Here is a 72089-nt window from a genome sequence, read left to right on the forward strand (position 1 = left end):
ACAGTGCACAATTCTTCGTAGGAAACGTTCTGTCCTTCTGCACACTTACGACATTGTTTTTAGAGGGCCAAGCTCTGAGGATGACATATACGCGAAGGCCTCCGTTTACCATTTATGCAGACGGCAAACTCCCACCAACATCAGTAGCTGCAACAAAAATGGTAACAGTATGCCACTCTACCAAGGGCAGTTTATTGTTCACGGTTTAACTGTAATACCAATCCATCTCAGTCATGAATTACTTAGTAGTTTTGGATAATATGTGCCGTCTGAACCTCAAAATGTGCCTATCTATGCAACAACAGAGAGCATGTCAGTAACCTATTTCAAGATTCATGTGAGGAATTTTGTATTTAACTCCTGCATCTTATTTGGTACATGGGGCACTCCTAGTGTATAATGAGTGGTTGTGAAATCCTTCACTATCTCCTCTTAATTTCCTTAACAATGAGATAAAGAGCACAATCTGAACTCCTGGAGGGAAGTAGTGAGTGATGGGAATCACTGCGGCATCTGGTGTTCCACCATTTGTGGCAGCCAGAGTAGAAGGTGGGGCGCGAAAAGAATACATTTGCTGCACCACCTCCAGGCTGGCGCAGCAAACAGGCGTGGCTCAGACGCCTCACAAGATTTGTCAATAGATACAAGCACCTTAGGGTCCAGTGGCTCCTTGGCTAGATCAGTTCCATATTCCTTCATTCCAGGGTTATATTTCACCCCATAAGTAACATTTTTAATGCCAATTTTTATTTTCAAAAAAGAGGGGTGCGGCTTATGCGGTGGAAACCATTATGTGGTGAAATACAGTAAATGCATAGCTTAGCCTGGTCTCTTAACCCCGCCCTGCAAGCCCCCCACAGAGAAGTAGGCCCACTGCAAGGGGCCTTAGGCGCACACCCCTCTAGAGCAGGCAGTTTACAATTGCTGGGCATATCCACGGGCCCAAGCCACATGCCACTGGCCAGGACCTTGCCATCACATTTCTCCTCCATCTCCATACTCCTCTCGGGTGAGGCCTCCTCAGCTGCTGCTTTCGCTCCTCGCATGAGGCTGCCTCATCCTCCGTGGGTTGAGGGCCGGCTCAGCCAACAGGCAAGTTCCACAGGTAGGAACAGGAAGAGGCTGGGAAACAGCTGTGCTAAGAGCAATTTCAATTACAAAAGCGGGCAAATGCTGTTAGGCAAAACTAATGCCCCCCGGCAAGGCATTTTCGCCACTGCGACTATTACGTGGGGAATGCTCTGGGGACAGCTTTTAGGGGTGGTGGTGCAACTATTATGCAGTGAAATATGGTACATTGACTACCACTGGTAGTAGCTTCTCCTGTTCATGCATTCGGTGGGTAGAGCAGGGACCTCCACAGTAGGCCACTGCCACTCCAGGTTTGGATTCATTTATCTGTGTTTATTTCCTTTCAGTGGAGAGAAGCCAATGCTCCTAACAAAGTTCAAAAAATTCCTCCCCTCCAAAAACACCCACTTCCCTGATCCCAGCTTTCTAAGATATCCAAGTCCCTATGGTATCTTACAAACCTTGATTATTATTATTTTTTAAAATCAAAGCACTAAGCATCCTTTGGAACATTCCATTTTATTGTGTCCACATCAAGTTGGATTTGATCTAGTCCGTGTCTTTGATCTAGTCATAAAGAACTATCCTTACAACTAAGAGCTTAGACACTGCAATGTTTACTAGTGCACCCTTCATAGAAGCACTTAAGCTTGCACTAGAAAAGTGGTGGAATCTAGTGCATTTATAGTGGGATAGCATTGTGCCTTACTGTTCATAGTCATAGAACTAAAAAGTAAGAAGGAACTCCAAGGGTCATCTAATCCAACTCCCTGAGACAAAAGTGATCCTGATTTCTATTTCAGTTACTACTGATCTATGCTTCTGACACCAGTATGGCAGTATGACAACCTGCAGCACCGGGAAAAAATATGTAGATTGCATAATACAAAGTACCCCATTCAATTTACACCTATTTGTGTATGTAGATTATTTTGCAAAAGATTTTATGATTTTCCTTGTGCGAATGATTTCAAATTCTTCAGTGCAGAATTTGAAATTCTTTGATAAATATTTCATGGCCTGTACCTCCAGATAATTTCTCAAACTGATATACAGAAATTCACCATGTCACACAGCGCCATAAAAAGTGAGAAATGCAAATAGAGAAGGAAAATGACAGTGACAAGTAAAAACAGAACTCTAGGAACAAACTCAGGGTTTCTGTGAAGTCAGTTATTATCAGACTGAGCACAAAAGATGTAAACTTGGCCAATAGTTGCTTTGTGAAAATGCCAGATAAATTTTAAAGGAGGAAGTTTGAAAGCTCAAGGCAGCACCCAGCCTCCGTTTAGCCGTTTTACTGCATGGATGTCACACGCGAAGTTGAAACGTATGAAGGATTCCAACAGCACAGCCTACGGCTGGAGGAAAGTATAAAATGATAAATGGGGCTAGGTACTTAAAAAAGAAAGAACTGTCATAGGAAAGACTGAAGAATTAGGGGGAGACAACTAAATCTACCCAGCTGACAAACAAGTTTTGCTATGCTTGCTATATTGTCATCTTGAGAGTTAGCCATTTCACATTACCAGAGCTGTGGCCATGAGGATGTAAGCAGGGAAGAGACAGTTTAGAAAGTTTTTGTTTATATGTCAAGCAAATTTCTAGCCAACTAGTACAAAAGCCAGGATGATTGTTAACTTAGCTGTCAACATTTAAAAACATTATAATACATGAAAACACATGAATACCACTTCTATTCAGAGGATTTGTGGTTTCTTGGTACCACAGACTCACCTTGCCTACCCTGATAGGTTTTTGTCGCATCTCCAACGTTCCAGCTGTAAGTCCACACAAGACAAAGCAACAGAACTTGCTGTTTGAAGGAATGTGAACAAAGGGGGTGAAGAAGAGTACATTTCTGCTATAGCCCTGCTTCCTCAAGAACATTTGCTTCCCTTCCTAACAGTGGAGGAAAAAAGCCATTGGAGGGGAAAAGTTCCAGTCAGAAAGGCAGCTAATCATATCTTGTTTGTAGGGCTATGGCTAATAAAAGTATCCCCAAGGCTTAGCTGGAAGAAAAAGGTTTGTGCAAATGTTAATCCACAAATCCCATGAAATAAAGGAAACAGACTGCAGCAAACACCTTTAGTATGAAAACAAAGTTAACAATGGAGGCACATTCTGAGGAATGGTAACTTGGTAAAGTTATTGCAAGAGAAAAAATCCAATTGCAAAAAGTCATTGAACAGACAAGAATGTAATAAGGAATGATTTAAAATGTACTTGATACACACATTACATTAAGACTTAAACTAAACCATTTAAAGAAGCAACTGAATCATTTTAACATATAATACATAATTGTACAATCCATATAAACTGTGTTAAGTTATTTTTACTTCATTTATATAAACACAAAAAGCAGTGGATAATGTGCAATTGAGGATGCTCCATAACAGTGAATTTTAAAAGGCTATAAGAGAACAGAAATGTATGTTTAATAAAGGTTACACTATTGATTGAGAAAAGAAACAATCAGTCATATTAGTCATGTGACATGGTCTGCCGTTCAACAGAAGCACACACAACCCAGACTGGCCTCAGACTGTCTCTTTAAAAAGTCATCAATCCAAAGAGGGTTTCTTACAGATTATATACACTGTGTACAAAGTGTGTTGCAAAAGGCACTTCTGAATTTAAGGCAAGTAAAGGTATTTTTTTTAATAGACATTTAAATATTAAAGAAGTAGGGCTATGGTCTGCTTCTCCAACAGTTCATCTTTACAATGCTAAAATGTGTTTTCAAAGCTTCAGACCAAGAGGGCAATTCTATATTTAGTGTTTCTGAACCACAAAATTGAATGATCCAACATTTTTTAAAAAAGCTATTTGCTGCAATTCCACATATCAGCCAGCCACTGATATTTTGTGGATGTTGCTTGAAGGCCTTCCTTATATTATTACTCTGTAAAACATTTATTCTTTTAACACATTTACATGAAAAAAGAATCTTTAGAGAAGCTTAATACATTTATATAAAATATCTGATGTTGATACAAACCATGAGCATCTCCCTTTGAAAAAATTCTCATCTAGCCACCACAATTACCGGAGATCACGAACATCTTTGTCAGTGCAAATCTATATTTCCCTACTACAGAAAACCATCCACCCTCAAATACAAAAAAGATCTGTTTCTGAAATGGCAAGTTACATTTGGTTACATCCATCCACCCTCCCAAACTATTATAGTAATTATTATCAAGGGGGAAATTAAAGCTGCTTGTGCAAGTATCATTACAAACAGTCCTCCTTATACAAATTCATTGATTCTCATTAGGTGTACAATATTCTTGGTTGATCAAGGGATCTTCATGCTGTGGTCCTATTGCTGATCTTCAAGCCAGGATGGAGCATCTACTCCAGGCGTTTTCAATTTGATATGGAATAGTTTAAGAGTCTGTTCAAGCTGTTTTTGATTCCCCGCAAAGTATGCTGCAATGGCATTGTGGAACAGAACAAGCTGATTGTGCAATACTTTCACCTGTGGACAAGGATAAAGTTAAAGATGAAAAGGCATGTAATTGAATATCGAAGATGATCAGAGGTTAACCCCAAGGTGTTCCAGTTTTAAGAACAAACAAATAGTTTTCCAACATTCTTCACAGTTAAAAAGCTGTGCAGATGTTGAATCAGTAGCTGTTGATATGAGAGGAAAACAAGAGTGCAGTGTATGGAGGCAAAGAGAGTACCCAAAAATTTTGGAGCTTCAGAGTTTAAAAAATCCTACATTCTTAAGCCACAGCACACCCTGGATTATGTCAAGTATCTTCCAACAAGCTACCATCATCAGGAGGTAGGCCAAACATTCTACATCTGCAGACATTCTTCAAAATGACAACAGCACAAAGCACATAATTCAAATGATGCTACATATAGATGAGTGGTTTTTAATTATAAATAACAAAAAAGGGGGATGGACTGCCACTTTCTTCACAGGACATTGCTGAAGAACACTTCAGCCAATATTCCAATCTAAGTGTCCCGGAGGGACAATGGACACCATTCAGGTGAAAACAGTAAGAATGAATTTCTATCAGATATGTCCAGAAGAGCAGAACAAATGCTGCAGATGACTGAATGGATGGAAACCCCTGAAGGAGACTAGTAAAATAAAAGTTGTGGACTCCTATAAGAGAGGCGTCTGCTTCATCTTTTCACATACATACTCAATTTTGATCCGTGGATATTCTTAAAATTTAGCAGTACTATCATCCTTTTCTGTTATTATTTCACCTCTGCAAAATTGACTTTTGTTTCCTCCAGAACTACCTACCTACCTCTCTCTCCCTCTCCCTCTCCCCACACATCTTCTAGCTTAGGACAAAAACTTCCATGAATCTGATCCACAACTTATGCCATAATAAATTTGTTAGTTTTTGAAGTGTTACAAGTCTTTTTTTAGTTTTGCTACAATAGTTTTGCTAAACATGACTATCCCTCCAGAACAGGCATAGGCAAACTCGTCCCTCCTGATGTTTTGGGACTACAACTCCCATCATCCCTAAACATCAGGGATGATGGGAGTTGTGGTCACAAACATCTGGAGGGACGAGTTTGCCTATGCCTGCTCCAGAACGTCTGGAAATATGCTACATCAGTTAACTGTAGCAGTTACCATTTGGGCTCCCTGCAGCAATTTTTGCTACAAGGCAAACAAATACGATCTCAATTGATATTCCTTCCCTTTAATAAGCAAAAATATAGAGTGGCAATCTTGCAACACATCAAAATAAAAGCCAGTGTGAAAAAAGGCATCAGTGCTGTATGGCAACTATTTGTTCATTGTTCACTTCTTCTACTATTCAGTCTTTTGGGTGTTTACAACTAAAGGCTGGGAAACCAGACTTCGTGGGTGAACTATGTGGGATGGACACACTTAAAATAATATGAACATCTGATTACAATACTCAGACAGCACACCTAGACATTGCTGTATTTTACTGACTAAACAGAATTTTAAAATCAAGTGTTTTGAGTTAGATTTATGTATTCGCTTATAATTCACAATACTTTTAATGGCAGCCCATAATAGTCAGCAATACTCATACATACCAATAGAGCAACACTGACGTAAAAGAAAGCATAAAAGCCCCCAAAATCGTATTCCAAACGTTGGAGGTCCCCCAGAACTGTTGTTTTTTTTTTGGTGCAGGGAAGGAGCAAAACTGAAAGTTCTGTAGTGCAAGCATAGGATACAACCCATCATATCTGAATACTTTCTATAAAAAGGGAAGTGGCAACAAGGAACAATGTATGCTTTTTTCATTTACTATTTGAACGCTAAATGCACATCTATAAAACTAGCTTGTGTTCAAAATGTTCAGAACTGTTGAGAATGTATGGGACAGAGCACATTTTTATGAATGCTGCTATAACTGTAGCTTTATCGTTTACTAATGTCATCATTAGAAGACAGCAAAGGCTTTTAAATGCATTTTTGAATTATTGAAGTAACCTCAAACTAAAAGATCTGTGTGCCATGCCACATATAGTTATTTAAGATGACAGATCTTCTGGAAGTTCCATTGTCCTGAAGTTTTAACACTTTACATTTATTTCTTGGAGACGCAGGTGCTTTAAAGGAGTGTATGGTATAGAACTCAGCAACTTAAGGGAGAAAATTATAGGTCCCATAGCTCCCACACACCCTTCTAAGATCAACGCAGTGCAAAAACAGGATATTGCAAAACAATTATGTTCCCTCAAATCTTCCCATGAAGAAGTGGATTTCACTACAATCCAGAGGCCTGCAAAATTATTTTCAGGCAATTATTTATATTCCTATATTCCTCTATCTTTCAGTATCAAATATTTAAAGGCTTCTTCTTAGCCACAACTTTGAATCATTAGCTTTGAATCTCAAATAGCAGGTATGTCCCTGAGGAAAGCTGCGAGAAGGCTAAAATCCTGTCCCCTGAAATCTAGCTTTCTGTATGCTGTTACTGCTGATCAAATGATTGGCACCAACAGTGAGCATTCCTTGCCAAGGAACGACCGGAAGGACTTTAAGGTTCCCAATTGTTCCTTGGCTGCTACATTTCTACCAACCCCACATGATGTCAGGTGTGGTGCAGGAGGGCGTAGCTTGGGGAAAACAGCCATACTGGGATCCATGCCAGGTCAAACTATGCCCACAGGCTGGAGATTCTCCATGCATGCTCTAAAGCAGAAGAAATTTTAGATCTTTTTCTTGTGTGCATGGAAGAGAAGGAAGAGGGGACTGCTATGTCCAAAACTAATCCACAGACATAAGTAGTGCTTCATGGTTATAAATAGACAAAATCAAGAAGAGTGATTTCCAAGAGAAAATGCCCCCCCCCCTAATTTGGGTGCCATAAATTCCTCTGACCTTTGCCTGCATGTGGCTCAAAACCAAGGGGAACTTACCAGAATTTGCTGTTCCCCACAGTGAATAAATACTATATGAGGCACTTATGGAAGCACTAGTGTGCAAACAGAAGCATGCTGATCCTAGCAGGACCTTCCATCACTGCCACAGATTGCGTCATTGCAAAACTATTTACACCAGATGTGGATGACATTTCAGAATATTCTGCTACTCAAAATGTGCAGAGATCTATACAAGAGTGGATATTGTTGGTTACATTTAATAAGGTGCAATCTGTGCAAACATAGACTAGGCTAGAATAACAGGTAGTGCTACTAACTGTCAAAAGAGTTTTTGACATCTTACAGACACTTATCACTGCACATTGTTGGTACAGCTTTTTATTTTTTGTGAAGAGAGCAAAGATATCAATTTATCTTAACATTTGAATGGCTGCCAAACCTCCTTCCCCTTAGGGTGTCTATAGCTAATGAAGTCATTGTGACAGAATTCAAAGACAATCAACATAAGAATTATTGACCTTCAAATTACTATCCTTAGCAAATTTCTGAAAATGATGCAAAGGGGAAACCTGCAGCATTTCAAGTAAACTGACTATCTGACAAATATTACAGAACCGCATTCAGTCCATAGGATGAAGTCTCCACCTTCCCCTCCTTTCAACCCACGCACATCAGTCACAGCTTGCACACAGCTTTTGCCACTCATTTCCCTGTAAGGAGCCAACACAACAGCTATAAATATGGAACTGTCTTAGAAGTACATATATAGAATCATAGAATCATAGAATCATAGAGTTGGAAGAGACCACAAGGGCCATCGAGTCCAACCCCCTGCCAAGCAGGAAACACCATCAGAGCACTCCTGACATATGGTTGTCAAGCCTCTGCTTAAAGACCTCCAAAGAAGGAGACTCCACCACACTCCTTGGCAGCAAATTCCACTGTCAAACAGCTCTTACTGTCAGGAAGTTCTTCCTAATGTTTAGGTGGAATCTTCTTTCTTGTAGTTTGGATCCATTGCTCCGTGTCCGCTTCTCTGGAGCAGCAGAAAACAACCTTTCTCCCTCCTCTATGTGACATCCTTTTATATATTTGAACATGGCTATCATATCACCCCTTAACCTCCTCTTCTCCAGGCTAAACATGCCCAGCTCCCTTAGCCGTTCCTCATAAGGCATCGTTTCCAGGCCTTTGACCATTTTGGTTGCCCTCCTCTGGACACGTTCCAGTTTGTCAGTGTCCTTCTTGAATTGTGGTGCCCAGAACTGCACACAGTACTCCAGATGAGGTCTGACCAGAGCAGAATACAGTGGCACTATTACTTCCCTTGATCTAGATGCTATACTCCTATTGATGAGACCCAGAATTGCATTGGCTTTTTTAGCTGCCGCGTCACACTGTTGGCTCATGTCAAGTTTGTGGTCAACCAAGACTCCTAGAGCCTTTTCACATGTACTGCTCTCAAGCCAGGTGTCACCCATCTTGTATTTGTGCCTCTCATTTTTTTTGCCCAAGTGCAATACTTTACATTTCTCCCTGTTAAAATTCATCTTGTTTGTTTTGGCCCAGTTTTCTAATCTGTCAAGGTCGTTTTGAAGTGTGATCCTGTCCTCTGGGGTGTTAGCCACCCCTCCCAGTTTGGTGTCATCTGCAAATTTGATCAGGATGCCCTTGAGTCCATCATCCAAGTCGTTGATAAAGATGTTGAATAAGACCGGGCCCAAGACAGAACCCTGTGGCACCCCACTAGTCACTCTTCTCCAGGATGAAGAGGAACCATTGATGAGCACCCTTTGGGTTCGGTCAGTCAGCCAGTTACAAATCCAATGAGTGGTAGCATAGTCAAGACTGCATTTTACCAGCTTCTTTACAAGAATATCATGGGGCACCTTGTCAAATGCCTTACTGAAATCAAGGTAGGCTATATCCACTGAGTTCCCTTCATCTACCAGGCTTGTAATTCTGTCAAAAAACGAGATCAGGTTAGTCTGACATGACTTATTTTTCAGAAATCCATGCTGACTATTGGTGATCACAGCTTTCCTTTCTAGGTGCTCACAGACTGTTTGCTTAATGATCTGCTCCAGAATCTTCCCTGGTATTGATGTCAGACTGACTGGGCGGTAATTATTTGGGTCCTCTCTTTTCCCCTTTTTGAAAATAGGGACAACATTTGCCCTCCTCCAGTCTGCCGGGACTTCGCCTGTTCTCCAGGAATTCTCAAAGATGACTGCCAGTGGTTCTGAGATCACATCTGCCAGTTCTTTTAATACTCTTGGATGCAGTTCATCTGGCCCTGGAGACTTGAATACATCTAAACTAGCCAAGTATTCTTGTACTATCTCCTTAGTTATTCTGGGCTGTGTTTCCTTTGCTGAATCATTTGCTCCAAATTCTTCAGGTCGGGCATTGTTTTCTTTATCGGAGAAGACTGAGGCAAAGAAGGCATTGAGGAGTTCAGCCCTTTCTGTGTCCCCTGTTTGCATTTCACCATCTTCTCCTCTGAGTGACCCCACTGTTTCTTTGTTCTTCCTTTTGCTATGAACATACCCATAAAAGCCTTTTTTGTTGCTTTTAACCTCTCTAGCAAGCCTGAGTTCATTCTGTGCTTTAGCTTTTCTGACTTTGTGTCTACACGTGCTGGCTATTTGTTTGAATTCCTCTTTGGTGGTTTCCCCCCTTTTCCATTTTTTGTACACATCCTTTTTTAATCTTAACTCAGTTAAAAGTTCTTTAGATAGCCACCCTGGCTTCTTTAGGCACCTTCCATGTTTCCGTCTCATTGGTATTGCCTGACGTTGTGCTTTTACTATTTCCCTCTTAACAAACTCCCAGCCATCATGAACTCCCTTTCCTTTTAGTATTACTGTCCATGGGATCTCACCCAGCACTTCCCTAAGTTTTATGAAGTCGGCTTTCTTAAAGTCCCTAAGTTTTATGAAGTCGGCTTTCTTAAAGTCTTATATGTACCTTCAATGTGGTAGGTACCAAATTGCTGCTTAACATGGTGCAAATAGAACTATTAACCAGTCAGATAGTGGCTCATTATATAGTTGTCCTACTGCTTTAAACTAGCACTTTTAATCAGTGGGCTATTACACATGAAATAAATCTTTTGGGAGGTTTGCCTTTGCTCTATTTACTTGTCAAATAGAGAATAAAAAAAAGTCTTGGCCCCTTTTTGTATAGAAGTTCATTGTACTCCAATTCTGACAGCAATCGACACTACTTATATGTTAACAAGAATAGCTATAGCTGTTACATTCCACATATTTAGCCAAAATGACATATTTGGTCAGGAAACAGAGGTATACTAATGGTAGTACTGCAACTGGAACTCAATGATATTGGCCAGCAAACACTGACCAACCACCCAAAATTACAGAGTTTGGTTTCCAGTAATACCCTAATGTCAGAAAGAGAAACATTCAGTTCATGTTCTGAGCTTTTCTCCAAAAACTGAAGCAAGTAAGCATACAACGTTAGACGACATCTCAAGCTTCAGATAAAAAATGAATTTGCAATCTAATTTGGAACTCAAAACAAAAGCAGTTCTAGGAAGGGAAGAGTGCTGGCAAAACTTATGCTTACCAGACAATAAATCATTTTAATTTCACCAAATATGACAACTATTTCAGAACTGAGAGGGCTAATATCACCTCTAGAAGGCGTCTATGTGTCACACTTTCCCTTGCAGTAAAGCAGGACTGTTAATTGTTGTGGCTGCTCATTACATACTTCTGCTAGACTATCGATCAGTGGCAGGGGTTGAAACTTGTGTCCATGTCACTGTAGCTCAGCAGCCAAAATTACCAGCAGGGTTAGCGTTCCACTCCTCCCTTTACAGTGGTGAACTTTTATAATCAGTTGAACCCTGATTTTATCTGTCTTCAAGGGCTCCAAGGGTCCTCATGAATAGTCAGGTACATTATCAACCCCTTGTTGTCAATATGGCACTGAAATAATTTTAAGGTGTCGTGCTACGCACAAACAAGAAAAACAAAAAGGAGTTAAGAATAGAAAAAGAATCCGATTTAATGCTCTTACTCAAATCTATTCTAGGACTTACCTGCCAGAAGTTTAAATAGTTTAGAAAAGAGACAGAAATAATCAAATTCAATAGACTGCGTGATCTTATATATAGCTGATAATGCAAAGTTGAATTTCAAGTATATAGCAAATTAGGAAGTAATGCAGTTCCTTACCTTGTTTTCCTCCAAAAACTTCAATTTAACTGATACATCATTGCGCATTTTGTCATATTTCTCCTTATGTATTTGGAATAGTTGTTGCGACTGCTCAATTTTTGGCAATGTGTTTGCATCTCGTGGGCCAAGATTCAGCTCCTCTAGATCTGTGCGATAAGCATCATATTCAATCCTGAGAAGAAGAAAGAATTAAAATGACCTGTGCATATTTGCATGGAGCAATAGAAACGTATATAATTCTGCCCCCCATTTTAAAGGCTTACATATCATCCCTGTCCACGCAAGTAACCCAGGTATCAGTTCTTGCAATCAGAAAAAGGGAACAAAGGCTCCCATTTGGGAATATGATATGGACCGAAGTAATCACAGAGTGATAACCAATAAGTCTGTCTGCTTACTTAACAGCAATCTATTGCTCTTCTCACACTACCCTGGGTCTCACCAATACATGTAACAGATGTTTTCAAAAGATTACAAATGTATGATAATATGGGGGAAGCTAAAATCTTTTATTTTGTCATGTGGAGCCACTTACAAATAGTTCCACTTTCTGTGCCTGGTAGGAATTGGTTAAAAATAAGCAGGGGAGATCAGATAGCATTCATATTGCAGGTTTCAACAATAATGCTCATGGGAGCATGCAGGGTATTTTGCAATACTGTAAGCTACAGAACACGGGTGGCAAACTTTTTTTGGCTTGATGAGCCATATCTTTATCTGACCAAACCACATGGGCCAGCTTTGATAGTACAACCCATCTGTCAATCACCTGACTTCATTATGATTGAAGACTGGCAGGTGGGCTGTCCCACCCATGAAAGTCCATTGCACAGCACTTCCTAAGCACTCTACAGCCAGTTGGTTGTTGGGCACTTGGGAACCACAGTATGTGGGGCTTTGCTGCTCCTATAGCACCAAGTAGTCTGCCTTGAAACTGAAGAACAAGCTTCATTTTAACAGCGTTTCAATGCAAACCTTTGGTGCTGTATGAGCAAGGTGCACCCAACAAGTGGCGGGAGCGCACCCTTCTCCAGTAGAGGAAAAATCAATAGCAAACTTTAAGCTCCTAATTATTACTTTGTAGGCATGTTGATACCTGCTCCAATGGCGGGTGTGGTTTAGGGAAAATGGCTCAGCAGGCCAAATAGAGAGGTGTAGGAGGCCAACCTTGGCCTGTGGGCTACAGGTTTCCCACCCTTGCTTTAGAATATTTTTAAGCAATAATGGATGGCATTTCCACCCTTGACTGATCTCTACCCTTCCCCTCATCAATGAGACTATAGCACTCTATGAGGGAGATACTGACTTTTTACGACTTTGCAACTGGGTGCCCTGGGAGTCATTTTGTTGGAGCAGAACTGCAGAGGAAGTGTGGAACCAGCTAATGACTGCCATCCACCCAGAGAGCTACAGAACCAGCAAGGCTGAGCGCCCCTCCTTCAAGTTTTGCCTTTTGGAATGCCTCTTGCATGGGTTTGATTGTCTGAGGGCCCTTTGGTGACAGACAGAAAGAAGTACCAGGGAGGGGTGTGTGCAGTTCAACACATCTTTGGGTGAGACAGAGCAATCCGGGTGAGAGCCAGATTGCTATCAGGAACAGCGAATCTCTGAGTGACGGATGGGTGGCAATGTGTAGTGTCATTTATGTGGTTCTGTCAGTGAATGGTTTCATTGTCTCCTGGTGCTTCTGCAGTACATTTTTGTTGAGTGGAAGGAGTGATGGGTGATAGCGGTTGTGACTGAGTGGGAGAGTGATTGTGTGTACTGGTGGATGTGTGTGTAGTACTGAATGAGTAGTAGGTGATGTATGATTTGTATAAATACAGGCAGAATGTGTGTGTGATGTGTATGTGTTAACGGGGTAAGTGTTTCATTTTGTGAGTCGGAATGTGCCTTGGCAAGAGGGAGGCTGAACTCTATATAAAGATGTCTCAAAATCTGTAGCTTTGCTGCTTTTTTTTAAATGTTTTATGGCAGTGAATTATATGGTAATTTCTCAGTATTCATTGTCTTGTCTTGTATTGTAATTGTTATTTTGTAAACTGTATAGAGACTGTCTTCAGTACAGAGTATACAGAGTAGTATATATTAAATGAGTAAGATAAAAATAAAGTCATTTACAAGCAAGTACTGGAAACTATGGCATAGCCAGATCTTTCTCTGAAATGTTCCTCACATCAACTCACACCCTCAAATAGATTAATTTCGAAGATGAGCAGCAGCTTCCTTCTTCAGCAGTGGAAAAGGACCAGAAAGAAAAGGTATGAAAAAGGCTGTAGCTACATAATATGGTTTCCTGACATACTTATAAATTTGTAACTGGTGCATCAGTTGGGTAGTTTTCACCTGCCCTCCACATCCCTGTTTCCTTTTATGTCATGTCTTAAGCCCGAGGGCAGGGACTGCTTTGTTTGCTACTGATCTCATGTAAGCTGGTGAGGGCTTTCGGGCTAAACAGCGGGGTAAAAATGCCTCAGACTGTATATTTGAATTTGTTTCTGTGGACAGTATGTCTTAATGATATCTAAACTCAAAATTCAACAAACAACTAGCCAATGTGTTAAAACTACATACTTCAGGAAGACATCAGATAATATTGTATAATCCATTACCTGGCACTTTCATATTGTTTCACGGTTATTAACGTGTCCTCAATAGTTTTGTTCACCAAAGTGTTCACACTAGCAATAAAAAAGTTAATTGCCCCAAGTAGAGTTTCACCGTTTTTAGCAAGAAGTTTCTGAGTATCTGCATTGTATCCAAATTCCTCCTGTTAAGAGATTGGAAATATAACAGTGTTTTTGAATGCTTAACTTTCCATTATTTATTAAACGCCAAATTATTGACACTATTCATAGCAATCAAGAGACTTCAAAGCCTTAAAATAGCCTGTGTTAGCTTACTAATTAGCTTCTCTCACAAAACTGAATTCTCCATTTGTAAGAACTTTAGTCTATATGCCACAAGTCTATAATCATTTTAAAAGTGGAATGGCTTTTCTATGGGTAAAAATTGTGGTGTCCTGTTTGTACATAACACTACGATAATTTTATTAATCCATGGCTTAGCTAATACGTGCAAATCATACCCAGTGGTTTAATTATGGTTCATTTACTTCCAGCAAATCATCATCTGAAGCCATGGTTTATTTTTAGCTTATGAACTTGATTTGTTTTAACTATGGCTTAGTGTAATGCACAAACACTCAAGCATTATTGGCTAGTTGGGCTACTGCATCCCAAATGCTCACCAAACTACAAAGGCACAAGGCAAAACTAGCTGAAAAACAAAGCAAGTTTTGGAGAAACTGTTGTCTGATCATCTGTGGAATAACTCACGGTTTGTATAAGAAACCATGGCTTAACATTAAGCACAAATAGGTACAGCTTCTGCCCTAAATTAGCTTATTGCAAAAAGTGAAACAAATGTGCAGAGATTAGCTAGAGTAGGCATGGGGAACCCCGGCCTATGTGCCAGATTTGGGCTGCCAGGCCTCCCCACTTGGCTTGTGAAGCCATTTCCCAAAACCATTCCCACATGCCTCACAACTGATGTCATGTGATGTTAGATGTGGGGCAGGTGGAGACATGGTTGGATCAGCTGCTTACACAGCCAACCCCTAGGGAATGCAGGACCAGAATATCTGCACATCGGCTCTTGTCTGGCAAGTTTAATCCTGTGGGGCTCAAGTGCATGAGCTAGGTCCCCCCCCCCCAGGAACTAGCTTGCATATTTGAACCCTGCAGAAATCAGGATGCACAAGGGGTTGAACCCTGCTGGGGATTTCAGTGCGAACTCCCTTCCTGGTCAGGGATACTTTTGCTCCATTTTAGCTGCAATTTCAGTTGTCCATCCCCTTTCTTTTCTCTAGGCAGGGAGATGGTGTCCACTGAAATAGTTGTAACACCAGGTGATCTGACCTGATAAGTAAAAAAGGCTCCCCCGCCCCACTGAGCGAGAAAGCTAGTGATTAACATGCAAGGCAACAATTCATGCTGTTCTCTTTTTTAAAATTATGCTATCTGTTATCAGGCAATCGTACTAAAAATTAGACTAAACAAATGGAGGCATTTCCAATTTTCCTGTAACTTTACTATTTTTCTATTGCAATTCAATGCTTACATGGAGTTCTAATGATTTCAAACTCAAGTCTGCAAATGTATCTCCCAGCTGTCTTTGGGTATTCACCATCTGGAAAAGCTGTGTGGACAATGTTTGTGCCAATTTCAGGACATTCTCGTACTTCTTTTTGTTATCCCTCAGTATTTCTATTTGAGCTTCCAATTCCAAATCTACTGTTCGTGAGCCTCGACCCAGCTTCTCAGAGATAATCTGGCGAGTGCACTGCAAAGTTTGCAAAACAAAGTGTAAAATTACAATTTTCTTACAATCAGGCAGTATATTTGCTAAATAAATAAAACACACCCAAGAAGCTTTCTTCACAATTCGTAGCCTGTTTAGGACTCCAAAAATTATATTAAAATACTGAGTACACCACACTAGCGATTCAAATGTTGATCTAGAACTCTAAAAAGTAGATATGTGATCCCTGTAGTATGTATCCACTCACTTAACTCTGTAAAAAGCCAATTAGAGCAAGCTAGTACAATTCATACTGGTTCTGTATGCGAAAAAAGAACAAGTGTATTTTTCTGATTAAAGGGTAAAAGTGTCATTTTGGGTTACTGCTGCTATGTAGCCATTCGAGACTGAAAAAGCTCATTAAAAAGATTTCAATTCATCCTGAAAAATAGAGAGCAGATTTTAGTATTAGTCAATCTTCTGTGTGGGCTTAAGTAAATATGCTGTAACACACAAAGAAACTCACCAATATTCTGAATAGTAAACCAAGCACAGGGCCACAATGAAATGTGAAGAAAGAAACCACTGCATTTTTTTAAAAAGTTGCAGGAACTTTAATGAGGAATACTGTCCTCAGCAACTGATGAGGCAGCAAAACAGTGAGCAGATAAACAGAAAGCATGATCAAGAGCAAATACAGCAGCAAGTTTTGAAACAATCATAATTCTTAAAATTTTCCATCAACAAAAAAGATCAAACATGAAAGCACAGAATGATTTGGAATGCACATAATAGACTCTGGGAGCAGGGAGCCAATTCACAACCCTGCTTAAAATTACCAAGTTCCATATGGCCCACTTCACACACAATACAATTTCCTGATTCCGCATTGAAAGAAATTCTAACTTTCAATAGGTATACATGTAAATGGAAAAAAACAATGTGGAAGTCATGGATCACGGATATAGCCAGTTAGCCACTCCCATGCTGAAAGTGGCATTTATATACTGTAATTGCTGTGAATCAGAAAATGAGGGAGGGAATCTAAGCATGTGAGCCTGAACTTTGTTGAAATAATGCATGCAGATCAGCCTTAACATGCTATGTCAACATGCAGAAGTGAGGTGCACAAAGCTGAGGGCAAGGTAACAGCCAGCCCATGGACACATTTTGTCACTCATTTATAAATGAGCTCATCTATGAATAGGTATAGACAGGCACATTAAGTTTCTCCATGTGATGTGCACATACATATGGGAAAGATGTAATGTGTCTTTGAACTAGCTATATGAGGAAGAAATCCATTAATGGTTACTTATACTACATTTTCCTAAGCTGAAAAAGTTTGGCATCCTAGCGTTTCCTTGGTGCCTAAAGTTGGAAACTACGGTGATGTCGCCAGTTTCTACGGACCTTATTTGATGTGAGATTTTTGGAGTAATCAGTGAGTTTGTTTGGGCCATGGGTGAGAGCCAGGCGACTGAGAGGTGCTCAAGGAAGAAATGTGTCAGAAGAAGGAATTTATAGCAGTCTTTATTTATTAGTAAGCTATATGAATGGTTTCCCTGGTATTTTTGTAACGTTTGTTGCTGCTGTTTTAGTTTACTGTACACCGCTAAGATACATTTTTGTATATTAAGTGGTATACAAATAGTGTAAATAAATAAAATATCCTTCCCAGGTTTGGAAGAATACCTCCCGCTGCCTTTAGTATAATTATGCTAGTAAGAAAAAACATAACTCAGAAGCAAATATAGTTTGTTTTCTATTTTAAGTACATATATAGCTGTAGCAGTATAAGCAGTCTTTATAGGTAGGGCAGAGTCTTGTCCTAGTAAACAAGAGTATATTCCAGATTAAAGGTGTGAATATTAATTTCACTGGGAATATGCTGCAAAATGACGTAATAAATTATACACCCTAAGCACAATACAGCACCATTAAAACACACACTGCCCCTTCCTTTCCAATCTAAAATCTACCGACTACATAATGATCAGCACACATAACAATGAAATTAGAGATCTTATTGTGTGTAAATCTTACACACGTGTTGCATTTCTTGCCAATTTCAGCAGTTCTGTTAGGAGATGACCAATTCAAATAACTTCAAAGCAATTACTTAATAGCCCACTTTATTAAGAAGTTCACACAGTACTCAAAATAATCTTGAAGAAGTAAATTTTAGAAAAACAAATTAGGTTCCTTATTACATGTCACTATTCCAAATGCCTCTCTTCATCCCAAGGGGTCACTGTAGCAGAAGGAGATTAAATTTTCAAAATGCACGTCAGTCTCTTAAGACTTCTAAGTCTGGTAAAATGCCAAATCTTTTTACATGTGAAGTATTGGAAACAGTGCTTCCTCTTAGCCAACAGGCCAAGAGAGAATGCTTAGCTTGCATCTGTGGGATCTAAACTGCAACTATGAAATACAAACCTTGTAAGTGTTTAGGCTCCATCTTCTTACAAGCTCCAGCTTTTCCATGGCTGGGTTCTTCGCCTCCTCTGCTAGCACAACCGGTCCACTTTTCTGCTGCATTCTTAGATTGCCTGTTTAGAAACCAGATGTAAATAGGCATGCTGAAGTGTGCCACTTAAACAGAAGGCTACAAAGTAAAGCATTTCCCGCTTCATTCTGAAGTGAATAGCACACTAATCTCTGTGTTAATATTATGGTGAACCTTAAAGAACAAGATTGCTTGGGTATTTGGATTTAAGTTACAATAGTCAGTAATTTGGAGATCTTAATTAAGAAGCTTTAAAATACTTTGACAAATTATCCAATACGGACAGGATATTAGAAAATGCTACAAAGCAGACTCAATTAATTACTGCATTTGCCAGCTGTTGCATTGTTCACAATATGAACTAATGTCCAAGTACACTGATGAATTAACAATTCTCTCAGCATGTGGAAAATATGCAGTACCTTGTATTTTCACTAAAGGCATGTGTTGCAGTAAAGCTTATGAAGACTTGTTCTTTTAAATATCTGCATAGCAGTTATGGTTACAAGCCTACACACATTTAACTGGAAGCCAGTCTGCTGAACTCTATGGGACTTGTTTCAGAGTTGAGAGGAACAAGATCAAGTCACAAGAGGACATCTACATGACATAGTAACTATGTCATCTCACTTTTAAAAAGATATGCAGACAGAATTAACTTCCCTATAACTAATATACAAACAAACAAACAAACAAACAAACAGATAGATAGATAGCTCTGACAGTTAAATACCTGTACAGCATGCTTGAGTGCTGCTCACTGTTGTCAAAGGAAGAGGCACTCTTCCTTCCAACCCCATCTTACTTCTATAGCACCCCATTACTCAAGAAGGCTTCAAATTTTTTAAAGCAGATGTCTTTCCAGTATGTCCACCATGTGAGCTGTGGTGAACCTAGGATGTGCCTACCATGTGTTTGCACGTGATGAATCACCCCTTTCAGATGTTTTTATGCTCAGAAGACATGTGTGAAGAATCACACAGTGCTTCTAAAGTGACTCTAGTGATGACTACAAATTCACTGCAAGGTAGAGGAGAGAAAGCAGCCACATTGGAGTTTCATCAACCAGAAGGCTTTTTCAGTGCACCATATTCCAAATCAGAATTATTATCCCAAATTCATGCAATGATTCAGTTAGGCATCTCAATAATTTTGAAATGATTTTTTACCATGACCTTCAAAATCAAGAGAGCAGTGGAACCCAACCATAAGTAGAAGTTAGTAAAAGAATTGCAAGCAAGGCTGTGAATTTTAAAATGTTACCATCAGCACTCTATATTTAGTGGCATTGAACTGCAGATAGGGAGTGCATAAAGTCTGCTCTTTTTACAAACACCCACCAAAAACAAGCACAGAATTGTTGGAAAACATTCCAAATTGCAACATATGCCTCACCTATACCAGTTTTATGATATGTTCCTTCATAGCAATACTCATAGCTAACTAAAAAAAAAAAGTGTGGCATTGCAGCTTGCTAGTACAAAGATGAACTGTCAGGATGGTGTTGACTCCCACAGATGATGTTATTTTAGTATACAGGATAGAGCATGTTGAGAAGAAGCACACCAGCTCCTGCAATTCTAAAAGCTGCAACCTGAGATGTTTGCTATGTGAAAGCTAACAATCCAGCAGGAACATGTTTGGGCTATGACCTAAACATTAACAACCAATAGCAACTTTAGGAAGGTATCAATTCATTTGATTTCTACAGATGATCCAGCAGAGCCACAAGCAAGCAGATTTTAAATTGCTGTAAACCAAAGTATTATCAATTCATTCTAAGTGGCTCATACAATTACTGGATAGCAAGTGCTTTCTATAACCTTTAAAATATGTTCACAATTCCAACCATGCATGAATTTAATTTTTAAAAGGCTAAAACATGAAGGTCTCAGGTACATTTAGAGATTTCAGTGCTGATCACTGACACATACTCTCAACTTCATCATACCTCAAATAATGTCTGCAGAATACCCTACACACAAAAGCCTTCCCCAAACTGATGTCCTAAATGGGTTTTGGGCTAAACTGCCATCAGCCGCAGCTGGCATGGCCAATGTCCAAGAATGATGGGAGGTGTCCAAAACATCTGGATGGCATCTGGATGGGGGAGGCTGCCTTATACAATAGACCTGGGAAATACTCTACCCTTTCAGAACGAAGTACCAACACTAGACTAACTTGATCAAAGCCAAGCAGTCCATGGTATAGCCTTGGAAATTATATATTCCTGTTATAATGGAGAACTAATGGAACACTACTACCACTACAAGAGAAAACTGCAGTAGCAAGGTCATTCCTCAAATCATTCTCCTGATGATAATATTTGTTTGATCATGTTTAATAGTAAAGAAAGATAGTATACAGAAAGAAAAATGCACTGGTTACTTTGCCAAGTGACAGAACCATGAAAAAGCAGCTGTTATGCTTAGCAATAGCAAGTAAAGGAATCATAACGAATTATCTGCTAACTTGGGAGTTAGTATTGTATAAGCCAGAGTGTTATCTGCTTAAACCTCTGAATACCTTTCGGCATAATTAAATCACTCCCTTGTTCAGCCAGTCTGCTAGCAGCTGCGCTGCTAGGAGATACAACAGGTGACATGGGTAATGACGAGGGACCTGAAAACGGGACATACACCATGAAAATCCATCCTTATTCGATCAACACATTACATGTACAGAAAATACTGGAGAAACTAGACTGAAACTTGTACATCAACATTTCATGTTAGGGCTGCTTTGAAACAGAGGCAGCTCCATTATGGGGGCTGCTCCACAGGGCAAGCCCTTTTGTGTATACTGACCATTTATTTATCTCACCACCACCACCATGAACTAGCCTTTAGAACTCAGCAGAGTTTTTTCATGTACAAATTCATTGAATGAATTGCGAATAGACATATTCTCCGGCCAAAGTGCTTTTTTTTTTTAACATACAAATGAGTAACAATGAATACTACACAGAACCCCTTTTCTATCATTAATGATGTATTTGTAGTAAATATTCTTAGTTAATCAGTAATTACTTACCTTGAAATGGTCCAGCTTCAATGATTCCCTCTTTGGTACTGTCAAAGCCATGTGATGTAATTTGGGTTTCAGACAGACCAAGTCCAGCTGGTATTGAGTGCTTCAAGTCCTTAGAAATGTTTGAATAAAAAGGGAAATCCATGTAAAGATCCCAGATAAATGAACTTGTAGGCATTATAACAACATATCAAGCTCCTCTATAATAAGGCATTTGACAGCCTAGAATCTAGTTTATGGTGTCATGAGATTCTATTATGATGACTTAACACAGTACAGCTTTGCAGTCTGCATCATATATTTCACTTACATTTGTGAACCAGGTGCTATATGCCAGGGGTGTCCAACCAGTAGATCGATCCCTGGATGACTGTGGTGCACTGCGGGATCCCTATAGATCGGCAGTAGTGATAAACAATGGAGTGAAAGTTCCCGCCCCCCCTGCTCTTTTCCTTTGTTGTGTCAAATGGGTATTTTGCCAACGAGTTAGAAAACATTGTTGTTATAGGTGAGCGGTGTCTGTCCCCCCCAAAAAAATAAAGCTAACATGCTTTGCTATTCCTCCCTAAAAGAAGCTTCGTCCCCCCCTAAAAAAAGGTATTTGGCTTCGTCCCCCCCCCCCTAAAAAAAGGTCAACAACTTTGGCTCTACTGGGAGTAGTTTGCAGTCTTTTGGGAGTTGGATGTGCCTGCTATATACCAATGGTTTACAAGGACAAAGTGGTTTCTATTAGGAACTGGAGAGGGCAATATAACTTGTGGTCCAGAATGCACCTTGATTGGGTCAATATAGTACTTATATCCAATTTCTTTCCTAAAGGATTTTGCTTTGACTTCAAGTATCCCTCTGCCATTTGGAAGGCTTAAGAATGAGACGAGTTCCATCAAGTTCAATGCAACTGCATTCTAAATAAATGTGTTTAGGACATTTAGGACAGAGTTTTATAATTTCTGCCTTAGATAATATCTCTTAAGTTTGGGATACCTTACATATAGAAGCCACTTCTTGCAACAGTTTACTCAACAAGCCAAATTTGGTGAATATAGTTATGAGATGATAATAAAACGTAACAGTTTCTAGCAAACAGCTTTCTATTATCATTGTCCTCATCAATAAACTGAACTAGCCCTAACAGCATGTTAGGAAAATGTGTGGTATCAAGCACAACTTAGTGCCACAAAGTCCCCAGGGCTCCATTCAGAACCAACCTGGGTCTGATACTGCATGAATTAAGGCTTAGACAAGAATTTGGATCCCACTGCTTCTTCCCCCCAATTTAACCTGGTTAAGGAGGGGACAGCAGATGCCCCAGATTTTGAGTTTTCACACAGCAAGCTACATTTCCTCCGCTGCTCAGTGACAACAAAGGGAACTGCTGGTATGCCCAGGTCCTAAGCCTAAGGTATTTACTGTTGCCAGTCCTCCATGCAACTGACCCACAGTTATGGTTTGAGAAAGAGGACCTGGGAGCAAGGGCTGATTGAGCAATTCCAAAATGAACACAAATGTCAGAGATTTGCATCAAATTCAGAAGGTATTTGAAATGGTTAAAAAACCTCAACTCCCTCCATTCCCCAAATTGGGAACTATTTTACCTTAAAAAAAATTTAAAAGTTTTTTAGAAGTTTACATTTAGACATTATGGCAGGCTATAGTTAGATGTTGCTTCAGACTTCAGACTTCAGAAACTTCAGACTACATGCTTCTGCTTTCTTCTTCAATCCTTATTTGCAGCAAACTATAGCTTGCAATTTTATACATACAAGTAAACTGTAATTTGCACTTGCCTGTAGACTAGGATCAAGCTTGGTTTGTAAGCTGGGACAAACCCCAAGACAAACATGTATCAGAGGTAGGGACTTGCCATGTGTCAGGGGAAGGAGGGAGTGCAGAGTTCTAGGTTCATGCACATAATGTCAAACAATGTGCAGCATTACATTTGACTAAGACGTAAGGCTCAATTTAGACAAGCTATTAACTAAATTTAACTTTGGATTTCTGAAATATCTGAACTGATAAACTATGGTTCATGACTTGTTGGTTAATCAAAATAGGAAATGGTTTCAAGTGGATTTACAAACCTCAATATAAACAATTATGGTGAAACAAGAACCCACTCTAGTTGTGATTGCAATTTGTTTTAAACTGTTTTCAATGTTGTATTTTACACTGTGCTGACCAATCCTGGGACCTCATGGTGAAAAGCTAATAATAATAATAATAATAATAATAATAATAATAATAATAATAATAATAATAATAATAATGAAAATGAAAATTAAAGGAGACAAGCATCTCTAGCCCAGGGTTTGCCATTACCTCTGGTAGCAATAGCATTGGCATGTCTGTGGTATGTTAGTGTAGCTAAGATTTTCTCAACATAATGACTAATAATGGCTGAGTAGTTCAAGAAATACTACACCACAGTAAAATGAGGATATAATCAAACCTCAGTTGTTGAACATTATTCGTTCTGGGAGACCGTTCAACTTCCGAAACGTTTGACAACCGAGGAGTGGCTTCCATTTGGTTGCAAGAGCTTCTTGCACTCAAGCGGAAGCCGCGTCAGACGTTCAGGTTCCGAAAAATGTTCGAAAACCGGAGCATTTACTTCTGGGTTTTTGGCATTCAGGAGCTGAAACGTTTGAAAACAGAGCTGTTTGAGAACCGAGATTTGATTGTATAAATGAATCCTACAGCTGCATCCTAATTTGTCCACACCAGGGCTGAAATCATAGAAGTCTGTGAGTCCAGGCTTCTCACTGCATGTATTCTGCTTTCATATTAAAAGTCAGAAACTTACATGATAACTTACAGAAATAAGGAAAGTTGCAAAGGTAGCATTCTGCCACCCAGCAGTATGGCAGAGTTAAGAAACACAGTTAACACCCTGCTACATTTCCCAGCATTGCATAGGCTGATCAACTAAGTAGGATTTTTTTATTTCCCCTTTTTTTGCCAGAAATACAACTTACATTTCAGTTGACTAGCAATCATTGCCCTGACTGGCGGAATAGGCACTGATTTCCTTTGGTATGGATGCTTATTTCTACAAGAAAACTATGTGTGGTTTGGGGTTTGTTAGTTTTTTTAAAGGGGGAGGGAGGGAGGGAGGGAGGGAGAGAGAGAGAGCTGACTTATGGTGTTCCCCTCAGCCCTGGTAAATCCCCTTAAATACCCTCAACAAGATTTGACAAAGATATGAACCAGATTTGCTTTTCAGTGGCTTTCTCAACTTTATTCCCAGGTACAAATCTCAGTTTTCTGAATCATTCTGTTACTTGCCCATTCTGCTAATGCTCTATAGAAGTATGCTGCTCTGTGGGACCTCTGTACAATATTCCTCCCTAGAGTCACTCTCATCCCCTTACCACACCCAACTTTTGGCACATCTGAAACATTTTCTTGTTTTCAACTAAGTGCCAAAGTCTTATAGCAATGAACAAACACCAGGGATTAAGGCTTTAATCTCTAATCAAGAGATCCAGCCTCTATTGAGAAAGGTTGTCAGCATTAGTTTCAAAACCACAATGTTAATGACCATAATAGGCACAAAAAACCATGCCAAAAGCCTACCCATATCTCAATTTTTAGCTCGATGCTTTAAAAGGTTTTAAAAAACATGTATAGTTTCTGTAACTTTTTCAAGGCCTGGTTGGAATAGGGCACCTGCTTTATAGACAACTCTCTCACCAACCTTTTGTCACTTTAATGTAATTCACTGGCAACTCTTTGAAATGCAGAGTTGACAATGACCAAAATCCACAAAGAAACATAAAAATGAATGATGCCTATTCTCAGCTGCCTGTAGCTTTAACTGTTATTAATATGGGTGACCGGACCAACAGGCTGGAATCCAAATGGTCCAAGCTACCCCAAACAAACACTCATATAACTACATATAGGCTACCCTCTATAACATATCCCCCCACTATTCAGCCCATCTCTAACCCTAACTCCCCTTCTCCCACATTGTATGTCGGCACAACACTCTAGGTTTGACAGACAATGTAAGGGGAGATACACACAGGACAGCCCAGACGGGTTGGCAGGAAAACATCACATATAACAGACATACAAAATGGCTAGCTTAAAAGCAACTGTACTAAACTTGAGGGAACTGGGAAACCCTATCAAAAGAAAACACATCACCTTGTATGTAAGCACAATGAAATCACACATTGCCTTTCTACAGGAAATACAAATACAAGAAGCAAACTCCTGAGTGAACCCTGCTTCAGTCAACAATGGGTGGCCCCTGGCTCAGGTAAGGTCTGCGGGGTAGTCATAGTACTCAGTAGAGACCTAAATTTTAAAGCCACAACAGTGCTAAAAGGCAGATTCATTTTTGCTAAAGGGTTACTAGATGGGAAACTAAACTGACAAATGGATCCATAAATGCCCCAAACACAAAACAACTAGAGTTCATCCAAAAGACACTAAGTAAATTCCTCTCCTCCTCCAAAGGGGAAGCAATCCTAGGAGATGACCTCAACCTAAATACGAGAGGCACCTCCCTAAAATACATCCATCCTACAACCCCATGGGCAACCTTCCTCAGTGGGAAACCCCAAACAATTAGAGACTCTTACAAACTACTGAAAATTCAAAGAAACAGAGGCCTTTATGACATCCAGGGAGAAAAGAACCTAGAAGACACCAGCCACACATTCCAGTTTGAATGCCATGGCACAATGTCCAGACTGGACAGAATTCAGCTCACACGAGGCCTGTTCCCCGTGGTAGAAACAACAAACATTGGTAACATTAAAATCATAGAGCACACCTCAGTAGAAGTTACTCTCAAAATAGGAGAGGAAACACAAACAACCCCATCACGGTCCTTCAGCCCCGTCCTAATCACAAACCAACTGGCTAGAGAGAGTCTCTTGAAAACTCTCCAAAGCTACTTTAAGGACAATTATGTGGGCAACATAATAACCCCCTCCTCTGGGACACAATGAAAGTGGTCACCAGAGGAGCCTGGATAAAGGAGAGAGAATCCCTTAAAAAACAAACCTCAAAAATTGGTAAATTAGAACAATAAATTATGACCCTCTCATCACACTACAAACAGGAGCAAAAAACCTCCTTAAACTCATAGAACAAAAAAGAAGGGAAACTGAATCTCTAGAAATCAATAAAACAATGATTAACATCCTATACTCTAAACAACGCTTTTACAAATATGGAGGGAAGAACTGGGGCTGATGAAGGGGAAGCAAGATTCATGAAGCAGCTCCTTTGGGGGCTGATGGATCCAAGTCGACTTCTGGGGAGGTAAGGAGTCTCCCAGGGGGCCCTTGGACCCCATGCCAATGTCAGATGCTGGAATGTGCTGCCCTACAGCTCTGACAACTTTAGAAAATGAGTTTGGGAGCTAAAGTCCCATGTCAGAAAATCTGCAGAAACTTGCATTTTTGGCAGCTGTGAAGCCTTGAGTGACTAAACGAGTAACATAGACCAAAACCAATTCTGCACTGTGACCTATATATTGGGGCAAAACCCAATATATAGGTCACAGTGCAGAATTAGTTATTGGAAAGTCTGCCCTACACACCAGGCATATGAAACCCCCTTCCAACTTCCCCCCTGCAATATTTCTCCTCCTGTGGGGCACACCTAGAAGTGCTAATATGTCAAGTGCTCCCAAATGAGCAAAGATGAGTGATGCAAGCATTCAAACGACAAAGATAATTTCCTGACATTATTTATACAGCACAAGGCAGTAACTTTACTTGTGTGTCCTGCAGAATAATTTAGTCTGCTGGGTTTCCTGTCCTAAAGAGTAGTTAAGAGGGACCTGCCAGCCAGCCACTCCATTGAATGGGCTACCAGTAATGAACTCAAGGGTGCATATACTTTCTTCCATTTGAACTCCAGCAATTAATGTGATAACGTCGTCTATTCAGCATTACTCAAGAACAGATTTTGAAAGCATTTTGTAGCTTCCAGTTTAACAAAGTGATAAGAGGATTCCGACTAAAACATCAGGAAAAACTTTCTGATGGTAAGAGCTATTGTTTTCCAATGAACTGTCTACATAATTAAATACCTTAATCTCATCAGCTCTGAATAGAGCTGATCTTTTAATACAAGTTTGCAGCAATTAATTTCTACTACTTTCGCTATGCAAGGGACTTGGGAGCAACATGGAGTTGTGTTTAGGAAATCCTTCTGACAGGCAATAATGATTTCCTTCAATCAAAAGCCTTCGCGCCATTTTAAGTAACAGCAGCAACAGCATTGTAACATCCCACACCACGGGTAGGCAAACTAAGGCCCGGGGCCAGATATGGCTCAATTGTCTTCGGATGGTCCGGGAATCAGCATGTTTTTACATGAGTAGAATGTGTCCTTTTATTTAAAATGCATCTCTGGGTTATTTGTGGGGCATAGGAATTCGTTCTCCCTCCCAAAAAAAAAAATAGTCTGGCCCTCCACAAGGTCTGAGGGACAGTGGACCGGCCACCTGCTGAAAAAGTCTGCTGACCCCTGTCCTACACAGAATGACACAATGGGAAGGGCTGCCCCCATTTTTTCCATAGATCCATTCTGTAGCAGCATATTGCAACACTGCTAGGCTGCAAATTGCAGCTCCACTGACATGAAGTGGCAACAAGGCTTTATAAAATCTTTAAATAAACTGGAAAACGCCCTGCCACATCCTCTCATATTGGTACGTTCCTTCCCTTCTGAAAATTAATAGATCTGATCTCCCTCAATAGTTGTTGAAAGTGCTCTCCTACTTTTACAGAGGCAGCAGATGATTCTACAAACATTTTATGGGCACAGCCAACCAGCCAGGTATAAAACATAAGACTTTTTCAAGTCTGAAAGAGGTTATCCCTCAAACCACACAGCCTATACCAGAGCAGCCCCTAGTGGACACAAAAGTATGCTACAATTTCATTTTATTCATGCAGTGTTTATTTTACAATAGCAATCCCTATTCGGCAAGAATATTTCACTTAACAATGTCAGCCTTGTAAATAAGCCAACAAAAGTTGCTAGCCTGCTTATGGATAATTTTAATGGGAGCATGATACTTTTACATATCCAGAAGATAAGCCCTAATAACCAACACACACCATATTTGTAGGTCTCCTGCAGCCAGAAAAAGGTGCTCTTTGCAAAAAGGAGTAACACAGAAAACATTCTAAGAAAGTTAAAAATAATTAACTTCAAAGAAAGCATGCAAAACAAGGACACATATGCAAAAGATTTCTACACCCTCAGCACTGATTTTCATCACTTATTACTTTGACCAGCCTCTCCATAGCCACCTAGACGAACCTTTTTTCATCCTTCCCATCAATAACAAACCTTCAGAATTCAGGCTGCAACTCCATACGCACTTACATGGGAGTGAAGTCAATGGGGGCTTACTTCTGAGCAGACATCTAGGACTGCCGCAACACTCTGCTATCCTGCCATTTACAGTCACCCCACCACCACTTGCTCCCACACCTCCCCTATCACTCTCAGCAAAGAAAGCAATACTTAGATATTCTTTTCCTCCTGTTCTCTCAAATCACTGCAGCTACATTAATTGTCTGATTCACAAAGCAGTTAAGACAGAATCCTCAAGTTCAAACTGACACGGCATCATGATCCCATCAGTTAGTATCAATGGAATGCTATTTCAAATAGCAATCATAATCAACGGGTGCTGGAGGGAGGTGGCAGCACATTCCTACTCTGCTTGCAAAACATACTGGTCCCGTGAGTCTGGTGCTGGAAGGGAGGTGTTTGTGGGTGGGTGGTGGCTGAAGCATATAGCTCTTGCTCTCCTCCCCATCCCTTTGTGGCTTGAGGTTGGGAAGCCTTGTGCCTCATGTACTTGCAGGCACATATTCTCATCCTGCCTGTATTAACAAGCCCTACCTACCCAAGCAAAATTCCTGGTCACCACAACATGATAGAAATTAAGCATATATTTCAAGTCCCAGAAAGCTAATGTTTCAAAATACAACTAAAGTTGGAGTCAACAAGGAGAGAATAACCTGAATAGTCTAGCAGTCTAATACGTTCTCAGATTCTCTTATTTATTCACCTGGCTATTGGACATTCCTTATTCCCAACAATCAAAACAAATTATACTCTAGAAAATATTAAATGAAATCTACAAATAACTTTAACTGCAAGAAATTAAAACATTACAGCATCTTACTCTTCTATGTTTTATTACTTTTATAGAGTTATTTGCAACATATCTTGCGATTTGAAAGGATAAAACCTATATTCATCTCTAGACAAAAGGCTGGCAAGCCTTCTCCAAGCAGGAGAACATTAGATTAATCTAGGCAATACTTTCACCCTATAATTTGCTTGCTCCAGGCATTAATCTAATTTGATTATTAGTATAATGCTCAGAGATTTAATTTACACTATACTTTTATCATCATCATCATTATTTATTAATATTAATATGTGTTGCCCAATGCAAAATGCCACTAGGCAAATTACAGTACCACAAATTCTGTTTTTTAAAGCAAAAATAATTTTAAAAGCAAAAAGTTTTTTTAAAAAAACTAACAATAGAAAAACCCCATTTTGAGCTGATCTAAATATGTGCAAATTCATCATTCAAAAAGTAACACTCCCCATGAAAAATATTAAGCCACTAGCTGAGAAAATATATTAAACTCAAACACTAAAAACCATTGCTATTATACATATTGTTAAACTGCTTAGTTATGCCTCATACCCTGTTATAGTTGTGCTCATGTGTATCTTCAAGTTCTCCATTACTTGTCACAGAAATCTCTGCTGCTGAATTTTTTGGAGATTCTTCAGCCATTGAACACTCCTATAGTTTGAAGAGAAATATGTTGAGTGTTATAAAATGATATTAATATTAAATGTTTACCTATTTCGCTAAACTACCACATTTCACTGAACCACAAAGAGGATATTTGCAGACCCCAACACAATGTTCCTATGAAACATAGCTTGTTAAATTATTCAGTCTCCTAAACAAAAAGCAAGTAGTAGATCAAGTACCCTTTGTTCAGGTCAGTCTGCTCCCACCCCAGTGCTAGACACACATAAAAACAATTGATGGCCCACATAGTAACTTCTGCCTCCTAGTCACAGTACATTAGATATTCCTGTCACTTAACATTACCAAACAGCATAATATTTATATTTACTTTGGTACATGGCAACCCTTTTCAGTTTTCAAAAGATGCTCACAGAAGGACTTAAGAGAACTGCACCGCATGTGAGTCATCTGCCTCTTGTTGTGCAGCCTCAAATATTAATGCCCGTAAGGCTGATGAGTGCATCTGATCAAGCACCTGATTGTCTCAGTGCCAGGTAAAACTCTAGTTTCCCCAGCTTCTCTATAGAAGTGTACATAAGACTAAGGCCAACCAATGGCTGTTCACTTACCTCCCATGGTGTTCCCACATTAACACTGGAGTATTATAATAGGTTATATATTTAATCTCAGCAGATGTACAATTTTGATACTGTAAACAGCTGAATAAGTAGTTTACGGGCAAACTGTTTCCTCTTTCACACAACACCCGCAATTTTATTAGTCAAAACTCATGTAACTATGGCATCTGTTTTTATAAGGTACTGAAAGCAAATCAAAAGACTAATGCACACGTGTAAGCTACCGTATTTTTCGTTCTGTAAGACACACCTGACCGTAAGTTTTCAGAGGAGGAAAACAAGAAAAAAAATATTCTGAATCAAATGTTGTACTAAACTATTTAATAAACAACCCTCTCCCTCTCTGCGCAGTGCCTCTCCTGTGAAACGGGAGAAGGAATGGTGCCCCTTCTGTTCCTCCTCCTGCTTCGCTGGGGCGCTGCGCAGCTCTCCCTCTCTGTGCAGCGCCATTCGCTCCATAAGACGCACACACATTTCCCCTTACTTTTTAGGAGGAAAAATGTGCATCTTACGGAGCGAAAAATACGGTAATATGAAAACACTACATAGCTATTATCTGTAACTTTAGCTCATCTTTGCAAAACGGCATATGCCCCATGGGCTAGAGTATCTCTCTGCATCTCCTGGGTTTTGTTAGATTGTGGAAGGACCTAACGAAGAGTCCACATGACTATGTGGTAAAAGCCTGAACCAATCAAGTCACCACAGAGTACATCATGCAGAGTGACCAGTGCTGAAAGTGCTAAGACACTAGCTGTATTAGTTAAGCCTGGTAAGGGTAAACTGTAAATTACAATTTATGACCTATTGTAATAGTCATTCAAGCAGACCTGCCTTGCCACAGATCAGGTCACATCACTCAAATGTAGCATTCAGTTCTTAAAGCAATGGCATGGTTTGCACGTCATATTAAACCATAGTTTTAACCAAACAATGGTTTGATGTATGCTGCTTAATAGTTCCCAAGGCACTCCTCTCTGTGGCTTCTACTAGTCTGTTCACTTGATGCTGAACCGTGATTTCATAATATATGCTAGCAAAATCCTTACCTACTACGGTTGGTTTCATATACCCAGTTGGCTATGAAGGTCTCTGCGTGACCTTGGGTAAGTAATAGTCTCTCAGCCTAATCTAATTCACAGGATTGTTGTAATGTTAGAACAGACAGAAGGGAGAACCATGTACGCCACCTTGAGCTCCTTAGAGAATCACAGAATTGTAGAGCTGGAAGGAATTCCCAAGGATCATCCAGTCCAACCCCCTGCAAGGCAGGAATCCTGCCCACAGAAAGGTTGGGATATAAATGCAATATATAAACAAATCTTTTCTGTTTTCTGCCAGTAGACAGATTGTAAAAAGAAGGCTATCAGTTATGCACTTCTCTCTTTGATCATGTATGTCTCCTGAATAAAATCCACCTGCCAGCAACATGCAATCCTATGTTCATGCTAGGAAATAAGGTATTATTGCATCACTTTCCGTAGGTGTAATACTTTTTCTATGATGTAATCAAAAGCGTTGCTCTATGCAAAAACAAAAAAACCAATAAAAAGTTTCTCAATACAAATTAAAAGACACTTCATAAAACTTTAGTACACACTATAAAATCTACAATGCATTATATGACTCTGGAGGCACGAGTAGCCTTTGAGCCTACAGCTATACAATTCAGTGCAATAGCACCATGTTCTAAAATTTAAGAAGCCTAAACACAAAATGCCCAAAATCACATCAGTCAGGTCAAAATTTAACCAGCTATGATTATTTTAAATACTTTTATATCACAAGTCTTGCTTATTTAGGGTTGTGTTCCCTGCTTTCTCAAAGCCAAAGGGAGACACCACCAAACTGTACTGAAGTCTGACTCAACATAAAAACTTACCCATGGCACATTCCTATGTAGCCTGCAGTCTCCTCATCCCCCTCCACGTACTTTTAATCTGGTCTGCAACACATGTGCTGTCTGTGAGGGATGCCAGGTGAGCTTAAGGAAGACAGATTGCTCTGCCCCTGCTTTGGTAGTTTCTGAGGTGGATGCAGAGGAAAAGGTTTATCTTCCTCAGCAGTGAGCAGGGAAGCTGAGTGAACTTCTGAAAGAAGGAATGAGTGTCCTACCCTTCCTATCACATCTCACTTTACTGGGTGGAAAGGGGGCTTTCTTGTGTTTTGATATTGTGATTTTATCCTGTGAACTGCCCTGAGACATGCAGGTATGGGGCAGTATACAAATTTATCATCATCATCATCATCCTTCATTTACAGCCAGTACATGTCTATTCAGAAGTAAGCCCCACTGAGTCCAATGGAACTGGCTTCAATCCCAAACACACTTATGTAGTGTAGTGGTTATCAAGTCGCTTTAGGACCAAGGAAACCAGGATTTGAATCCCCACTCAGTCATGAAGCTCACTGGCTGACCATGCATAATGTCATGCTTTGATGGACCCGACCCCTGCTAGAGTGAAAACAGCATGGAAGATTTTTGTGCTCCACATTCAGCCAGGCAGACTTCTCTCCCTTCTTACCTTGGGCACTCACCAGAGACATGCTTTGCCACTGCCCTGGTGATGTCCATTTTCCCCACCTAAATGAATGACACTTCCTTCCTATGGGGACAAGCTGCATTTCGGGATAAAACAAAGTCAAGCCTCTACTCCCAACACTGAGTAGCCACTACTCACAGGGTTCTTTACAATGTACAGACTCTTCCTCCAACATTCGCAGTCAACCATCATGTGAAGCAGTTTACAAGTTAAAAAGCAATTCATTAGAGACTCTGTTGGGCGCAGCCACCTTCGCCTGATGTTTGTGTTTCTCTTGATCGAGTCATTCCAGAAAGAGAATGTCCCTGCCCACTACTGACATGCAGCTGCCAAGAGATCAGCACCAAGTGGGAGTATGGCCCCTTATAGAAAAACAGAACTTCCCACAACTGTTCTCAAAGTTGCAGGTGTAAGCTCTGGTGGACTGCACTATGCAGAGCTTGCCATAGTACCAGGGACACAACCAACAAGGCTCTGCCCTTATCCCAAGATACAACTAGCACAACTGACGCAGCAACAACTGGATATAATCACCTGAAAGTGGCCTGGAGCATTTTGCACCAGTTGTAGCTGTTCAAGGACAGACTTAAGAGCAGGATTCAGCCATTTTCTTGTGTTCCACATCTTAATAGGACACTTTGCAAGAAGTTACCCAAGCACCAAATAAGCTCCTTACCCGAAAAGGGGAAGCTGTGCCCTTACAACAAAAGCTGAAACTGTAATAGTCTCTCAAATTCAGGATGAGACTAGGCAACGTTTTCAATCTCAAAATAAGTGGTAGCCAAAGATCCATATTATGAGGGTGCAAATACCAGAGATGGGTATTTTATCTCCCCTGTCTTCTACCTGGCCGACTGAAAGCTTTTCAGCTAGATCTTGCCAAAGAACAGCAGTGGGGGGTTATTATGAGATTTTATGTACCAGGGCATAGTGATGAAAGACTTATCAAAGCATCTGTGATTCTATCTTATTATTAATTATTTCTCTATAAACACACAAGAATCTGGATCAATATGTTCACAGAGGTCTGTCATGTATATCTTTCCTGAAAAAGCACCAGGTGGGCCCAACCACCAAAAAACCTGTGGGGACAAAAATGAAGCTAAGGGACAACAAGAACACTTGCAAGGTTATCTATAAAATCCTTATTGTTCCTATGCTCTGACAGAATACTTTGCTGTTTAATGGGGAAATACAAAATCAAATGTAAAAATTAATTTGTTTTCAGTTAATCATGTTTTGAATTTGACAAATAATATTCTGTTATAATCAAGAACAATTAAAAGAGATTGGTTCAATTTTCTCCCCAGTCTGAGCCTGTTACTGGATTGGTTGATTTTAAATAGCTACAACCACTTGTATCACCCAATCACCTCAGAGTCAGACTGGAGTTCTTCTGGAGCCTGGTGAAGTTCATCAACAGTTTCTGGATTCTTGCTGTTTTCTGACATACCTGAAAGTGAAATAAGTTGAGCATGCATTGAGTTCTTCCAAGTAACTAAATTATGTGCTTTAAGGAAGTTCCTTCAAAATATTTACAAACCTTTCCGACTATATGTATCCAAATTAGTACACTTTTCATTCACTAGCAAATCTTATCATGAAATGTAAATTACTTTTACTCTCTTTCATAACACAAGGGACAGAGCAACAAGAGAATAGTTAAGGGCTCCCTCAGCTAAACTAGAACTACTAATTAAAAAATACAAATGTTCCCAAGCAATCTAAAAACAAATAACTATTAGTTCTACCTATAGATCAAAATGCTGAGACTAACACAATAAACTCAAGGTCACAATGCTGTATACCAGCACCTGAGAACCTTTTTCAGTATTAGATATCCACAACAATATTTTAAATACAGGTAATTTACAACTTATGCACATTTAACCCTAACCCTGCCCCTGCTCCCTTTCCGGGGCCAAAATCTGCATACACGTCAGCGGTCACACGCCAATCAAACCTACATAGCCTCATGACTATCAGTTTGGAACTGAAACAGGGAAATCCAAAAAGTGGACAGTACTTTGTTCATTACAAGGGACTTTTTTAGGTTTGCAGAAATGTTTTTAGTTGTAAGGGGGGAAGCCCCCAGAAGAACCTAATCCTTAATTTCCAGGACCTACAGAATACTGAAGGCAGCTGAGATACAGAATGTTGAGTGTTATTAGATAAAAAAGGGAAATTGTTCTGGGTGAGCTTGTAACAGCTCTCAACGTTCTATAATTGGGATTAATTAGGGGGATTAAGGTCAAAGAGAAGATTGTCATGAGGTTAAAATAAGGCTCTTCTCCAAACTATACAGGGAGGTTTCAGGTGAAGGAGGAGCACAACTAGTACTATTTTTCTTTCCCTCTCCAGAAACCTCCCCCAGCCCCCGAATTTTAACGATGGATAGATCAGTCCACTTGTGACCTGGGTCAATTTTACATGCATTTACTCTTAAGTATGGTCAGTCCTATCTCAACATTAATCTGATTTTAAAAAGAAGTCCATACAAATATTCATATTTAAGTATGAATTTTATCTCGATGTACATATTCCTAAACTTTCTACCCTAAACACATGCTGGTACATTTTGAACCAGGAACTGTACTGCAAAATTATGTTCCAATTCATAATTTAAGCCTGCGAGATAGGAATTAGGTCATCTCCTTTAAAAATACAGTCTTCATCTCTACCACTCTGATACACAGCAAATGGATCAGGTTTGTTGATGATAGTCCACCCAAATCTTTTAGCATTATACAGCACAAGAGGAAAATGTTACAGGAAGGTGGAAAAGAAAGAAAGAAGTTTTCCTTTATGCTGCAATTTACCATCCTCTTCACACAAGCCCTGACTAGTGCTATAAAGCTCCTGTTCCAGAACGATTAGATCCATAAACAAGAAGGATCTTTTGGAAATTGCAGAAGACTATGCTGCATACTATACTTTCTTATTTAATATGTGTATGCTCCCACTTTTCCTGATTAAAAACCCTCCCCTAAACCTAAGTTTTCCTAGTTCCCTGCCAAAACTGAATGCTGAGCAAACACTCTGTAGGAAGGTTATAGAGGGGAACAGGAAGACTGACTGCTGATGCCTTCAGTGCCTATTTACAACTAAACTCAAGAGACCTAGAGCATCTAAAGGCACTATCCAACTAAGGCTACAATCCTAGCCATGTCTTTTTTGATGTAAATTCACTGAATTCAATGCAGCTTACATTAAGGCATGTGAGGTTAGGATTCCAACCTTAGCTATACTCAAGAGTAGACCCACTAAAAGTAATGGACCTGTCCACTGCAGGAATCATCATTTCAACACTATAACCAATTTAGAATGTTTTATTTATACTATATCTAATTAAAAGTATTTCCATCACATGGCTACATTACCTAGCATACAAGCACACGCTGAACGTAAGATAGTGAAACTGAATCACATGGATTACATTACACTGATGTACATCTTGCTACATTATCATAGCCAAAAGGCAGCACTTAAAACTTTTCAAACCTTTAACAACTTTTAAATGCCATTTTAAGTATATAAACTCACCCGCTAAAAAAGAAGTTAATGTTGGCACAATAGAATTAGCAGATATTGCACTTTGCACTTGAAGCACTTCAGAAACTTGAAAAAAATATAATTGTTAAATATTTGAGTCTCAAGGAACAACACTAGTCCCCTTTCTTTTCAGATATGCTGGAAATTCCCCTAGCCCAGCTCCTGTAAAGTAACCGATTTCAAGAGCTTCCACTAGGGGAAAACAAGTTGTATTTGTATCAGTCAATATGTCCTCTTTTAAACACAGTTTCAATAATCCGAAGTTAGTTTCAATTTTCAGTTACTTTCCTCCTTTTTTAAAAGCAGCTGGAAACAGTAGAAACAAAATACAGTGAGATGACCTCTTTAAACCCATTGCCCCTTTCTTTCTCTTCTTCCATCAGTTCAGAAAATATACACTGAACTTTAAAAAAAAAAATACAATAAAAATCAGGTCTTGTCAAAGACCTTGACTTTATGTATAAAGGGGACATTATCAACTTGAATATTAATCTAATATTAAACAAACTTTCACTTCATAATGAATGACATTGTGTCAATCACAATGGAGAAAATGGAGAGAATTTTCAACAACTGGAAGTAGTTACCATTAATCGCTGTTCTTCCAAGGACTGAGGAAGTTAAGCAAAGTTCACTGCAAATTAGTATGTCTAACAGTGTGGTTTTACATGATGCCTTTCTAACCTGCCAAGAACCCACAAATACACTAGTGGTAAACAGAAAATTAAATGTGCAGGGAAGGCTTCCAGTAAGTCAAACTATGCAAGTAATTTTTTTTTTTTGAAGCATTTCTTTCACGGTTAGCAACAGCCTGCAACTAACTGGTGTGGGCAGAGGCGGATTTAAGGGAGTGTGATTGGTTCACCTGCGCTGGGTGCCAAGCTGAGAAGGTGCCACAGGGGAAACCACAACAATGACTTCGAATGGAAGGTGAGAGGCAAGGGGGTGCTGAATTTTGGTGTTGCACAGGGCACCTCTGAAATTTGAAAACCCGAAGTCTGCCACTTGTGGGATGTAATATGAGTAGGTAGACAGAAACAGGATTTTGCGGGTGAGCATACATGAAGCAGTGACTTGGCCATGTTGTACCACACATCAAACAGTTCATGCAGCCTGCCACATCCAAGTTTTCATTTAGGTTATGCTGAAACTCAATGTAGCAGTCAAGTCTCATCTGTTCATTGTCTTAAAGAAGCATCTGAGTATCTTATCTTAGGTTGGATTAGGATTTGCTATATACCTCTTCCCATCATTTCCCTGTAAAACTCCCCTTCCTTGTCAGTGGGTGTAAAAGAAGAACACCTAACGCATGGATAGGCAAACTAAGGCCTGGGGGCCGGATCAGGCCCAATTGCCTTCTAAATCCGGCTAGTAGACGGTCCGGGAATCAGCGTGCTTTTACATGAGTAGAATGTGTCCTTTTATTTAAAATGCATCTCTGGGTTATCTGTGGGGCACAGGAATTCATTCATATATATATATGCAAAATATAGCCTGGCCTTCCACAAGGTCTGAATGACAGTGTACCGGGCCCCCTGCTGGAAAAGTTTGCTGACCCCTGATCTTGGCACAGGAACAAATAAAGTCTCACTACCTACCAAGCCGAATCACAATTTGTGGACCTGGAAGCACAATTAAGCAATCTAAAATATTCCAGTTCTTTTACCAGAAATCTCAGAACTATGTCATATTATGAATCATTATGATCCCATAATATATGCATGCTATAAAGCCCCCAACAATTTCCTTCAATAAAACAATATCGTAATGGCAGAAGGTAGACTATATATATGCCATTACTTCCTTTTTACACTAGCTGCCTAGTTTTTATTTATTTTTTAAAGTTACACCCTGGGTCTCAAATATAGGCTTTATTTGGTTCTGTTGTTTCTGCCTTTTCTTTTCTTTTTTGTTTTTATGAGCATATTTTAATATTGTGTATTGCTTTGGGGGCTTTCCAAAAAGTTGCCTAAGATTTTAAAGAAAAACCCTGGTGGCAACTGCTGCTCCTTGTAGCATGTTATTAAGCATAAAACTGTAAGAACTTACAAATATATATACTGTACAGCAAACATCATGGAATTAAAGCAGAAATACAACACAGAATTACGTGCATGCTTTTGTAATTAGCCTTGTGTTTAAAATGTTTGTCTCTAAAGACACAGGAAAACATGTCTTAAGGAACAATAAGCTATGACCTCCACATAAAACTGAAAGGAGAAGCATGCATGGGGCAGGTGGGGGGGGGGACATTCTTGGGCAAATCCTCCAAGTTCTAGTCATCTATAAAACCAGAAAAGCCACAATTCCAGAAAGAGTTGGTACAATACACACAGAGTAGTGTACTCTGCAAGATGAATGCTGTGGTATAAGATTTGCAAGAGGAGACCCGAGTACATTATTCAACTAAGCAGCAGCCACATTTGTGCATCTCACTGTATTTTCAATGTACCTGCAGAAATCATTCCATGTCTGTTTCCTATGGATGACTACAGTATTTCCTAGCTTGACAATCAGCTTCACGTACTGACTTTAGAGACGTCACTTCCACCCTAACAATCTTTAAGAACTGATCCAATATTAAATTTCTTCATAAGAAGACATAACTATTCAAGTTTTAAATCCCAGACAGTACTGAACTACAAGTTCCATTTCACAACGAAGAAAACCACCTTTGTGTGAACATAGCCCCAAACCTTTCATCTATAACTCATCCAAATGGCTGGGAGTCATGGATTCTGGGGAAGCAGGGCAGAAAGCAGAGTGCATGGCCAGAATACAACCCCTGAGCAAAAACAAAGCAGCAGCAACTTCACTTTTGGAAGTCAAGGGTGTGAGCACCAAGGAACCTAAAGATTTTGTGTGTTTTTTAAAGGCTAAATAAAGTGAGAAAGAGAAGAAAACCAAAAAGGGCGTTTTTCCATGAGCAGCTTTGTATTTCTCCGCTGAGCACAAGTACTTCCTCCTGGACACAAACACATCAGCTTTACACCTGCCCTTTGCCCCACCCTCCAGGAGATAAAGAGCAGGAACCCTGAGTGCGCACCAGGATCCCCTTCCCGACAAGGCCTCCCAGGCGGATTTGTTACCTAACAGGCGAAGGACTAATCTTCCCGCATCGTCCTATACCTCCGTGCCGTGACATTTTAAAAAATAAATAAAAATAAAGCAACACCTGTTGAGCCACTGCCTGCCGGGCAGGCTGCAGAGGATAGGAAACGGTCTCTTCCGGGAAAGAGCGAAATGTGGGGGGACGCGCCCTTCCCTCATACGTGGCCTAGGCCCCGGCTGAAGCTCCGGGGCCGCAGCAGGAGGAGGAGGCCAAGAACACCGGCCTGGCGCCGCGGGCGAGGAGGAAGGAGCGGAGTAACGGGAGAGGCGGCGGCGGCGGAGGAACGAGAAGGGCTTCGGCGAGGGAGGCGCTGAGGGCTCCGCGTCGGTCCTGTCTGAGGGGAGGTGTTTTTTTTGGGGGGGGGACACGGCGCTCATCTCTTCGCCACCCCCCCCCGCCCACAGCAGCCACCCACCACACCCTTCTCCTCCTCCTCCTCCCCCCTCCCTCACTTGCCTTCAAGCTCGGCTGCTTCCAGCTGCTCCCCCCGCAAAAGCCACGGAAACACGGCCGAGCAGCTTAAACGGAAAGGGCTCGCGAGGAAACGGGCGCCGGTTACTTCAGCCTCTCTCTCTCTCTCTCCCTACCCCCCCTCCCCGCCCTGCTTCACTCCCTGAACGGCTGCACCAACCGGAACTGCCTGGCCGGAAGTAGAGCGTCCGCTTGCTGCTCTGTAACCTTCCGAAGGGGCCGCTCTAGGCGGCGGCAGCAGCGAAGGGGCCGCTTCCACGTTGCTGTCACCATGGCAACAGCATCCGGGCCTGTCGTTTTGCGACCGGTCTCCCCCCTCCCCCCTTCTCGCTTCTCGCCTGCGACAAGCGGGCCGCGGCTGCAGACCTAGCGGAAAAAAGGAGGAGCTCCTCCGGTTGTGTAGGGCAACCAATGCGCAGAAGTAGAATAGCGTGCCGTGCCCTTTAAGGCTCTTCCGCTTCGAATTGCGGCTCGCCAGTGGGAACGGAAAGCGAAGGGTGTGCTGTGTGTGGTTTTTCCTTTCCCGCCCTCCCAGAGGTGCATTCAATTGCCTGCTGCAAAAACAAGGAAGAGCCTTGTTTCACCCGGGAACTTCCCTAAACAGGGTTGCCTTCAGGTGTTGAGAGTCCAACTTAACATCAGGAAGACCTTTCTGACGGCAAGAGCTGTTTGACAGTAGAAAAGGCTCCTTTGGAAGGTGGTGGGCCTCCCTTGGAGGTTTTTAAGCAGAGGTGGGATGGCTGTCTGTCATGGATGCTTTAGTTGAGATTCCTGCATTGCAGGGCATTGATGACTCTCAGGTTCCCTCCCAACTCTGCAGTTCTGTGATTCCTACGAGAGGTGGGATTGTGCTAAGTGGCAAATGGAAATACAGTCATTCCTCGGGTTGAAGTAGCTTTGGGATAAGTATTTTCGGGTTGCGCGCTGTGGTGACCCGGAAGTAACGGAGCGCATTACTTCCGGGTTTTGCCGATCGCACATGCGCAGACGGTAAAAATGACGTCATGCGCATGCACAGAAGCGGCAAATTGCAACCCGCAGATGTGGGTTGCGTTCGCTTCTGGATGCAAACGGGGCTCCGGAACAGATCCCATTGGCATCCAGAGGTGGTACCTCCGTTTACGAACTTAATTTGTTGTGGAGGTCTATTCTTAACCCAAAACCGTTCTTAACCTGAGGTGCGCTTTTGCTAATAGGGCCTCCCACTGCCGCACAACTTCCGCTCACATCCCAGGGCAAAGTTTGCTACCCGGAACACCTACTTCCGGGTTAGCAGAGCTCGTTACCAGAAGCGTTCATAAGGAGGACGGTACATAACCCGAGGTTCCACTGTACACGAGACTTCAGGTGCTGCCGACGGGCCTCCACCGCACCTGATAACACACACACACACCACCCTTAATATAGCTGCGTTCCTCACCCCCTCTTCTGCCACCACCATGGAATCAACAGCCCAACCCACCTTCCCTGCTGAGCTGCCAATGTGGCATCTAACCTTCGGAAGGGCAGTGGTGCCACTTTAGAATAGGACTGACCTTGATTGCCATCTGTGGTAACCACCATCTTTGGATCGCATAGATCATTGTGTTCTGGGTAAATTAAGATGGTGGGCAGCCACCATAGATGGGACCTAAGCATGGCTTCCAATAAAAAGCAGCAGTGCCACCTGCTGCTAAGACACCACCAGGGGAGAGGGGGGTAGCAGTGAGGACAGTGAGTGGTGGCATAGCTGAGTTGAGCTGCAGTGAGGTCCTCAGCTAGCGTGCCAGGGCTGCGTGTAATTAACATCATGTGGAGAAAAAGTAAGGCTGCATACACTAGTTCTATTCAGTGGTCTCTGCTTAGAAGATACACACCTAATTTGTAGACAGTGTGGGGGCAAGCCTGGCACACATGCTGCAATGACAGGGCTAGCACACATGGCTCTGCTCTTTCTTCATGTGCTGTTGATTGCATGGAGAATATCATGGCTAAATAGAGTTCAGTGAAGAATGTGAGTTGGAATCAAAGTCTATATTGTGGCTGGAATAGGTTGGGAGGGGCAGTCACCTGGGCTCTCTATTGATGTGAGAGGAAGTGGAATAATGTGCTGTATTCCTTTTTTCAGGAGTAAAGTTACATTGATGGCAATGGTAGAAACAATGGCTGAGTGAGTGTAGGATTTAGACTAAGCCACCTACCAAGCCTCCACACTTCACCCATTACAGGTTCTTTCCCTGTGATCACTCCTGACTTTTCTGCATTCAGCGTAAAGGCCTGAATAAAATTTCAAAGCATGTTCAGCTGAGTGCATTCTCCCATCAGATCTCCATGTGGAATGCTTGATAGGACATGATTCTACTTTTAGAGCACAAGTGGTGAACCTTGTGCCAAATTTGGCCCTACAGGGTTCTCTGTTTGGCCCTCAGGACTCTCCACAGGCCACACCCCTCACCAGGCCTACTCAACACCCTCGAGTGTTTTGCCCTGCTAGAATGTGCCCTTGAACTCTGACATTGCAGGATAGAGAGGAAAGCATGAGTATATGGAGAAACTAGCCTTCTAGTTAGTTGCTCTGCTCACTTTTGCCTCAGACTTCACCCCCCACTGGCCTGTGGCCCCAGAAAACTGCTCAGAATAGACAGCAGCCCTTGAGCTGAAATAAGGTTCCCTATCCCTGTGCCAGGCATAGAGTGGGGCGCCAAAGATCCATGTTAAAACAGCTACTGCAACAAATAGACACATCTGTCAGCAGATCTCTCAAATTAAAGCAGCAGTACTGACAAGTTTTACATATAATACAGCTGAAGTTACGTTTCACACTTTATTTTGATGTGAGGTTAGAAGATTCCTAGTTGAAAAGTACTCAACTCTTTAGTCCACATATTTGAAACTCAGTCTAGAGAAGTTATGGAAAATATTCTTATTGGGCAAAGATACCAGAAGGGCTTGTTTGTGCTCATTCCTTAGCTGTGTGCTTGTGATATACAAGAATATACCCATGGCATTGCTACTCTGTGACGTTTATTTATTAACACAGTGACGTTTCTACCATGAGATCAGGGTACTCATTTGAAAGCCAATCTAATTAAAGCACTTGAGGATAGCGAGGTGACAGAACGAATGTCTCTAGATGCATTTGAGCCTCTGAGGGAGTTTGGGGGTTGTACCATGGCGGAGTCTTCAGATGCTCCCTCACTTCTGCCTGCAGTGAGGAAGAAGAAAAGCTTATCAATCCAGGACAAAATTAGTATAATAGCTGCAATAGAAAGTGGCAAGAAGAAGATAGACATTGCAGAAAGATACGGTATAAAGAAAAACTCCTTGTCCTCTATCATGAAGAACAAAGAGAAAGTTTTAGAAGCCTTTGAATCGTGGCAATTTGACCCTAAAAGAAAAAGGTTAAGGACTGCATTTCATACAGATCTGGAAGTGGCACTGGTGAAGTGGTACAGAATGGCTCAGTGTTCAAATATACCAGTGAATGGGCCGATGCTACGCTTCCAAGCTAATGATTTTGCACAGAAACTTGGACATAATGATTTTAAATGCAGCAATGGCTGGCTAGATCGTTTTAAAGCAAGGTATGGACTGGCATTCAGATCTCAGCCAGTTGTAGCTACTGCTCGTACTACTCGTACCACTACTGCTACCACTACAGAGGATACAGCAACTGCTTGGCATCAAAATATTCTGTCTTACTATTTAAAGGTTTATCAGCCAAATGATATATTTAACATGAAGGAGACAGGATTGTTTTATCAGATGTTACCTAGTTCTACTTTTACATTTAAAGGAGAAACATGCTCCCTGGGAAAATTAGGCAAAGAAAAAATAACTGTAGTGGTTGGCGTAAATATGGATGCTTCAGAAAAACTTCCATTGCTTGTTATAGGAAAGAACAAAACTCCCTGTTGCTTTCAGGGTGTCAGTTCACTGCCTGTGGAATATCAGTCAACTACTATGGCACAGATGACTTCAGAGCTGTTTGATCAGTGGGTGAGCAAACTTGACAAGAGATTTCAAATGCAGAAGCGTCACATCATTATTTTTGTGGGCTCTTTCCCTTTTCACCCAGAGGTAAGGAATTTGAAGTCTATCAGACTTGTATCCTTCCCTTCTTGCTCACCCTCCAGATTTACAGCTGTGAAACAAAATATCACCAAGAGTCTGAAAGTAAAATACCGGTGCCTTCTTCTCAAGAGATTTGTAGACTGTGTTGAAAGTGGTAAGGAATTCATGCTGACTTTGCTTGATGCCATTGACATGTTATACCGATGTTGGAGGGCTGTATCTCCAGGGACAGTTGTTAAAAGTCATAGCAAAGAAGGGTTTAGATCACAAACTGGGGAAAACATTGATGAGGACACAGAAACGGAAATTAATTTTGATTTGGCTGTATATGCATCGGCAGCAGGAGTTGAGTTTCCAAAAGGCTTGTCTTTGGAGGAATATGTAGCTTTCGATGATGACTTGATAAATTGTGAAATGCCTCCTAATACTGAAATATCACAGGCTAAAAAATGCACTTCAAGTGGAACTTATGAGAAAGATGAAAGTGATGACTTTCCAGGATGTAAACACCCTTTGCCATCAAAGAAGGAGGCCCTTACTGCTTTAGATACTCTTCGAAGATTTCTTAGACATCAAGATTTGAAGGAATCTCTTCATACTTCCTTCACAGTTCTGGAGGACTTTATTCATCTTGCAGCATCTAAATAAGTATTTCATGGAAACTACTATTTGCTTGTGGGATGCGGGTGGCGCTGTGGGTAAAACCTCAGCGCCTAGGACTTGCCGATCGTATGGTCAGTGGTTCGAATCCCCGTGGCAGGGTGCGCTCCCGTTGCTCGGTCCCAGTGCCTGCCAACCTAGCAGTTCGAAAGCACCCTCGGGTGCAAGTAGATAAATAGGGACCACTTACTAGCGGGAAGGTAAACGGCATATCCGTGTGCGGCTCTGGCTCACCAGAGTAGCTTCGTCATGCTGGCCACGTGACCCGGAAGTGTCTGCGGACAGCGCTGGCTCCCGGCCTCTAGAGTGAGATGAGCGCACAACCCTAGAGTCTGTCAAGACTGGCCCGTACGGGCAGGGGTACCTTTACCTTTTTACTATTTGCTTAGTTCGTTTTAACAACAACTCTATCATATAGTACAGGCCTATAAAATTTGAGACCTATTAAGCTAGACCCGGCCTATGAGCCATGTATGGTGGATTTTGCTGCCTCCATGGGACTGCAAAAACTCAGAGAGCTGTCAAATGCCCACCACATGGATGGTGGATTGTGTCTGCCTTTGCAGGTCACAAACTGGACAGGCCCAATGAACCATGCAAGATTTTGTGAATTGTGTTGCAATGGTGCTACCCTGATCCATAATTCTTTCTACGCTCTCAGGTTACAATTGTATTCTTCTCAGCCCAGAAGAATTCAGCGTAGCATTTGAGGCTCACAACAACCCTGTAAGGTAGATTATGGCAAGAGATCGAGATGTATCTTTGTAAGCACTGCTGTATAACAACTAGTTTACGTTAATGCAAGTTATCCTAAAATAGTAGTTTTTCGTTCTGCATTTATTATTATGATTAGATATTTATTTATACCTGGTCTTTCCCCTTGATGGGACTCAAAGCAACTTACAGATGCAGTGGTACCTCGGTTTACGAACAGCCCTGTTTATGAACTATTCAGATTACGAACTCCGCAAATCTGGAAGTAGTGTCCAGTTTGCGAACTTTACCTCGGTCTAAGAACGGAATCCGAATGGTGGAAGGGCACCAGCGGCAGGAGGCCTCATTAGGGAAAGCGAGCCTTGGTTTAAGAACGGTTTCGGTTTAAGAACGGACTTCCGGAACGGATTAAGTTCATAAACTGAGGTATAATGTGTTGTTACTGCTTGCTGTTTCTTTAGCTGAAGATGCTTCCCCAGCTCTTCCAGTCAGTAGCCCTTGAGTGGAATCTTGGCATATTGCTTTGACAAGCGACTCCCCACCATCTAACACATCTAATATTATACCCCTAAAGAGATCACATTGCAAAACTAACTGTGAGATGCATAGCAGCAAAGTGGGTCAGGTTTGACATGGATGTAAAATGTGACTTGAGCTGCCAGCATGAAGTACTTTACGCAAAGTGTGTGAAGAAAACACTAAAATAAATGAAATATTTAAGACTAGAATGTACTTACAACATTTCACTGGCTCTGTTTCACATGATGCAGACTAAATAAGTTATTTTGTTATGAATTAAATCAAGTAATATTAACAGATAACAATATATACCCACATGCTCAAGCCTTTATAGCAGCTCAATATATTAGGAAGATGTTAAGACCCAGAGGATTTAGACTGGGACCAAACTGACAGCCTTGACACACCTGAATAACCTGTTTAGCAGTCCAACTCACCTTGTCATTCAGACACCTCGTTCGGGGCAGGGGGGCTTTGATCAGTTTCTGCACCCCTTTGCAGATCCAGGTTTCCACCACTTCCTCTCCTAACCTCCTATCTCCCTAAAGCTGGGGAAGAAACAGAACCAGAGGTCTGCTTAGAAAATGTATACTTAGGTGGGCAACTGGTGCATCTTGGCACCCAGTTGGTGATCTGAAAGAGAATGGCCTGGCTTTCCTAGCATAAAACAGCTGAGTGTGTGCCTGATCTTTGCCCTGTTTTTTTGTTCATTCTTGCACTGGCTCCTGACTGGATCTCCCTTTGCTTTATGTCACAATTTTGCCTGCACTTTGGTCTCTGTGCCTGGCTGGACTCCAGTAAGATGAGCTGATCTCGGACAGCAGCAAAAAAACGATCCAAATAACTGGTGGTATTCAACTAAGTTTTATTAAAAGCAGACCCACTGAAATTAATGAACGTGACCAAGTTAGATCTGTGAATTTTAGTGCGTCTACTCCAAGGAGCATACCACCCAAAATATCAGCTAAATATTTTCTGAGGTGTTCTGGATACATACAAAAAACAAAAAACCCTTCCAACAAAGCCTGAAATTTCCAGATGCTTCAAACTATAACTCCCATGACCCCCAGCCATCCTGGGTAACAGATGGGAATAATGGGAGTTGCAATCTGACTGCCTTAAGGAAACCCATTTGGCTCACTCTGACTTTAAAACTCTACTACTTTGCTCCTGCTGGCAAATTACAGTGCCTTACATAAAAGTGTGTGTGTGTGTGCACGCACGCGCGCACACACACACAAGATTCTGACTACTATTCTTACCACTACAGCACATGATGGTGATCTCATGATATAATTTCAGCAGTACTATTTATGGCAGTATCCTAAAACGTGTATCCCAGTACTACAGAACGTACTAAATATATATATTTCAATAAATAAATAAATATGTTACTCTGCCCATCTGGTTGATGGTTTTCTTTTCTTTACGTTTCTTAATTCATCTTTAAAGGGGGCAGGATCAAAGGCACTTTGCAAAAAATACACAAATTATGTAATCTGTGGAAAGTGATCCTGAGTATGTACTTTGGCTTAAGGATGTAAGAGTGCCAGAGAGCAACTTAGAGGTTTACTGGCAGGGCAACAACGAAGGCTATGCACACATTGCATTTATTCTGGCTCCAGAGTGCTCCCACTGCTGGTTTTCGAAACCGTGTACACGTGACATTAGTCGCAATCCACGTCTATGATGTAGTTTCTCAAATAACAGAGGACAAGTCTGCTCTATCTTCTCCATGACAGCCACCCAGATATTTGAAGACTGGTATTATACCTACCCACTGCCTTAATCTGTACAAGGTAAATTTATGGTGGTATGGTTTAACATAAATTTCACTTATGAAAGAGAGCATTGCTGTTCCCTCATCCCTGGCTTTGTATGTCTTGGGATGTGGTAATGTTGTTTTCTGAGTAAACAGTCATTGAATGACACTCTTTTACACCTGGAAGAAGAAGAAAAGAGAATTACGTTATTACTCTTTGAGTTAGGGATAAGGTAAATACATTACCATAACACTGCTCACGAAATGCATCACACAAAGTTTCCGTTGTATTACTTGGTCTGTAATTTTATTTTATTTTTGGGTAGTGTTGGTCCTTCCCTAGCAATGTCCCTGCTCTTCCCCTCTGTTATAAAGCTCTTGCTTCCTGTAGTTTTGAGGGTGGGCCATTCAGATTTGGTTGTGGTCCAACAACCTTTGGCCATGCTGGCAGGGGCTGATGGGAATTGGAGTCCGACCACTTTTGGAGGGCCACAGGTTACCCACAGGTTGCCCCTAGGCCTTGTTGATCCAGTGTGACAGCACTTTCCCCTCCCTGCAAAATGTAGTTATGCTCATAAATCCTACCTGGGTGACTTTAAAAGGTGAACTTAGTGGACCATGAAGCCCCTTAAGAAAAATAAACCTATATTTGGCAAGTTCAGATACACAAACAGTGGAAGCAGAAGTAAAAGAATTTAGAGAAACTGTTGGGCATCGACATAACAAAAGAAAAGTCATTTAAAGATTTATTGCTTCTTAATGAAATTTGGTGCTCTTTGGAGATGCATATTCTGGGATTCATGACGCCTAGAAGCTAAATATAGTTACTCTTTTGAAAACTCTACTTTCAAAACTACTTTTGGAAAAACCCTGCCTGCAGCTAGGCTTTGGTCAGTAGAGTGCACACACAGTTAGAGCCAAAAGGAGGGGAGGCTTGAGGGATTCATGTTGTTTATATACAGTACTAGAACTCCCAGTTTGACCAAACTGTGGGAGGCAGTGGAAGATAGGAGTGCCTGGCGTGCTCTGGTCCATGGGGTCACGAAGAGTCGGACACGACTAAACGACTAAACAACAACAACAAGAACTCCCAGGATCCTCCAACTGGAGCAAACTGCAAAAGAGATACATCTAAAATTAAAGAATTCTGAGCCCAAGAGTTTGTCTGAGTGCTAGAACTAAATGGCATTCAAAGTCCTTCCATACCTTTTCCCCAAGGTGTATTTATTGCAGCAATATATTCTTATGAATTTAATCCTAGCAAGCTATTCAAGCCAGGCAAGCTTCCTGATGTTACTGCCTGTGTGATGGGTCATTAAGAGAACAAAAGGAAGGGGGCTCTGTGTCAGATGCCAAAGGGGTGGTGCCCCTCCTCCAGATCTTAGATAGCTAGAAGGACAAAGCCTGAGTTGGAGAACAGAGTTTGCTGTGATGTGACCTAGAGGAAGAAGCTGCAGGCTGTGAAGGCAAAGAGAGAGTCAGAACTGATTTCTGCTTGAATCCAAGTCTGTGGCTACGGAAGAAACAAGACCCCCTTGGGGTGTTAATGCTGCGAGCCCCTCCATCTCAGGCTCAGGTTGTATATACAGTGGTACCTCGGGTTACATCCGCTTCAGGTTACAGACTCCGCTAACCCAGAAATAGTGCTTCAGGTTAAGAACTTTGCTTCAGGATAAGAACAGAAATCGTGCTCCGGTGGTGCAGCAGCAACAGGAGGCCCCATTAGCTAAAGTGGTGCTTCAGGTTAGGAACAGTTTGAGGTTAAGAACGGACCTCCGGAACAAATTAAGTACTTAACCCGAGGTACCACTGTATGTGTAGATAAACCATAGATCATAAAGACACCACAGTCTCTGCTGTGCCTCATTTCCAAAAGGAAACATAAATCCTGGGAAAGTGCCTGGAACCCCTGGAATCTCGCACTGCTCAGAGAATGGGCTGGAGTGCAACACTATTTTCTTTGGGCAGGGTGTATGGAATGGTATTTGTTGCCATTGTTAAGTGGTTGGGAATCAGAAATACTTCAGATTACGTAGTTACCTACCAATAGATTCCATTACTTCCATATCGGATGTGATCCTATGCACACTGACTGGAAAGAATCTCCATTGAACATAAAGGACATTGCTTCCAAGTAAACCTGCCAAGCACTGAGCTGGGAAGTCTGATCTAAATTACAGCAATGTTGTTCCTGTGCATTTACAAAGGAGTTAGGCAGAATATGATAGCAATCTTTAGAATTAAGAAACAAACAAACAAACAAAACTGGTTAGTTTTATTTAAAAGAATTAAAAGTTTTAACATTAAAATTTAAAAAGAACCCGCCTCAGCTTTGTTCTAGCAATTGCAAAGATTGAGTCTACATATTCCTCACCCCCCCAGGCATTTACCTTCACCAATTTAGGTTCAGCTTTCAAAACCACCTTAATAATGAAACACTCCAAGCCCTTAAGGTGCACATCTGCTGCTGTTAACATTAAAACCTTTCTGTAAACTATAGCAGGTCATAGCAGGGCACTAGAGGGCGCTGCTAAAGCAGTAATCAGAATATATGTGTGGTTTGGTGTGGGGTGGGAACTAAACCACAAAAATATCCAGCCAAAGGTTTAAAATGATATTGGTGGTTTCGTATTCTGCATATTGTAACTTGTTCAATTTTAAATGGACCTGGACATATTTGGTCTCTCTACCTTGTGTACTTATTAAATATTGTGGTTGCAGGATCTTCAGTGAAGTTCTATTTTTAAGTTTTCATTTATATCAGTTCTAAGGCAATGCGGTACCTCATATATGAGGAAAAACCCAGCCTTTGGACACATAACCAGGGCAGGGAGCAAACCTGAACAAGCAAATATATGTATATAAAGCGCGCGCGCACACACACACACACACACACACATCTGAGATATTGGGTGATATTTAAGGGTCACTACTATCTTTCAGCCTACTGTACCTCACAGGATAAAGGGGAAAGCTATTTATGCCACAGGAAGCACCTTACAGGAAGCGTGGTGTTTAGAGAGATGAATAAATAAAGCAAGAGGATTGCTTTAAAAAATTGAAAGTTGAACTCCGTGCCTCAATACCACGTCTGGCAGAAAGACCTGGTGTAGTCAAGAGTGAGGAAGGTAATGCATTTCTAGTCAGGGCTGACGTGACCGTTGGGCAGAGGGGGGCAGCTGCCTCAGGCATCATTTGCTGAGGGGTGGCAGCAGCAGCAGCAGCAGTAGCAACACCTTGACTGTTCCTCTCTGCTGGAGGGCAGAATTGGGTGTGCCAGGTAGATTGCCCTGCACCCCCTAAACTACCCAGTATCCCTCAGGTGTGCTGGTGAATACTGCTATCCTGTTGCCAGCCTTGAAGGTTGAGTCAGCTCTCGGTCCCTTCGCCTTCTGAACATGAAGGCTGGCACCATCTTGCCCTTTGCCTCAGGCAGCAAAATGTCTTGGGCCGGCTCCTTCTGTGCTCAAGGAGCATGCTGAGGAGTAATGCTTTTTTCTAAAGCAGAAGCACATCAAGCCTCCGTTTCATACCAAACACGTCAGGCTTCCCTTCCCTTATACAAGTGGAAAGCAATGAACAAAGTGAGGCTTTATGGTTGGAGGCCATGGTTCTGCGTACCCTGTGCTTTCATGGAGCCAAAAAACACCTTTATTGTCTTAATCCCCCCGTCCATGTTTTGCTGTTGTCTGGTAGTCCTAGCAATGAGTTGAAAACCAAATGAACTGAAACTCTACCAGCTATTAAGGTAGAACGAAGGGCTTTAAAAACGGCACAATCTTGTCCCCAGGAGTTGATGGCCTGCAACGGAACAGAACACAAGGCTTTGCTTCAACCCAAACCATATGCTTTGACCCTGTGCCAGGCTGGTAGCTGCTGCCACAAAAGCACTAGGCAATATGTTTTATAGGCATATTGTTGCTGGGTGTCGACATCTACATGCCAATGCTCTGCGTGCTTTCCCAGCTTGCTTTCTGTTTTGTGTACTTAGCGAGGTGTCCAGGATAACAAGCCAAAAGATGGAGGGAGATACCTTCTTGCTTGGCACCGAGCCTTTTAAGATCAGGTGAGAGTTATGTATATGAATATGTTGGAAGTCTGCAAAGGAGGAGTAACTGCGGGTGCATTTGCACATTCATTTTATGAACCAAAGTCTGTAGGGTGCTTTTGGTGTGTCTGGAGCTGTGCAACATATCTTTAAGAGCACGTGCAAAGGGATCAAATGTAGCTATTTTGGTAACACACTCTGAATGCCAGACCCAATCTCCATTCCTGTATCTGTCACATTTATTTCCTTTTTTTAAAAAAAAAAATAATTTTTATTCATTTTCCAAACAAGTTTTATACAGTCAACAAGTTATTTTGCACTCATGCTTCAATTTTTGACTTCCCTCAGTTTCTCTGTCAATCTTTCGAAAAATTTCTATTTATTGACGCATTTCTAAACATGATATTGCCTTTCCCCACTCCTTTCCCTCTTACTCTCTTTTTTGCAGTATTTCTTACTATTTCACAGAGTCTCTTCAAAACCAATAAGCGTTGTCTGTACATCACATATATTTTTCAGATATTCTGTAAATTTCCCCCAGTCCTCGATAAACTTTTGGTCTTTCTGGTATCGAATCTTCCCAGTCAATTTGTCCAATTCTGCATATTCAGTCAATTTCCTTCTCCATTCTTCCACTGTTGGAATTTCTTCCTGTTTCCATCTTTGGGCCAGAAGTATCCTTGCGGCAGTCACTGCATATTGAAACAGTTTACAGTCTCTCTTATTGATTTCGTTTCCTACCATTCCTAATAGAAAGGCTTCTGGTTTTTTAACGAACGTATATTTCAACATCTTTTTCAATTTATTGTATATCATTTCCCAGAAGTCTCTCACCTTTTTACACTCCCACCACATATGATAGAAAGTACCTTCTTTTTCTTTACATTCCCAACACTTATTGCATGTTTTATACATTTTGGCCAGTTTAACTGGCGTTATATACCATCTGTAAAACATTTTCATTACATTTTCTTTCAACACAGTACATGCTGTAAATTTTAGCCTTTCATTCCATAATTTCATCCAATCATCATACTGTATATTGTAACCAAAGTCTCTTGCCCAGTGTATCATTACTACTTTTACCTCTTCATCTTTTGTATGCCACTCCAGCAACACTTTATACATTTTAGACAGGTTTTTATACTCATTATTCAATACCTCCACTTGGAATTTTGATTCTTTACCTTCATACCCACACATTTTACAATCTTTTTTAAACATTTCATTAATCTGAAAGTAGTGTAACCAGTCGTAAACAAATTCTTTCACCTCTTCATAAGTTTTCATTTTCCATTTCCCCCCCTCTCTTGTTACCAATTCTCCATATGTTATCCACCTCCCCCTCATATTAATTTTTTTCACACTCATCACTTCTAATGGTGAAATCCAATGGGGGAGTCTAGGTTCCAATAAGTTTTTATACCTCTCCCACACCTCTATCAGTGATCTTCGGAAGATGTGGTTTTCAAAACCTTTGTGAATTTTATTCTTCTCATACCATAGGTAAGCATGCCAACCAAATCTGTTGTCAAATCCTTCTAAATCTAACAGCTCTCCATTCTCTAATTTAATCCATTCCTTTATCCAACAGAGGCATGATGCTTCATAATATAATTTCAAATCTGGCAGGGCGAAGCCACCTCTCTCTTTTGCATCTGTTAATAACTTAAACTGAATCCTTGGCTTCTTACCCTGCCAGATATATCTTGAAATTATTTTTTGCCATTCTTTAAAAATTGATGCCCCCTTAATTATTGGCAATGATTGGAAAAGGAATAACATCTTTGGTAGCACACTCATTTTTATCGTGGATATTCTCCCCCAAAAGGACAATTTCAGTCTTCCCCACACCTCCAAATCCCTTTTTATCTGATTCCACATAGGTAAGTAATTGTTTTGAAACAAATCAATGTTCTTGGGGGTTAACCATATTCCTAAATACTTCACTTTGTTCACCACTTCTATCTCTGTCCTTTGTTGTATTTCCTCAATTAGTTCCTGATTCATGTTTTTAGCCATGATTTTCGTCTTTTTTTTGTTGAGATAAAATCCTGCAACTCGACCAAATTGTTCTATTTCTTCTAAGATTCTTTCAATACTTTCCACTGGTTCTTCTACTGTCAATACCAAGTCATCCGCGAATGCTTTAACTTTGTATTCATTCTTCCCTATAGACACCCCTTTTATATCTTCATTTTTTCTTACTGATTTTAGCAAAACTTCCAGCACCATAATGAATAATAGTGGCGACAGTGGGCATCCCTGCCTTGTACCTTTGGTTATTTTAATATCTTCTGTGGTATAGTTGTTTACTATTAGCTTTCGCTTTCTGTTCTGTATATATTGCCTTTATCCCATTATAAAATTCCTTACCCACTTCCATATACTCTAGGTTTTTTAACATAAAGTTCCATGATATATTATCGAAGGCCTTTTCAGCATCCACAAAGATTAAAATAGCTTGTTTTTCATTCCTGGCATTCAGATATTCTAATATATTTATTATGTTTCTTATATTATCTTTCATCTGTCTGCCAGGAAGAAAGCCCGCTTGATCCTTATGTATAAATTATTGCAATACTTTTTTCATTCTCTTTGCTAATATACTCACAAAGATTTTATAGTCAGTGTTCAACAGCGAAATAGGCCTATAATTTTTAACCTGTGTCAAATCCGAATCTTGTTTTGGGATAAGTGTGATAAAGGCCTCTTTCCATGTTTCCAGAATTTCACAGTTCTTTAATATGTTGTTTATGACTTCTTTCAATGGTATAAGTAGGGTGCTACTCATTTCCTTATAATATCTGGCTGTAAATCCATCTGGTCCTGGAGCTTTCCCTTTTTTCAATTCCTTTATTACCTCTTTTATTTCTTCTGTTTCAATTGGGGCATTCAAAAAATCTTTTTTCTCCGTCGGGATCTTCTGCACTTCTTTTTCCTTTAAAAATCTTTCTATCTTTCTCATATTATTCTTTTCCTTGCTTTTATATAGTTGTCTGTAGAAATCCAAGAATCCTTTTCTAATATGTTTCTAATTTGTTTCTAATTTGTTTGTCACATTTATTTCCAACCCATTCTCTAAGGAGTTCAGGGTGGGGGAATTGGGATTATCCCATTTTATGGCGTTGGCAAATACTGCAAGGTCACTTTATGTCAATTCCAGAGACAACCTGCTCAATGAGCATTCATCCTGCTTTGTTTGAGAGGAGGCCAAATGACATTGCATCAAAGCAAGTGTTTTTTTCACACTTCTGGTGCATATCCCCATCACTTTCCTTATCAGATATTCGGGGAAAGCGGGTTTGTTATGCAAGACCTCCTAAACCACTATCATCATGACACCCAAATCTGCCCATTTGTTGTTGTTGTTTAGTCATTTAGTCGTGTCTGACTCTTCGTGACCCCATGGATCAGAGCACGCCAGGCACTCCTGTCTTCCACTGCCTCCCGCAGTTTGTTCAGACTTATGTCTGTAGCTTCGAGAACACTGTCCAACCATCTCGTCCTCTGTCGTCCCCTTCTCCTTGTGCCCTTCATCTTTCCCAACATCAGGGTCTTTTCCAGGGAGTCTTCTCTTCTCATGAGGTGGCCAAAGTATTGGAGTCTCAGCTTCAGGATCTGTGCTTCCAGTGAGCACTCAGGGCTGATTTCCTTCAGAATATATAGGTTTGATCTGCTTGCAGTCCATGGGACTCTCAAGAGTCTCCTCCAGCACCATAATTCAAAAGCATCAATTCTTTGGCGATCAGCCTTCTTTATGGTCCAGCTCTCACTTACATACATCACCACTGGGGAAACCATAGCTCTTGAAAGACCTACATTGGCTCCCAGTACGTTTCCGAGCACAATTCAAAGTGTTGGTGTTGACCTTTAAAGCCCTAAACGGCTTCGGCCCAGTATACCTGAAGGAGCGTCTCCACCCCCATCGTTCTGCCCGGACACTGAGGTCCAGCGCCGAGGGCCTTCTGGCGGTTCCCTCATTGCGAGAAGCGAAGCTACAGGGAACCAGGCAGAGGGCCTTTTCGGTGGTGGCGCCCGCCCTGTGGAATGCCCTCCCATCGGATGTCAAGGTGATGGACAACTACCTGACATTCAGAAAACATCTTAAGGCGGCCCTATTCAGGGAAGCTTTTAATGTATGATATTTTAGTGTTTTTTGGTTTCTGTGGAAGCCGCCCAGAGTGGCTGGGGAAACCCAGCCAGATGGGCGGGGTACAAATAATAAATTATTATTATATTATTATTATTTAACTATACGGACCTTTGTTGGCAAGGCAATGTATCTGCTTTTTAGGATGCTGTCTGGAGCCGTGCACCATATCTTTAAGATATGCCCATACGTGACTGAATCCCACCAGAAAATAGTGGCAGTCTGGAAACACCCTAAGCAGAGAGATTAAGGTTTGCCCAAGTCCACCTAGTGAACCTTATGGTTGAATGGAGATGAAAATTGGAAGCCAGATATCCCTGATCAGCTTTACCTACCCAATTGTTTCTGACTGTTTCAAACTGGGCATGGTTCCTTTTGGTTTCTGCTCTGCAGGTAGGGGCAGATACCTTTCACAATTGGCTTGGACTTACACAGGAACATATGAAATGTCCTTCTACAAAGTCATTTCACTGATCCATCTAACTTCTTGACACTGATCAGCTATGGAACTGTAGCGTGATAGGTTTGTGTATATGTCTATACTAAACAGTTGTGAAGAAACTGAGATTTTTGGGAATTCAGAGAATTACGTTTCAAAAATATCAATGAATGGTTTGATATCTTCTTTAGTTTCATTCTCTGTGTTGCTCACCTGTTTTGGTGTGTGTCCCTTTTCCCACTAGGTTTCAGTCTCCAACAAAATAGAATATATCTATATATATATGCATAGCATATAGATATATAGGGCATTCTCTGCATTGTCACCCTAAGTTGTAGAATTCCCTCCCTGCAAAGCTGAATCTGAATCAAGTATACAGAATCACAAAATTGTGGAGTTGGAAGGAACCCTGAGGATCATCTGGTCCAATCGCCTGCAATGCAGGAATCTCAACTAAAGCATTATTAAGAGCTCCAATTCATCTTGCTTGTTTCCTCATACTCTATGCATTAGTATAGAGACAATTGAAATCACAAGTCATTTCCTCCAGCTGCTTCATTCTTGTAGTTTCCTACCCTTTAGCAGGCTTCTGGAGTACCACTTTAGTTTCCTGTGCATCAATGAAGCTATTATCTCCAGTACTTGGTGTTCTTCTGCTGTTTGTAATATTGCCTCCCTCCCTGCCACCTTTGCTATATACCGGTAGCTTTCATCAAATGCTGGAGATGCACCTCTTTACCTTGACCTTATCACTTCAGATATGCATTTTCAGAACCCTTTCTTGATTATGAATGTAATATGCTTTATCTGCTTACAGTGGTACCTCAGATTAAGAACTTAATTTGTTCCAGAGGTCCGTTCTTAACCTGAAATTGTTCTTAACCTGAAGCACCACTTTAGCTAATGGGGCCTCCTGCTGCTGCTGCGCCGCCAGAGCACAATTTCTGTTCTCAACCTGAAGCAAGTTTCGTAACCTGAAACACTATTTCTGGGTTAACGGAGTCTGTAACCTGAAGCGTATGTGTCAGGGGTTTAGGAGCAGAGGCACGGGCAAGGGAGGAAACAGAGAGCGAAGGGGAGGAGGCAGAAGAAAAGATGAGTGATGACGACGACCCGAGATCTCCTAGTCTTTCCAGTGAATCAGAGGATTCACAGAAAGGAGCACCAGTGGCCAGGGCAAGGGGGGCACCCCAGGAAGATAGAGCCAGAAGGGACTCAGGGGGGAGCAGCTGGAAATCGGGACCAGCGTCACCGCCAGGAAGCAGGGAAGAGGAAGGGAGCCAGGGGGGAAGCGTTGGCAGCTCACCACAGGAGGGAGGGCATGAGTCAGGAGTGGCCACACCTCCATCGGGGAGCGAAGAAACGGTTAAGAGGAAGGTGGAAGGTTGGGCGCGCGCGCCAAGTTCAAATGCAGAGGAAGGCGGCGCAGTAAGCAGCCCCGAAAGGGAACCAGGTCCTAAAGCCCGGCGCAAGGAGGCAGGAGGGTCCGGGTCAGCGTCAGAAGAATCCCGGAAGGAGGAGGCCCCGGGGGGTAGAGGGACCCAGAGGAGGACAGTCAGGCGGAAAAGGTGGAGCAAGGCTAGGATATTAAGTTGGTGCTCACGGGGCGGAGACTCAGACGGAGCTTCGCCGATCTAGCTACTAGACGTAGAGTTTGCGCGCAGCAGCGTGAGAATGGAAACTGTAATTCAATAAAGACTTTTACTTAATGATCGCTGGCTAGCGTGATCCTCTGTGAGCTAGGATCTTCAAGCAGCTCTGACAGTAAGCTCCGTCTCTCCATTGTGGGCATCTACAGCCTCGAGGAGGGGAGAGAAACAGGTGCCTACTAGCGAGCTCACGAACGGCAGACGACATGACGGCTGAGCAGCAGATAGAGGACCTCAGAAAAGCAGTGGCACAACTGAACGCCGAGGTTCTCGCATCCAGGAAGAGAGAGGAGGAGGCAGCTGCCGCCTGCAGGGATCTCCAGGTCAGGTTAGACGTGCTGACAAAGCAGACACCCCGGCAGGAGGGAATTGGGTTGGCGAGACGGACAGGCGGGCTGGTCTCTCACTTCGATGGGAACCTGCAACAGTATCCCAACTTTAGAGCCGACGTACTGTGCGCACTGCAACTGCTGCATAAAGACTTTAGAGATGAACAAGAGAGAGTGGGGTTCATCATGTCCCATCTGCATGGGGATGCGAAAGCATGGCTACGCAATTTATGGAGAGATAAGGATCCGGCGCTCCAGAATGCGGATGCCTTTATTAAAGCGATGGATGGGTGCTTTTTATCAAGTATTGACGTGGATCTTGCACGGAAGGAGGTGCATGGGCTGAGACAAGGGAGGGCCAGCGTCAGGCAGTATCATGCCCGCTTTTTCGCCTTGGTCAGTGCCCTGGAATGGGACAGAGATTCGGCTCCTGTAAGAGACCTCTTTTGGGAGGGGCTGCACAACTCGATTAAAGATGAGATCGCGAGGGGGGAGAGACCCCGAACCACCCAGGAGGTCGTTCAGAGGGCACTGGCAGTGGGGGTGAGGCTGGAAGGACGTCCGTGGAGCAAGGACGAAGGGCGTGGAGGGCGCGAACCAGCCGGGGGCCCCTCCTTCCTTCCCAGAGAAGCAGCGCGGGCGCAATCCACGCCTCCGCCAGGAGGAGGAGCCGAACCTATGGAGGTTGGAGGTGCAAGGGCTCAGTCAGCAACCAGAGCCCTAGCACCGGCAGCAGTGAAAGCGAAGCCTCCTAGAGGGACCAGGAAGTGTTACGTCTGTGAGGAACCAGGGCATATGGCAAAAGAGTGTCCCCAGAGGCCCCACAAGCTCACTGCAGCCTCAGCAATGGTGACTGCAGCAACGCAGCAAGGAGGACCACAGCAGGGAAACGACGCAGTCTGGCTGGAGGAAGAGGCACTGGGGCCCAGCCAGACGTGTTAGTGACGCAGTCCCCAGAGATTTTACAGCCCGTGAACCCCCTCCCGCCCAAACCAGTAGTGAGGCTCACAGCATCTCTCCAGCTGCCCAATGGAATCACCATAGACGTGCCAATCACCATTGACTCAGGCAGCAATGCAGACTTTATAGGGCAGGACTTTGTCGACAGGCACGCTGTGCAGTTGCTGCCGGCCACACTGCCCCTGCAGGTTGTCACGGTGGATGGCAGGGAGCTGCTCGGGGGGCAAGTGGTGAAGCAGACACCACCAATGGTGATGCGACTTGGGAATCACAGAGAAATCATCAGCTTCAACGTCACTCAACTATCTGACACGCCCGTTGTATTGGGCATGAGTTGGCTGGACAAGCACAGCCCAACGATGGCTTGGTACCAGAGGCAGCTGACCTTCGGCTCTTCCTTTTGTGCTGAACACTGCATCGTGCCCAGGCAGGAAGGAGAGGAAGAGGAGTCACAGCTGCTGCTAGGCACGCTGCAAGCGATTCCCCACAAGTACGCTGAATTTTTGGAAGTTTTCTGCGAGAAGGAGGCAGACAGGCTACCCCCTCACAGACCATATGACTGCAAAATTGACCTGCTGCCGGGGGCGGCGCTGCCTAAAGGGAGACTGTATTCCATGTCAGAGGACGAACTGCAAGAACTCAAAGAGTTCATTGATCATAATTTGCAGCGCGGCTTCATCCGGGAGTCCAAGGCAGTGGGGGGCAGTCCCGTATTCTTTGTTAAGAAGCGGGACACGCCCCAAAAGAGACTCGTAGTGGATTACAGGATTTTGAACAGTGTGACTAGGCCATCAGACTTCCCCATGCCCCGAATTGACGACCTCCTCGCAAAGGTACGGAAGGGCAGAGTGTTCACCAAGTTGGACCTGCGGGGGGCGTACAACCTCATTCGCATGCGGGAGGGTGATGAGTGGAAGACAGCCATGTTCACGCCACTGGGGACCTACGAATATAGAGTTATGCCTTTTGGATTGCAAAATGGCTCCCACGTTTTTCAAGCATTTATGCATCACGTGTTGGCGGGACTTCTCTACAAGACGTGCGTCTGTTTCTTAGATGACATCCTGATCTTTTCGGAGTCGCAGCAGGAGCATGACAAACACGTCAAGGAAGTGCTGAGCAGGCTAAAGCAACATAGGCTCTACGCCAAGCTGGAGAAGTGCCAATTTGACGTGACGGAGGTGGATTTTCTGGGCTACAAGCTGTCTGACAAGGGGCTCGCCATGGACAGCGCCAAGGTTCGAGCGGTGTTGGATTGGAAGAGCCCGCGCAACCGGAAGGAGGTCCAACGGTTTGTCGGCTTTGCGAACTTCTATCGCAAGTTTATCAAGGGCTTCGCGATGCAGACGGCGGCCATCACTGACACGCTTAGCTCCAAGAAAAAGAAGTTCATTTGGACAGAGCAGGCGGAGCAGTCCTTTCAGGCACTCAAACGTCTCTTCGCGTCGGAAGAGCAGCTGCTTCATGTCAACCCCAGCAAGCCGATGAGGGTGGAGACAGACGCTTCGGACAGAGCCGTGGGGGCGGTCCTGTTGCAGAAAGACCCGCAGGGGGTGTGGCGACCGGGAGCGTTTTACTCCAGGAAGCTCAGCAAGTCCGAGCAGAACTACACCATATGGGACAGGGAGTTGCTGGCCATTCACGCAGCGTTCAAGGCGTGGAGGCACTTTCTGATCGGCGCCAAGCACACGGTGCAGGTTTGCACGGACCACAAGAATCTAGAGCACTGGCGCACGGCACAGTTCCTGAATCAGAGGCAGATACGTTGGGCTGAGTTCTTTGCGAACTTCGACTTCCGAATAGAGTATGTCCCGGGGGACACCAACATCATGGCAGACGCTCTCTCCCGTAAGCCACAGTATCTGGAGGACGCAACACCAGCGGCCGCCATGCACATCTTCGCACCGACAGTGTGGGCGTGCGCCGCGGCGACCGTGGACCTAGAGGCGGTGCGACGAGCGTTGCAGGGGGACTCCTTCGCACGAGCAAAGATGGCAGAGGTGCAAAGGGGCAAGGCAGCGGCCGACGGTTTCCAGCTAAGAGATGGATTGCTCATCCGTAAAGGGGCCATCTACGTGCCGGGAGACGAACTTCGAGCCAAGGTGCTGCAGCAGCTGCACGACGCGCCCACGGCCGGGCACTTTGGCAAGGAGAAGACGGTGGAATTAGTAGCCAGGGATTTCTGGTGGCCTGGAATGAGAGGGGAGGTCGCAGACTACGTGGCGAGGTGTGACACCTGCCAGAGGGCCAAACCAGTGCACAAACCGCCGGCCGGACTGTTGGAACCGCTGCAAACTCCGGTCGAACCTTGGGAAAGGGTGGCCCTGGACTTTGTCACGGATCTGCCCAGCTCAAGGGGCAAGACGGCAGTGCTGGTGGTGGTGGACCTGTTTTCCAAGATGGCCCATTTCATTCCGTGTGCTAAGGTGGCCACGGCGGAGCAAACCGCCAAACTGTTCATAGACCACGTGTTCAAGGTTCACGGTCTGCCACGGTCTATTCTGTCCGACCGGGGGCGGCAGTTCATCTCGAATTTCTGGCAGAAGCTGATGGGCTTCCTGAACGTCAAGATCAACCTGGCGTCGGCGAGACACCCGCAGACCAACGGGCAAGCGGAGCGGGTCAATGCCATCATGCAGCAGTACCTGAGATGTTATGCAAATCAACAGCCTGCGACGTGGGTGGATTACCTGCCGCTTGCCGAGTTCGCCTACAACAACACGAAGCACGTGTCCACGGGGGTCACGCCGTTCTTCGCCAACAACGGGAGGCACCCCAGAACCTTCCCGGGACTGGAAAGAATGGGGGAGGGGGAGCCGCAGACAGCAGATGCGTTCGCGTCGGAGCTGCAGGAAGTCCACGATCAGCTGAGGCGCCACCTGGAGCTGGCCAAGCACGCATACAAGGTACAAGCAGACAAGCACAGAAGGGTTGGAGAAGAGCTCCACGTGGGAGACTGGGTTTGGTTAGCAGCCCACGCAGTGCCGGCCAGGTCGTTGGCCAAGAAGAAACTAGGGCATAAGCAACTGGGGCCCTACCAAGTCGAAGAGCAGGTCAACCCGGTAGCTTTCAGACTGGCACTTCCGGAGGGTTCCAGGATGCATCCGGTATTCCACAGATCGGTGCTCACTCCCTACAAGGCACCGCACAGGTTCCAGGAACCCGGAACGGCGCCGAGTCCGGCCAGAGACAGAACAGGGCACGCGGGAGTGGCACAGAAGGAGCGCATCAACGAAGTCACGGAGATTTTGGACTCCAGATGGGGGGAAGAGGGGGTAGAATACTTTCTCGCCAAGGAGGGCACCCCGGCCAGTGCGAACAGCTGGGTGCCGGGCTACGCCTTAGACGAACCTCTGCTCAAAGACGAGTTTCATGCCCTCTTCCCACATAGACCTATGCCAGCAGACTTTTTCGACGACTGGCTTTTCACGCCCACGCTTTCGGCCAGCACGTTCCGGGGGTTCGACTCGGACGAGGAACCGACACGAGACGTCCGTTCCCCGGAGGGGTCACCCTCGGGATCCGCCTCAGAACCCTCGTATTGGTGGGACGATAGGCCAGAGGAGCAGTTCCGCAGAAAGTGGCTGGAATGCTCAGGACGAGCAACGCCGCCAGGAGGAAGTGAGGGAGAGACGGACATGGACATTTTCGGGGACGACCCTGGTTTCGAGCACGGCGGCACAGAGATGGAAGCGGAGGTGACCGTCGTCGACGAGAGCAGGGAGGAAGAACCGGAAGACTTCAGATGGAGGCCCGCCACGGGAAGCGACCGATATCCGACGTTCGTCCCTTTGCAACAGCAGCCCCCAGCTCCAGCACCGGAAGGAGGGGAGGGGGGAATGGGGGGCTTCGAGGGGGGGATGGATGTCAGGGGTTTAGGAGCAGAGGCACGGGCAAGGGAGGAAACAGAGAGCGAAGGGGAGGAGGCAGAAGAAAAGATGAGTGATGACGACGACCCGAGATCTCCTAGTCTTTCCAGTGAATCAGAGGATTCACAGAAAGGAGCACCAGTGGCCAGGGCAAGGGGGGCACCCCAGGAAGATAGAGCCAGAAGGGACTCAGGGGGGAGCAGCTGGAAATCGGGACCAGCGTCACCGCCAGGAAGCAGGGAAGAGGAAGGGAGCCAGGGGGGAAGCGTTGGCAGCTCACCACAGGAGGGAGGGCATGAGTCAGGAGTGGCCACACCTCCATCGGGGAGCGAAGAAACGGTTAAGAGGAAGGTGGAAGGTTGGGCGCGCGCGCCAAGTTCAAATGCAGAGGAAGGCGGCGCAGTAAGCAGCCCCGAAAGGGAACCAGGTCCTAAAGCCCGGCGCAAGGAGGCAGGAGGGTCCGGGTCAGCGTCAGAAGAATCCCGGAAGGAGGAGGCCCCGGGGGGTAGAGGGACCCAGAGGAGGACAGTCAGGCGGAAAAGGTGGAGCAAGGCTAGGATATTAAGTTGGTGCTCACGGGGCGGAGACTCAGACGGAGCTTCGCCGATCTAGCTACTAGACGTAGAGTTTGCGCGCAGCAGCGTGAGAATGGAAACTGTAATTCAATAAAGACTTTTACTTAATGATCGCTGGCTAGCGTGATCCTCTGTGAGCTAGGATCTTCAAGCAGCTCTGACAGTATGTAACCTGAAGCATATGTAACCTGATGTACCACTGTATTCTGAATTTTAAATTGTTGTAACCCACTCTTGGACCTGATGGTGAAGGGCAGGCAACAAAATCAGTAGTATTAGAAGTAAATAATAGTGACAGAGAAGTATTTTTTATTGTATTCAGTTATTACTAATACAATAAATATTCAAAAGTTGTTATTATTAGCCTGCATTCTCAGAAAATATGGATGTTACCAGATATGATTGAATTTTACTCATTTGCACATTATAAGGTCTTGGACTCAGCTATAGTGCTGCAAAGAAAACGTTTTAAATGTGTTGTAAAGTGGCACTAGATGGCAACAGTGAGCTATGCCAAATTCAATGTATTTTTCAAAACTTTTTTTTAAAAGCATTTCACAGCGTTTTTAATATGTATGTAGATTCCACCCTTGTTGCTCTGATGCTTTTTGGTGAGCAGCACCATCTGAATGTTAGGAAGGTTTATCTTGCAGGCTGAGAAGCAGGGTAGGGCGGTTGCAAAGGCAACTGGCTTTTCTTATGAAGTCGTGCTGTGAATCATGCTGTTTGGTTAGGCGAAGAGGCTCTCTCCCTAGGCGTGGTACAGCCTGGGGGACAACGATTACGCTAATGTGCAGTTGCTTACCTTTTCCAAGCACTTGGGCATGTGGGTTACATTTATCTGCCAGGGTGGAGCCTCAAACCAGATTTGCCTTGCAGAGTGTCTGTGGCAGGATCACCAGCAGTTAGTCTGGAATCGAAGTCTGCAATCCTTGCGGTGAGCTACTTGGAGGCTGCAGAGTGGAAGAAGAAAGGGGAACTATTGTGCTGCTGGGTCCCAGTTCCTCAACCCCCCCCCCCGACACTTCACAGATGAAGAGAGAGAGATCATAACCCTGTGCATGAGTGGGTGGTGCTAAGGTCAGAGTCAGGAAACCTAGCAGCAAGTAGAAAGCAGGAACTAAAATATATCTGCAAACAGATGGCTTCAGATGACAAAAGCAGTGAAGCAAGCTACACACTGAACGGCAAGTCAACTTCATATAATGTACACATCTATGAACATTGATGCCATTTAGACTATTTTTCAGCAAGGCACCACAATATTAACTAGCCCAGTGAGTCCATTATAGCAGAAAAAAATATTATTACAGAGTATTTGGGGGCATGTGAAGACTGCTTTGCCTATCACATGGAGGAACTGCAGTCTCCCCTTGTGACAAAATCAGCAGTTGCCTTTAAAGGAATACATTTTATGCCAGATTCTTTGCTTGCCTCAGTGAGATCTTTGAGCTTGAGAATTATAGCTAACTGTAATGTAAAGGCGATAGGAAGGGACTTACCAACAACTTTGGTAGGCAGTTTCTTTGGGACGTTTCCTCTGTGTTTCAGTTTTAGGTGTCACAGCCATGTATATTTGTGCAGCAGTTTGCAAATTTATCTTTAAAAAGGACTACAGAAAAACTCATATGCGTTTGTGCATTGTTTTCAGTAACATATGCTTTTTTGTGTGCACACGAATTCCCTTAATATACCGTAAGCATTTTTGCAAGCCATTTCCACTATTATAGTTTTATACATGGTGTTCACTAAAGCAGGCATTTGTTGTGCAGGCTTTGGGGTTGGAGAACTGCGTCACAAAAGTTGGAGTGGTGCAAAAATCAAAAGGTAGCTGTGTTTTGGTTTGCTTATTGGTTTGGAAGTTGGGTATTTGGTAACGTGAACCTTGTGAATTTATCTACCATTGCTATCGGAAGTTGGGCTTTTGCTCAGTAAGGCAAAGCAAAGTTTTCCAAACTGATTCTAGACAACTGAATGGTATTGCATTTCCATGGCATTTAACTTGTCTATCCTGAGCTGGTCTCGTTATAAAGGCTAATGGTCTCATTATAAAGGCTTTTACCAGTTTTCCCTATCTGTAGGAACATATTGTTATGGGTTTTTGGGGGGTGTCAGTCTGGAGAATACCTGTGGGTCCCTTCCAAACCTGTGATCCTATGTATGTAAGATTAGAATTTATGAGAGGAAACCAACCAAGCCAGTTCTGTTGTTAAGGGAATGGCCAATAAAGTTCTGGCATTTACTGTACATGCCATAAGAGGTTGACATAGAAACAAATGGGCAAACCTTTTCCCACCTCACCTGCTGGATGCCACATCATCATCCTAGGATGGGGAACAAAATAAGGTCAGAGGAGGTTCTCTGTGTGTGAATTTGGCAGATGCTGGAAGCTGGAGACACAGAGACAGGTGGACCGAAGAGCTGTCACTTGGGGCTTCACCTGAAGCCAATTCAGGAAACAAGATCTGCTGGAGTGTTAGTGCTGTGAGCCCCTCAACCCTATGCTCAGGCTATAAAGGTAAAGGTAAAGGTAAAGGTAAAGGGACCCCTGACCATTAGGTCCAGTTGTGACCGACTCTGGGGTTGCGGCACTCATCTTGCTTTATTGGCTGAGGGAACCGGCGTACAGCTTCTGGGTCATGTGGCCAGCATGACTAAGCCGCTTCTGGTGAACCAGAACAGCGCACGGAAACGCTGTTTACCTTCCCACCGGAGCGGTACCTATTTATCTACTTGCACTTTTACATGCTTTCGAACTGCTAGGTTGGCAGGAGCAGGGACCGAGCAACGGGAGCTCACCCTGTCGCAGGGATTCAAACTGCGACCTTCTGATCAGCAAGTCCTAGGCTCTGTGGTTTAACCCACAGCACCACCCGCGTCCCTTATGCTCAGGCTGTATATTTGTGTAAATAAAAGCATATATCCGAAAGACGCCACAGTTTCCATTGACCTTCATTTCCAAGGAAACCAAACCCTTGGTCAGCTCTGGAATCTCTGGAGTCTCTTATTGCTCAAAGATCAGGGTGCATGCAACAATATGATGCTGCCTTCTACAGAGTCAGATCATTGGTCCATCTATTGCATAATGTATTGTCTACTACACTGACAGACAGTGACCCAGCTCTATCTAGAGATGCCAGAGACTGAACCTGGGACTGAGCTCTAGCTCTTCCTCATCTTTGTGACTGCCTGCCTGTGCTTTTGCTGGCCGACCTTCCTATGAATCCTCATTCCAGACCCTTTCAGCTCAGCCTCTCCTAGTCAGCAAATGACTCTGGAGTGAACCTCCAGTTAATCTGCTTCAGTGCTCCACCCTGACTCTGGTCCCACTCTTGCTAGAACTTGTACCTTCCGCTGTCTGCGTGCTCAGTAGCATATGTCATAGGCTGAAAGATTGTGATTAGGTCTCCCCAGACTGCATCTAGCCACAAAACTACACTGGCTCTCTTCTATGATCATGATTTCTACCACATTCTTCTACAGATTGCATTCTGAGCAGTTCTCAGCACAGATTAAGAACAGTACAGTGGTACCTCGGGTTACAGACACTTCAGGTTACAGACTGTGTTAACCCAGAAATAGTACCTTGGGTTAAGAAATTTGCTTCAGGATGAGAACAGAAATCACGCGGCGGTGGCAGCGGGAGGCCCCATTAGCTAAAGTGGTGTCTCAGGTTGAGAACAGTTTCAGGTTAAGAACGGACCTCTGGAACAAATTAAGAACGGACCTCTGGAACAAATTAAGCTCTTAACCTGAGGTACCACTGTAATAATAAAACATTAGGTTTAATTTCCCCAGGATTCTAAGACAACTCCAGCCTCGAAAACCAGAAACCCAGCTCCATCACCATATAAAAAAAATGGAAGAATGGCATCATACTGTATTTCACTGGGCCACAGACAGGTGGCACTGTAAACTGCAGTAAGATGAGAGGTGGTAGATGGGCAGCCTAGGCAAGCCATAGGAAGGCAGACAGAACAGGCTGCAGCAGCAGCCTTGCTATGAAAGCTCCTTCACCTTCCAACCCTGGGGCCTCTGTTCCTGGGATATAGAACCTTGGGCTGCTGCCAGCCCTGCTACTGGACACCTCCTCCCCAGCGAGCTTGGGGGAGCTGTTTCTGCCCCCGCTGCCAATTAGAAGTGTGGAAATGTAGCCAAAAGCAGTGGCCACCCAGCCTCATAATCCATTGCTGCCATCACTGAGTAGAATCAAGAGTTAGATGAAGTGCCTGTGGCAGAGGAAGATCACAATGCTGGCTGGCTGCTGCCTCTGGCCTCCTACCTGACATCAGAGGTGGAAAGTCCTTTGTGAGCCTCCCACACTTCTCCACCTCCAACATCAGATGTGCGCTTCGGGAGATTGGAAAGCCCTTTCTTGCATTCTTGCCACCCCCTTCAACCTCTGATGTTGCAGGTTGAAAGTAGGAGAGTGGGGAATGAAGGCTGTTGCTGCCGCCACTGCTGGCACTGCAGGAAGCGAGAAATGCAGAAGGAAAAATGCCAGCTTCTCTCCAGCTTCTCACGGTGTCTGCCAGGGAACCCCGCAATGGATTTTGACAGGTGGGCGGGACAACCCACCTGCCAACCATGCGGTGGGATAACAATGTCATGTGAGTGGCAGGTGCGTTGCCCCACCCACCTGGCAAAGCTGGCTCATGAGGTGGGAACTAAAGATCCTTCGCTAAGGGGTTGGTGGGGCAGAAGGGGGATGAGCAATATAGCTGTGGAAAAACCCCTAGTAATTGGTATGTGGGTGTCACTTTTACAAAGTTTTTGTGATCTGCCCTGGGATCTATACTGGATGGAGGGCAGTTTAGAAACTAGAGAAATAAATAATCAAACAAATAAGTATTATTAATATAGTATTTATTTACATTCATTATAAATACTATGTAGTTTTTGTCCTTTATCGAAGGCTATTTATGCTGAACTTTGATACCTGTCAATACATATATAGATATATATTTAGGTCCCACCCTATTCCTTTGACTGTACTTTGCTTCAACTGATTTTATATCATATTTTTAAATGATTGTGAAGGGTAGGTAAGAAATCTAATCATAATCATATTATATTCCAGAGTTGATCCCCATAGCAAGTGCTGGAAAGCAGATCTGGTGAAGCCAGGCTGAGATCCGGCCAAATCCCTACTTTCTTCGTTATTCGTATGCTGGAGAAAGTGTGAGGTTATCGGCTTAAACTGGCTACGGTCTGGGAAGATTGGTTTGTTAGAGGTGACTTTGGCAGCAAACCTTGATCCCTTCTTTAGTACTTTCAGTTCCACCTCCTACATTTCCATCCAGTTAGGCTCCTTGTTTTTGTGTTTTGATAACTGTTAAGTAGAGCACTCCAAAACACACAGCCACTAATAAACAAACCAACAACTGGCTCCATCGCTAGCCAGCAGATTAATACTAGCATTGTAAACCCATTAACAAGCTGGCCGGTAAATGAATCATTGACCTATTTCTCAGAGATAATAGCTGAGAAACTGTAACTGATGACCTATAAAAGCAGCCATGTTTTTAAGAAAGATTAATTGCTGCAGCAGGCTGAGCCAAGACATATTAGCCACCTCCTGGGCTCCTACCAATCACAGAACAAGGCTCCCCAGAATGCACGTACTTGCTCACCCTTGTCAGCCAGAAAATTCTGATTCAGACCGAGGGTGTGTCTGATGTGTACACTGTGCATTTGTGCTTCATGCTCTGATAACCGAGGATCTGTCTGGCACTGTTGGAGGGCAAAACAACATAAACAGCTCTTGAGATTAGTTTTCATGTGTGACTGTGAGTGTAAATGCATTGTATGAATGCCTCCTAACATTACTTCCTTCCTTGTAACTGTGAACTGGATAAATAAATTCTACATAGTAGAACTGCACAGTGAGCAGTTAGGGTGTATTTTCTTTTTCAATAATAATAATAATAATAATAATAATAATAATAATAATAATAATACTGCAGCAGCACCACAAACTCACACAATGCAACATTGTAGTAGGACTAAGGAGGCCTGGGTTCAAATCTCCATTCGGCTATGAAGCTCAGCATTGGCTCTGTATCAGCCATTCAGTCTTATCTATTTTACAGTGAGAATAACAGGGTGGAAGGGAGAGAACCATGCAGGCTGCTTTGAGTCATTGGAGGAAAGATGGATTGTAAGTGAATGAAGGAATGAAGACTATAGCCAGTGTGGTGTAGTGGTTAAGAGCGGTGGACTCGTAATCTGGTGAACTGGGTTCGATTCCCCGCTCCTCCACATGCAGCTGCTGGGTGACCTTGGTCTAGTCACACTTCTTTGAAGTCTCTCAGCCCCACTCACCTCACAGAGTGTTTGTTGTGGGGGAGGAAGAGAAAGGAGATTGTTAGCCACTTTGAGACTCCTTAGGGTAGTGATAAAGCGGAATATCAAATCCAAACTCTTCTATAATCTGTAATCTCAGTTTTGAATGTGTCTGTGCACCAGTGTGTGTGTGTGTGTGTGTGTGTGTGTGTGTGTGTGTGTGTGTGAATCCAAATCTCTTGACTCCATTCTCCCTCACTATGCACAAACAAAACATCCAGGGTGGAAAAACTGTTAATTATTTACAACCTGAAAAATGCTTTTTAAAAATGGCTGTGTGAATTGGTTTGGGGCCGGTAGGGGAGGGAACTAGTGTCCAGTAGTGTGGGTTACCATCTAAAATACTCCGAACACTGATAATAGGATGAGCATTTTTAAAAATTTCATCCTGCCCTTTTCAGTGGATATGAACTGTATTCTGAATTGTATGTCAATGCAATAAAAAGGAAGTTATAGAAATAATCCGTTATCCACCGCAACATTTTCAACTACTGGTAATTATCCATTGTAAAAACCAGCACCTTCATTGTTTGCATTCTCTTTCTGAAGAAGCAACTTGATGTGCCAGGAGGTGCCTAGTGATCCTAGCAGTTTCCCCCTCTGCGTTTCCTAACTAATAGGGCAGGCCTTACATAAAGGGAGCTGCAGCAATCTTGGTGCGCAGCCGCTTTCTAGGCAGCACAATTTCCCGCCCTCTTTTTCTCCCTCCCTCCCTGTGTCATTAAAAAAAAAAAAAGAGCAGGGTGTGAAAATGTCTAAGGCCGGCACAGCTTGTTAAATCGATATGGATCATCATGCAATTGCCCACAAGTACTCCCCTGGAGACGATACTGCCACAAAGAATAGTTTCTCATCACCTATTTTTGCTGAATGAGGATGAGTCTGACAAGCACATGGGATATGTTAAAAATGGCTCTGCCTTTTGACATTGTACAAAATGTTCAAAACACTATGCACTTTTGTACAAACAGTACAAAACAGTACTATCTATCTGTATGCAAGGATGTGGGTCTGTTTTTTTCTATTTCTGATGTGAAAAGGGAGAGGATCGTAGGAAGATGCCTCATATCGAGACAGGACTTGTAGAATCATAGAATCATAGCTAGGGGTGTGATACGTCTGGAATTTCCTGGACATAACCGGAATATTGCAGTCTGAAGCAGTGTCCAAAATTTTTGAAATATGGCAACCCTATCAAAGAGGTATTGCTCAGCCTGACAGAGGTTTTTCAAGGTTTCAGACATGAGTCTTTCTCAATGCTTCCTGGAGATATGTGGGCTTGAACCTGGGAATTTTAGAAAACGGAGCTTGTGATCTCTGCCACTGAGCTTATGAAACATAACTCACATGCGTCATGGGTTTTCTGTGCTGCTTTGGGACAAAACAGTGTACGAGCTTTCAACCTTCCCAGAACTTTTTATATGTCTACAAAAATAGTGTTATGACTGTGTGGG

The 72089-nt window shown here is 42.8% G+C and overlaps 1 protein-coding gene and 1 long non-coding RNA gene across 4 annotated transcripts; both read right to left on the bottom strand.

The window, feature by feature from the left end:
* Positions 1-3145: 3145 nt before the first annotated feature.
* Positions 3146-40700, bottom strand: ARFIP1 (ARF interacting protein 1). Of its 3 annotated transcripts, XM_081208445.1 has the most exons (10): positions 40546-40689; positions 34799-34878; positions 30188-30289; positions 21481-21589; positions 20974-21069; positions 18378-18490; positions 15759-15980; positions 14249-14406; positions 11634-11808; positions 3146-4558 (listed from the first exon to the last, which is right to left on the bottom strand). In XM_081208445.1, exons 2-10 carry the CDS (start codon positions 34874-34876, stop codon positions 4400-4402), a joined length of 1212 nt encoding a protein of 403 aa, XP_081064571.1. In that variant the 5' UTR covers positions 34877-34878; positions 40546-40689; the 3' UTR covers positions 3146-4399. The 3 variants fall into 3 exon arrangements, with proteins under 3 accessions (XP_081064571.1, XP_081064572.1, XP_081064573.1); XM_081208446.1 differs by lacking the exon at positions 34799-34878 and having other exon boundaries at positions 40546-40700; XM_081208447.1 differs by lacking the exon at positions 20974-21069 and having other exon boundaries at positions 40546-40688.
* A 7618-nt stretch (positions 40701-48318) lies between these two features.
* On the bottom strand, positions 48319-66523 carry LOC308594944. Its single transcript, XR_014011699.1, has 3 exons — positions 65793-66523; positions 65096-65243; positions 48319-48448 (listed from the first exon to the last, which is right to left on the bottom strand). It is a non-coding gene; the product is annotated as an uncharacterized lncRNA (long non-coding RNA).
* Positions 66524-72089: the final 5566 nt, after the last annotated feature.

Source organism: Podarcis bocagei (assembly GCF_964188305.1).
Source record: "Podarcis bocagei genome assembly, chromosome: 9".
Lineage (NCBI taxonomy): Eukaryota > Metazoa > Chordata > Lepidosauria > Squamata > Lacertidae > Podarcis > Podarcis bocagei.

Excerpts from the sequence above, each read along its gene's own strand:
- ARFIP1 (XM_081208445.1), bottom strand. The coding sequence starts at position 34,876 with ATGTCAGAAAACAGCAAGAATCCAGAAACTGTTGATGAACTTCACCAG. Across the intron at positions 18,491-20,973 it reads TGATTTAATTATGCCGAAAG|GCAATCTAAGAATGCAGCAG; the intron begins GTATTCAGAGGT and ends GTTTCTAAACAG. Across the intron at positions 15,981-18,377 it reads GGAGCCTAAACACTTACAAG|TGCACTCGCCAGATTATCTC; the intron begins GTTTGTATTTCA and ends CAAACTTTGCAG.